This window comes from Oncorhynchus nerka, linkage group LG5 (assembly GCF_034236695.1).
Source record: "Oncorhynchus nerka isolate Pitt River linkage group LG5, Oner_Uvic_2.0, whole genome shotgun sequence".
NCBI lineage: Eukaryota > Metazoa > Chordata > Actinopteri > Salmoniformes > Salmonidae > Oncorhynchus > Oncorhynchus nerka.
The window spans coordinates 41,201,371-41,273,459 of NC_088400.1; the positions used below are offsets into that span (position 1 = coordinate 41,201,371).

The 72,089-nt window shown below is 41.9% G+C and overlaps 1 protein-coding gene across 2 annotated transcripts; it reads left to right on the top strand.

The window, feature by feature from the left end:
* The first annotated feature begins 1,877 nt into the window (after positions 1–1,877).
* Positions 1,878–42,114, top strand: LOC115129516 (ankyrin repeat domain-containing protein 50-like). 2 transcript variants are annotated; one of them, XM_065018670.1, is made up of 5 exons: positions 1,878–2,102; positions 3,016–4,116; positions 16,020–16,255; positions 36,330–39,865; positions 40,376–42,114. In XM_065018670.1, the coding sequence occupies exons 2-4, from the start codon at positions 3,614–3,616 to the stop codon at positions 39,860–39,862; spliced, it is 4,272 nt and encodes a 1,423-aa protein (XP_064874742.1). In that variant the 5' UTR covers positions 1,878–2,102; positions 3,016–3,613; the 3' UTR covers positions 39,863–39,865; positions 40,376–42,114. The 2 variants fall into 2 exon arrangements, with proteins under 2 accessions (XP_064874742.1, XP_029515795.1); XM_029659935.2 differs by having other exon boundaries at positions 3,372–4,116.
* The last annotated feature ends 29,975 nt before the right edge of the window (positions 42,115–72,089 follow it).

The window sequence follows — 72,089 nt, forward strand, 5'->3', positions numbered from 1 at the left end:
CACACACACACACACACACACAAAAAGAGTACTTGTTCTTGGACCATGCTCAAATCAAGGAGCCACATTGAGTGATTGCAAATTATTATTCACACGCTGACCTGCTGCTGGGATTCGTGATTGTCAATTGCATTTTAGACAGAGACTGTTCAGAGAGTGCAAGCGATATTGCATGTAAAAAAAAAATCCCTCAATGCCCTTACTGTTCATCATTGTTACATTGTCTTCACTGTGAAATACATACATTTGCATGCATGATTGTGCAAAAAAACATATATTTTGGAAAGCATGCTGTAGTATTTGAGTGGAATAAGCTTGAAGTGGATTCACTCAAATGTAGGATGCAAATTGGAGTCCACTGGGCTTTGTTTGTTATCTTTAGTAATTTAGATTCATTATATTACAAATGTTAGATCTGCATTCTGCATCAGCAAATGGCCAATATCTTTTTGTTTTCGTTGCCATTTTAAAGGTCCCATTATTTATGTCTTACAATGCAAGGCAAGAAGGCGCAATATGAAGAAGCAAGCAGTAACCCATTAACCTACCCTCTCAGGCCCTGAAGGGCTCAGTGTGTGTTTAAGATACCTATATACCCACAACCTTTTTACAGGGCAGTAGAGCATCCGCTAACATTTCAGTAAGAAATACAAAATGGCAAAGACATGGACGCTCTCGCTCTACATCAATTTCCCTAAACAAATAACCCGCTGCCAGCCTGTACACCCCAAGTGGGTTACACTGTTGAGGCCACATTTAATCTGAATATGTTTGACATATTTACAAAGGATAATCATTATTATGGCACACAATGGCTGCCAAAGCCTGTGTTTTGGGCAAAAATTAACCCGTTGGTATTTAACTGGCACAGAGAGGGGAAATCACTGCAATTACCCAAATTTCGCAGATTGGCTTGGCTGCATTGTTGGATACCCCCACTGAGCAGTTTGTTCATGGTATGAACAGCAACCTGCAGCTTTACCACACCTTAAGGGAATGAACTCGTAACACACAAACTCCAGCTGACATTGGAATGGAGTGCAGTGCACAATAAGAACCCTGTTCTCTCACAATAGCGCCATGCAGATGTTGATTCTATGGAGTGAATGGTGTTTTTGGATTTGATTGTGTTTGTCATTTTGGTGTGAACAGCCAGATGATACGCAGATTCCTACTTCTCTGCGGAGAAACTGCATGGTATACTGTTTTAAAGAGAGGTTGACAGCACTGGAGGAATAGACAGAGGAGAGATTAATGTGTATGTGTGTGATCATGGGAGAAAGGCTAGGTTCAATATATAGATTTGCTTATCTCTCTCTGGCGCGTCCGCTGGGGGCATCTCTATAAACATACCTTCTCCAGGTGGGGAGAGTCAGGCAACGCTTTTACACGAAGGAAAGGTATTTACTAGGAAATTTAAACACTAATTTAGACTCTGTGTGATCTGCAAGAGAAAATGTACCAGGCACAAGCAACAGTTTTAATCACAATGTGCAAGCATGTGTTGGAACTGCAAAGTAATTATTTTTTTGCCTTTATTTCAATGGTCAAACTTCATCAGTGATTATAAGGCGTGTGGGAATGTCTGAAACGGTCTCTTTTAACTCTATGCAACATTGTTCTAATAAAATTATTTTAGCATTGTAAAACATCTATGTAAATAAAGAGAAAAGCTGCTGCAGTGGTTTCACCTCAAAAACGTTACACTCGTTATTAATGTTCTATAATGCAGAAAGTCAATGTTTTTCTTATTTTAAGGCCCTTATAATGGCGGCTTCGGTACCTATAAAACTCTAATTCCCATCAGACTTTGCGTCCATCCTGCGTGTGTGCTCTGAATGCAAGAGATAGAATATTAGAATGTTTGGAGGCTGAGAGACTGGTTAAGTATAGTAGGCTGCAGCGCTGTGTTGGATAGCAGGAGGAGCCGCGGCTGCTGAAAGAAAGAGAATGCAAAGACGCTGATGGAAAAATTCGAAGATTGCGTTTAGAAACAGATTAGGCTAATCAAATATTGCTTTTAAAGCATAGCATTTGGTTAGAGAGACAAATGGTTTAATCACGGACACAGCAACCAAATGAAAAGGGGGATTCAGCAAGAGGTGAGAAGCCGTAGGCTATACGGTATTTCAAACTGTAACATTGAAAAATGAGCAAACGTTCCACATTTGCTTGAAGTTAAAAAACACTTTTTACATTGTATTTTACAAGATTAAGGGCCGCGTTCAGCTCATTGACCTATTCTTTGTTTGTAGGAATGCCATTGTATTTTAGATATTGTAGGTTTTTAGACTGACTAAAGGTGTTAAATTATATTCCATTTGAAATGGGTGAGGTTTTTTTTGTCATACAAAAGACGGCGTAGCCCGATCAGTCTTTCGCCCACTTTTCATCGATACCTATGACAGTTTACTACCCCTAATACATATTTGTAGGCTTTTGCTTGCGGTTGCATTTCTTTAATGAGTTTAAAACTGCCTCTTTGTCATGTATTTCCAAAATGAGAGCGCTGTAGCAGGCTATTGGTTACGCGATGAGGTGGGCGCCTAGAAAACAGGAGAAAGGTGAATAACATTCAACAGACATAATACACGTGTTTTAAATTGATAGACATATTACACTCACTGTATTGGCGATCTGAAAAGAAACCACACTTCCAAGTTATTTATTTGAGTCATTATTGCATCGTGGGATAGGGAACGTTAATGTCGCTGTATGCAGATAAAAGGGGGTCCTCTCATTTGGAGTTTTTTTCCCCGGATGTGAAATGTTTGCGATTTAAAGCCACCTTGGAAGGAAGGGAGATATCAGTGAGTAGGTTAGAGATACTGAACGAAACCTTGCCAAGACTCCAAGAGTGTGGACCATCTACAATGTCTTGTTAGTTACTGTGTTATAAACACGCTCCCCCATTCTGCAAAGCTATGCATTTTCCAGTGAGAGTGAACTGTGTAATTGTATAGGCTAGATAAAAGTTGAATCTGTAATCTTATTATTATTTTTATTTTTTTACAGCAAGCTTCTGTTTATTCCAGGAAAGTGACCAGGCAATCAATGTTATTGGAGAGACCAACACAACTCTGGCACTCTCAAATGTTAATGTAATGGAAACTATATACCTGCTCCAGTTTCCCTATGAAATGTATCAAGGGAAACAAATCACTGACTCTCAGGGCTAATTTGATCAAGCTGTGGTTGAGTTTGATAGTGGATGCACTCAAAGCCCTGTGCCCTGTCATGCACAACACCATGTTAAAGCAACAAACCTGGAATAACACTGAGCATTCAGTCCAGCCAATGAGAAAGCCATGGAAGAAGTTAGTGGAAAATGTACAGTACAAGCCTCAATTGTGACTCTTTTTTTGCCCCAGATATTCAGCGACGTCCCAAAAACTGCTTTTCTCGCCCACAGCCATTCTGTTTTCTCAGAAGGGAGCTTCAGTTGCACACTGTCTTTATCACAACACTAAGGACAGCTGCAATCAACTTGGAAAGGCACATGTGGAGGCAAAAAAAAAATGGATACTCAAATTTACAGCTGGCCTACTCTGGGTTGAAAATGTGAGGGCAAGGAAAGCCCTATGAGGAAAAGCCAGAACAGCAGTATCTCAAAATGGCCCAAACCAGTTTGCTGCAGGGGAAGCGCTTTTACTGCAGGGAGTGGGTCTTCCACAAGATCCAGCACTGTCTCCAGGAAAAGACTAATGGCCTGAGTGGTTTGACCAGCACTCCCAGCAAGCAGGCCGGTGCCTCCGGCACTGGCGCATCTAACCCCTGTGGCAGCTCTGCAGCAGGCTCTGCGAAGGCCACCGCCTGGGGGGTGTTGCTGGTGGGGGGGCCTGGGAGCGGGAAGACGGCCCTGTGCACGGAGCTCCTGTGGCCCTCGTCAGCCCAGGGCACTCATCGGGGGCTGCAGCAGCAGAGTCTGGCCTTCCATTTCTGTCGGGCGGACGACTCGGACACACTCTGCCTGGGCGGCTTCATCCGAGGTCTGGTGGCCCAGATTTGCCGGAGCGGCCTGTTGCCGGGTTACGAGGAGAAGGTGCGCGATCCAGCGGTGCAGAGCGTCCTGCAGCCCGGGGAGTGTGAGAGAAACCCCACTGAGGCTTTCAAGAGGTAGGTGAAGCCTGCTGCCCCACCCACTTCCCTCCACCCCCCTGTCCTTACCCCACCCCTCCCACTTTTACTGCTCACACACTTCCCTTAACCCTACCCCAGCAGTCCTCTGTCCCGCTACCCATTGACATAGTGTTTGTGTTGTTGTTTTCCTGTTCTGTGGTATGCTGTGGAACTGTCCCCGCTAGCCCTTAGTTGAGAAAAAGGTCAGTTATTTTAAGTGGCACCCAGGCTCAGTTGGCTGGAGGGAAGAATGTACTGCTTGGAAGTGTGTGACTGACTGCCCTATATGATGACGTGGGCTGCACATGTGAGACAAAGTACCGTACAGGATCAAGCTTGGTCATATAATGTGATCCACACAGACTTTTCTCTCTGTAAGACTGGGGCTTTAAAAAGGGGTTTGAACCTATATTTGTAAAGGAACTGCCTTGTGTGTATGCTACTTGCACGACTTGTCAGCACGATGGGTCAACCAGTCTATACTATACACACATGGGATGGAATGCGGTGTTGAACACACATGCCTCTTGTCTGGCCATCTGGTGATGCTTATTGCGCCGTCTTTACATCACACACTGGGAAAGTGGGTCAAACGTTCGGCGAGGTAAATCATTTTTAAATGGCCAATGGACTCATTGATTTCCCCGGTCTTTCACATCTTTCCCAAAAGAAGCTGAGGAAGTAGCCCTGTGTCAGTTATTATAGCAATAAGGCCACTATTGATGCCTGGGACTTGACTGTGACATTTGCGATAGAAGGCAGGTTAACTTGGGGGACATAAACAACCAGTGGACAGACAGAGGTCCAGTTCTGGTCAGTGTCAAGGGAATGGAAAGCTTCTCACAGACAGCATCACCAACCCAGCCTGGCCTAAACAAGTGCATTTCTTTACCGCTTGAGGTTTGGTTCAGACTCCGCGGACAACAGACAGAATTGTTATCGAAGAACGAAGATTACAGCCTTTTGTTTGTGGAGTAAATATGCACTCTGGAGAATGTCTTATCGCCATCTCTGGTGTAAAAGAATCTTGGGCACTGTTGTACACAAATACTAGATCCTATCAGGTTGCAGAAAGTTGGGAAGTGGAAGATCTGTATCACAGCCAATATCCACCGCTCTATCTTTGTGTCCGGACATGTTCAATAGGCAAAGCAAGCAATGGAGGATTATAAAAGTGTATTCTTTTTCCAAACTTAGGGTTCCCCTAATTTACTTTAGAAGTGGAATCTCATCTCAGGTGAACATGTTCCAAAAACAAGGCTACATTGTTGCTCAATAATGAAAAATAGTGTGTTCATTTGTAAAGGTTGGGCTCCTGGTAAACAAGACTGGTGGAGCCTTGACCTCAGACTCTGTTTTAAGGCCTTACCAGCATGTGAATGCCAGAGGGGTTGGCCAAATTCCTTGGCCTAAACAAGCATGTTTGTTGATCGTAATCACTGGTTGTGTCAATACATTAAACCTGGTTCAACCTGGTCTCCATCCTATGCACTGCCATCCTCTCCATTCACCGTTGTGTGTGCTATTGTAGTCACCAGAACAAGTTATATACCTTTACGCTTCATCTAGATAGAAACAACAACAAAGTGTAAAAACCCGGGAGGAAGGTGGGTGGGGCGGAATTCAAGCAGCGTGTAGGACTGTTGATAACCAACAAAACTGCACAAACTTGGCAATATACAATGGAATCTCACCAATTTACCCATGTCATCTAATTGCAACATGCTTTCCCTCTAGCAATGGCCTCTACCGTGTTTTGACCAGAGTACTAACAGTGGAATTAATTTGACCTTGTCGTTTGAAACTATCAAAAGGTCTCCCTGCAACATGTTTAGCTTTTTTTCCTCAGGGCAAAAGAGCATAAATAAATAGGTGGAATAAACTCAGTCATGTGGGCACTCTAAAAGCTCAAGGCACTGGGAAATGTGCTGAAAGGGCAGGTTCTATTTTTGTTTAGGTGAGAGCTTTTGGGGTTTGTTTGTAAGGGGGATTTTTAAATGAGCATGCAGTAGTTTGAATAACTGCCAGGCAAATCTGTGTGTTGGGAGCAAAGGAACCTTGGAAAGTGATCATGGCTTGAATCTGATAACCAGGTTTGAGTTTCTTGGCAGTATTTTGTTCACTTGGTGGGTCAAAGTGTTTTCCTTTATGATCCTTTTGCTAAGAAAGTTGAAGGAAGTTTTTCTAAACATTAGATTTCTATTTTCCTCCAAATTAACATTCGCCATTTAATTGAATTGTCTCATTAGTCAAAATATATACACTCTTCAAATGTTTGGGGTCACTTAGAAATGTCCTTGATTTTGAAAGAAAAGCTAATTTTTTGTCCATTAAAATAACATCAAATTGATCAGAAATGCAGCGTAGACATTGTTAATGTTGTACATGACTATTTTAGCTGGAAACAGCTGATATTTAATGGAATATCTACATAGGCGATTAGAGGCCCATTATCATCAACCATCACTCCTTTGTTCCAATGGCACGATATGTTAGCTAATCCAAGTTTATCATTTCAAAAAGGCTCCATGTTGGAGTCAACAGAAACCAGAAATCACATAATAAATATTCCCTTACATTTGATGATCTTCATCAGAATGCACTCCCAGGAATCCTAGTTCCACAATAAATGCTTGATTTGTTCGATAATGTCCATTATTTATGTCCAAGTAGATACTTTTGTTAGGGCTTAGGTATACAAATCCAAACGCTCTTGCAAGTCCATCCGAACGTCGGATGAAAACTTCAAAAAGTTATATTACAGGTCGAAGAAACTTGTCAAACTTAAGTATAGAATCAATCTTTAAGGTGTTGTTATCATAAATCTTCAATAAAGTTCCAAAAGGAGAATTCCTTTGTGTGTAGAAAAGCCATACAGGTTACTATCATGTGAATTGCGCGTGACCAGGACCCGGCTCTCTGCCAGTAACCTGACTCATTCAGCTCTTGCCGTGAATTCAATAGGGGCTGGGTTGAAAATCGACCAACCTCAGATTTCTCACTTCCTGTTTGGATTTCTTCTCAGGTTTTTGCCTGCCATATATGAGTTCTGTTATACTCACAGGCATCATTCAAACAGTTTTAGAAACTGCAGAGTGTTTCATATCCAATAAAAATAACAATATGCATATATTAGCAACTGGGACTGAGGAGCAGGCCGTTTACTCTGGGCACATTTCATCCAAGCTACTCAATACTGCCACTGCAGCCATAATAAGTTTTAACAATGTCTACACTGTATTTCTGATCAATTTGATGTTATTTTAATGGACAAAAAATGTGCTTTTCTTTCAAAAACAAGGACATTTCTAACTGACCCCAAACTTTTGAACGGTAGTGTATATATATATATATTTTTAAATACATAGGCCTACAGCTAGCAGAGCAAGGTAATGTTCTAAATCTTTATACATGCAATGGCTGTAGGCATTGACTAGCTTGTTGCTAACATTTACAAATTAAGTTTGACAGCAATATGGAGCTTTTCGTCTACTGTAATTCGGCACTTCAGATGTTGTTTGTAAAATAAGGAGAAACTTTCAGAAACTCTGTAAATTATGGAATGCGATCTGGATGTAGGGCTGGGCGATATATCCAATTAATTTGAATAATTCAAATGTATGTTCTAGCGCAATGTTCCAAATGCCTGTATAGCAATAATCTAGTTTTTTTTCCTTCAGTGCTATGTGTACGATGCACCAGAGAGAATTGAAAGCAAGGTCAGTGATTATGGCAAAAAAAGCAGTTTACATTTTTTGTAATAAAACAATTGAATCATTAGTGGGTTGTGGAAGGCTAACATTTAGCCTAGGTATAATTTAACAAGCCCTGAATTCATTAGATTATTGCTGACTGTTTGTAATGTAGTGTATTTACAACAACAAAGCTTATTTTGGGAAAATGTTTAAAAAGAAATTGAGATATATTTTGAATCGTCCATAAGTTTAAACAACTCTACATATGATTTTTAGGACGTATCACCCATCCCTACCTGGATCTATTGAAACTCTGCTGACACTATATGTTCATGACATATGTGACCTGATTCAAGAAACTAGGCGTATGTCGCAAGTCATGACCTCACAGGAGAGCCAATTGAAACGTAAAATAATATGTTTTTATCAAAAATGAACTTTCATGTGGGGCGGCAAGTAGCCTAGTGATTAGAGCATTGGACTAGTAACCGAAAGGTTGCAAGATCGAATCCCCGAGTTAACAAGGTAAAACAAATGTTGTTCTCCCCCTGAACAAGGCAGTTAACCCGCTGTTCCTAGGCCGTCATTGATAGTAAGATTTTTTTCTTAACTGACTTGCCTAGTTAAATAAAGGTAAAATAAAATAAAAATGTGCATTAATAACAACCTTGTATGCCATCTAAATACGAATACAATTGTTAAATTACCAGCCTTGTTGGTTAAGCCACAGAAAAAAACAGTAACTTTCCCACTAGCCATGATTGGCTGAGATAATGAGAGGGCTGGACATGCCGAGAGAGGAGTTCGGTTTGGTCTGCCATGTAGAATGCATCTGTCTATTTGAGCTGGTCAGTCTGTGTTGGTAATCATGTCGAACTCATCTTTGTTTTTTATGTATTGAGCTGCATAAGCGTTGCTCTCCACTTTCAAATCAAATGTTATGTCACATGCGCAGAATACAACATGAAAACAGCTAGCTAGCCAGGTAAACAATGAACCTAGCTAGGTAAACAAAGTGAAAGATCACACACATCACGTAACAGTGAAATCACCTTACAGTGAAATGCTTACTTACAAGCCCTTAACTAGCTAACGTGAGCTGGCTGGCTCGTTAGCGAACGTTACGTGATGTGTGTGATCTTACACTTTTTTTTACCTAGCTAGGTTCATTGTTTACCTGGCTAGCTCGCTGTTTTCATGTTATCCAGAGGTTAACAAATTATCAGCCAGAGCACCAAGTGTGCGCTCTGAATGCTCCGAGTGTGAAACGAGATGGGTGGGGCTAAAGCTTAAGAGGGTGTAAACGATGCTGAATGGTTGTAGATAAAGAAGAGCTCTTCACTAGATACCAAAACATTCAAAGGCCATTTTCTCAAAAGTGAGTTACAAGTTTATCAACTTTCAACTTTTTGATCCTCAAAATACAGTGTATGATATACCATTTTGTAGCTCTGAGTCTCTACTTATATCCAACATAAAAAACTAATTTTCAAATTTTGCTACATAAGACCGAATCCAGGTGGTGAGTCACACATGGTTGTTCTAACCTCACAAACCTGTGTCATGATCATATATCCTAAAAATGCATCTCAACTCTTGAGTTTATTGCCAAATTCTTGAATTTGTGCATTCTACAGGTGCAACAGTGGTAAGTACCATGAAACAATGTTTACCTTCACTAGGATAACACAGTACCTGCACACCATGGAAATACATTATTATAAGGGACACTTATTGTAAAGTTGTACCAGTACATTTACTCTTATTGTAGTCATTTCAATTAGTAATTGCTAGTGGCTTTGGGGATTACAGAGCGGCAGTTGGAGTGAAAAAAGAGGATGCTAATCGAAGATGAAATGCTGCGCGCCCGTCATGCGTTGCTCGGCTGCAGAAAGACTCGCTACAGATTAGGCCACTTTTTAAAGGATGCTGCGATGACTCAGCATTCTGGAGCCAGCCTCCCTGTCCACGTCGCTTTGACTTGGCATACAGGGGCTGTGGGTATGGGAGGGGGTGTTATCGCACTAAAAAGCCCAAACATGTGCATCAGATCCCCTTTGCGTGTTTGCATGACGAACGGGTTAAATGTTAACTGAGCTGTTGCCTGTGCACGTTCGGAGGTCGCTAAGTGATGTGAAATGAAAGCCCCAGCTGCGGTTGATCTTCTGTGCTCTCAGAGGATGTCAATCGTGCAATGCTGTGCAGGATATCAGCCTTCTTCTTCTGTCTCATTCTGACCAGAGTGAATGGGAGGGGAGGCAGTTACCTCATCAGGGTGAAATACAGGAGACCATCTCATTGTCCCATCAGACTTTGTCAGACATCTAGCATGCTGTGTACTGTGTTGCGTGTCCCAGAGTCAATTTTAACAGTGGTATAGAAGAAGGCGCAGGGGGTCGTGGAGTTGGAAGGGATGAAATTTCAGATCCCACTGACAGTGTTGAATAATTGTCCATCTGACCTGGGATTGCACACCTCGTCTGGGCGTTCAGGGGTTAGTGTAGGGCTTAAATCTGTTTTTGTTCATTCAGCTATCTTAAGTTGTGTACTTTTTCTGCTTTTAAGCCATTTAAATTAATTTTCGGTTTATACCAAATTGATCACGTGTTTTGTTTTCTTGGTCCAAAGCACAAAGTAAGTTGCTTTTGTGCAGGTTATTTAATTGTATACGCTAGCCACTTCTGTCTCTATCTTGCATTAGCTGAGCTGTCTATTGAGCACTGTTTATTAGACAGCTCTAGACTACATTTTCTAGGAAGCTTGAACATGTTTGTTTTATTTTGCAACATCCATTACCAGATGCCCTTTTTGTCCTTAAGCCAACTAATTTGCTGTTTGCACCTTGAATCAAGTTACTGCGAAAGACTAAAATACACTGCACCATTGCACCTCTCACATTTACATTGATACCCCCCCCCCCCTCCCTTTGTTTTGTACACTGCTGCCACTCGCTGTTTATTATCTATGCGTAGTCACTTCACCCTTACCCACATGTACAAATGACCTCAACTAACCTGTACACCCGCACACTGACTCGTTACCGGTACCCCTTGTATGTAGCCTCGTTATTGTTATTTTATTGTGTTACTTTTTTATAATTTTTTACTTTCGTTTATTTGGTAAATGTTTTCTTAACTCTTCTTGAACTGCACTGTTGGTTAAGGGCTTGTAAGTAAGCATTTCACAGTAAAGTCTACACCTGTTGTATTCGGCGCATGTGACAAATACAATTTGATTTGATTTGTATGACCAGAGAAAGGGAAATATTCTTACAAAAAACACACAGACTCTAATAATTACAACACAAGCCTATCTATACACTTTGCCTCATTTATTGAAGCTGCAGTGCAGGTCACACCGCGGGTGTAGAAGTAGATTTTCGTTGAAAGTCTCTCACTAGCCATAGTTTTAGATGTTTTGAAATCACAGTATCAACGAGGAAGCTGCAGACACAGTGATCTGAGCAATCTGATTGGCTAGCGGTAGGCATATATGTGCTAGAGGTCGACCGATTAATCGGAATGGCCGATTAATTAGGACCGATTTCAAGTTTTCATAACAATCGGAAATTTCTGGACACCGATTTAGCCCAAAAAATGTACACCTTTATTTAACTAGGCAAGTCAGTTAAGAACAATGACGGCCTAGGAACGGTGGGTTAACTGCCTCGTTCAGGGGCAGAACAGCAGATTTTTACCTTGTTCGCTCAGGGATTCAATCTTGCAACCTTACAGTTAACTAGTTCAACGCTCTAACCGCCTGATTACATTGCACTCCACGAGGAGCCTGCCTGTTACGCGAATGCAATAAGCCAAGGTAAGTTGCTAGCTAGCATTAAACTTATCTTATAATAAACAATCAATCAATCATAATCACTAGTTATCTACACATGGTGATTACTAGTTTATTTAGCGTGTCCTGCGTTGCATATAATCGATGTGGTGTGTATCGTTGCTCCAATGTGTACCTAACCATAAACATCAATGCCTTTCTTAAAACCAATACACAGAAGTATATATTTTTAAACCTGCATATTTAGCTAAAAGACATCCAGGTTAGCAGGCAATATTAACCAGGTGAAATTGTGTCACTTCTCTTGCGTTCATTGCACGCAGAGTCAGTGTATATGCAACAGTTTGGTTCACCTAATTTGCCAGAATTGTACGTAATTATGACATAACATTGAAGGTTGTGCAATCTAACAGGGATATTTAGACTTATGGATGCCACCCGTTAGATAAAATACAGAACGGTTCCGTATTTCACTGAAAGAATAAATGTCTTGTTTTCGAGATGATAGTTTCCGGATTCAACCATATTAATGACCCAAGGCTCGTAGTTCTGTGTGTTATCATGTTATAACTAAGTCTATGATTTGATAGAGCAGTCTGAGCGATGGTAGGCAGCAGCAGGCTCGTAAGCATTCATTCAAACAGCACTTTCGTGCGTTTGCCAGCAGCTGTTTATGACTTCAAGCCTATCAACTCCCGAGATTAGGCTGGTGTAACTGATGTGAAATGGCTAGGTAGTTAGCGGGGTGCGCGCTAATAGCGTTTCAAACGTCACTCGCTCTGAGACTTGGAGTGGTTGTTCCCCTTGCTCTGCATGGGTAACGCTGCTTCGAGTGTGGCTGTTGTTGTTGTGTTCCTAGTTCGAGCCCAGGTAGGAGCGGGGGGAAGCTATACTGTTACACTGGCAAGTATAAGAACATCCAATAGTCAAATGTTAATGAAATACAAATGGTGTAGAGAGAAATAGTCCTATAATTCAAAAATATAATAACTACAACCTAAAACATCATACCTGGGAATATTGAAGACTCATGTTAAAAGGAACCACCAGCTTTCATATGTTCTCATGTTCTGAGCAAGGAACTTAAACGCTTTCTTACATGGCACATATTGCACTTTTCCTTTCTTCTCCAACACTTTGTTTTTGCATTATTTAAACCAAACTGAACATGTTTCATTATTTATTTGAGGCTAAATTGATTTTATTGAGGGATTATATTAAGTTAAAATAAGTGTTCATTCAGTATTGTTGCAATTGTCATTATTACAAAAAAATATATAATAATTGTCTGATTAATCGGTAGCGGCTTTTTTTGGTCCTCCAATAATCGGTATCGGCGTTAAAAAAATCATTATCGGTCGACCTCTAATATGTGCATTTGATTTGCTCTCTGGACATGCCAAGTATGCAGAGTTTGTACCTTCAGACATATGAAACACTTTGCCTACCGGCGCACAGGGCTGCTGAAACAAGTGCACCTACTGCCAACAGCGCAAGACAGGAATGTCTTGGAGATGCGTCAGTCGATCGCGATCGACCATTTGGTGACCACTGTTCTAATAGGCTACATTTCTGTATCAAATTTCATAAATAGATTGTGTTCTGGTAATTAAAAAAAGAACACCACATCACTGTTTGTTATGCTCTGGAAAAGCAAACAGGTTTAAATTTGTCTAGTTCTTGTGTGTGTGTGTGTGTGTGTGTGTGTGTGTGTGTGCGTGCGTGCGTGCGTGTGTGTGTGTGTGTGTTGAACTTGTGAGGTCGGTGAGGAGAACCTACCTCACAAGATCCATGGGGGGAGCCCATGGAGTTATGAAATGTGGACCGAATAGCTTTATGCTATATATATATATATATGTTTTTCTGCTTGCAGATGCTTGTGGGTTGTGGAGATGCAGTTGTTTGAACTTTTAGACATGGTTGTACTTTGTTCTGCAGCACCAGTTCACATTGTGTTGTGTTGACATGTCTGAGAGCCCCATCACTTTAGAAACACTTTACTGTACGTTCTTTACTCCTCTTTGACAAAATGCTAGCATTATTCATTCCAGCGTAGTTGGCATGTTACCAATTCACCCGTGCATAAATATGGCACATGTTCGGTGTGAAAAGTGCTAATGCAATGGGGTAACAGCGCTTGCTGTGTCATGGCTGCCATTTTGCTAAATTCTCAGAATCCACATTGCTCCCAGCAGAACCCCTCACATTGTCTCTCTCAGGTTGACTCGTTAGGAGAAGATGATTGGAATTACACCATGCTTTATGTATAAATTAATAAAAATGAATTTTCCAGATTGAGAGCTGGTTGCTTTTTCTTTCTCCACCCCCTGATGGGGCCATGAGTCAGCTGTTGTCATGCAGTCTTTTTCTGCTAATCTCTCCTGACTAAGGCAAAGAACCTGAGCAGGCTTTTTTCTCCAAATGGAATCGTTAAATGAAGAAATCTTCATTTTCTTCATTAAAAGAGTCTCGTTCAGGTTTCCAGTGGACCCTGTGCTAGTCGCTATTGCTTTTCAATGGGGTCTCTGCAGTGACTAGTTGACCCACCTGCTGTTCTTTTCCATTAATAGAATGGTGTCATGGCCGGCCATGCACGGTATATTGGACCTGAGCCACAGTCTCCCTGCGCCATTGCATGATGAAGGAAATTTCAGGCTCAGCCCCCACCCCATAAAAGCGTCTCAGTAAATGTGTAAGACGTGAGCAAGGTGCCCAGGGCTGCCTGTCGGCCTAAACATCTTCACTGAAACTTCAAAGCGAAGCCCACATTGCATAATGTGGCCGGGCCGTGGAAGATGGGGACTTGCAGCACAACAGATGGCGGGTGCGTTAGGGACATTTCACATTCTCTTTCTTTCTCTAAATGATAATTGCTCTCCGCTATTTACATATGTCGAAGACGGAATAAGAACAACCAAAATAGTTAGTGTTAACGTGCGGGGCAAAGTATGAGTCACAGATACACTCATCATTGGCTGAGGCTCTTCGGACGTTAGTCTGGCACCCAGCCCATTGTTGTGCTCATTTCAAGCCCCTGTCTTCTTCCTGCAGGGAGGTCAGTTATCAACAGTTCTGAAAGCAGTTGATTTTAAAGGAAAAGAATAGCTCTTTGTCTCATAACAAGGCCCGCATTGCTGTCTCTGTGAATTTGTTTGTCTGCAGGCGGCGTTGCTGTAGTTGTTTGCAGTACACAAACTGTGCAGATTGGCATTCCTCTTGGCTGGTTTTCCTGTCTGTGCTGCAGATTCGATGTGGGGCTGCAGCCGTCAGAAAGAGCAATCGGCCATGTTTCTCGTGAGATGGAGCGATGTAATGATGGAGCTTGCAGGTTGATGACTGCGCACTACCCTCTTTTTCTTGCACTTGAGAAATTGAGCTGTTGGAAAAATAGAGGATTGGAGGGGAGGTTTGGCTGGAAAGTGTTTGCTGAGCCCTTGCATTGGAATTACAGTCTGACTAAAAGTCATGTTTAAAAGGCTCCAATTTGATCAGCGAGGGATATGCATAACTAAGCGCTGTTTTAGCGGTGGCGGTAATTTACAACAGCAAAACAACAGCCTCAAGACTGGAATCAGGCTGGGGGTAGCAGCTCTGTACTGTACACAGGCACTGAAGGTTTGCCAGCACAAGCATGCAGGTTGGGAAAATAAAACGGGAACTGATACAATGCTGGCTTCATGGCATTTATGCACGCAGTCATAATACACGTTATCATTCGAGCAAATGGGGTCTTCACTTTTCCCTTTGGCTTTTAACGCTCATGTTATTTCAAGGTTAATGCAGCATTTAAACCCTTGGGTTTGTGAGTATAGACAAGGATTGATGTGGTTTAATACTGTACATTATTCACAGTGTAGTGAGGCTGTTTTTTTGGGGTGTGTAGGCTCAAACACAGAGCGTTTTTTTAACGACTTTCAAAAGATTTTCCTGGCTATTCCAGACAGTCGTCGGCCTTGTAAACTGTCACGTCATCATTTGATTAATATGGACCTGCTCTGTCTGCTTTCAATTGAAATTCAGTTGAAATTCAGTTATTTCAGCTCCCGGCTAAGAACAAATATTTAGGACACTGTCTATATACAGTACATACAGTCCAGTGTTTTCCCCAGGATTTTTTTCAGAAGCTTTTGGGGGGGCATGTCACCTGTTATCTATAACTGCAGGTTTCAATTCCCTAAAGATTTGCATTTGCACTGTGAAGGCCTGTCAAGGGCCTGAAAGCTGAACTGTGGATAGAGAGACAGTTACTAAGATACAGTCAAACGTGTGACTCAGACCGACATTAAATCTATTTTTGTTGATGTACGTCTGCAATCATCCTCAACTCTCTTCAACAGCATCAGCTCGCAGTGGAAAGCGCTAGGTGCACAGAGAGAGTTCTAAATCTCTCTCATCTTCTCTCTTGCCCTAAAGGTGTGTTCTCCTCCCACTCTTGAGTGCCAAGCCACCTCAGCAGGCCCTCTACCTCCTGGTTGACTCCATCGACGAAGGCTGTCAGCTGGGAGAGGGAGAACAGAGGTCTTCAGGCTCAGGCACCCCCAGGACCATCGCTGAGCTCCTGGCCAGCCACCACGAGTACCTCCCGCCCTGGCTCCTTCTCATCTGCTCAGCACGCCGCCAGAACAGGGCCATCACCAAACTGTTCACAGGTATAAAAAAAAATATTTAAAAAAATAAATAAATATGTGTTCATACAGGCACCCAAATGAAGAGGGTGATGGGGCCCATATCTGGGATCCATATGGTGATGCTTTTGTTCAGTATTTGGTGTTACTGTAAAATGTGTTTGTTTTATCACCGAAAGGAGGAAAATGTATTGCCACGCAAACAATTAACTGGGATTTGGCATTTTGTATTGACACCGGTCTGTCTCCTTGAAGAAGAAAACAGAATTCTAACTGCTTTCATTTGCATACATTAATCTGATGTTTTTCAAGAGATATATGGATTTTCTTTTGTGTCTTCTGTAAGGCGATCCTTGCAAAAGCCTAGTCTTTTCACTTCTATTTAAACTCTTACTGCGCAGGTTATGCCTTGTTCTTCCGCACTAACAAACTTTTCTATTGCGTATTGTGATAAATGTCAGCCTTTTCTGCAGCTATTAAACAAAGCATACGTCATGCTGTGATTCCAGCCGAGTCGGCTCAGAAAAGGCTAATTCCGAAGACATTTTAACATCATCAAATGCTAAAAAGATTAGGGCCTGCCACAGAACGTCTAAATATCACGATGCCTTACGGAAATGACTACTGCTCGGTACGCCATGACAAGTCGAACTAGCAGCCATTATCTAGTTGTCAGAATGCCAGCCCACTATTGGGTGATGAGCAGAGATGCTGGCGTAGCATTAATCAAACCAGAAAGAGAGAGTGTGGGTGTAATACCCGCCGCAGAACCTGCACGTTTGTGTGTCCCCTTTACCTCTCCAAACACAACATGTGGGGAATTCAGATGCCCTCCTGTTGCTGCTTGAAACATTATGTAAAACCCCGTTTAAACACCTCTGCTCATTCTGTGCTCTGTTCAGAAAGTGGTTGATCATAACAATTCGTTTCCTGAATAGAATTCCTATGCAATGCTAGTTTAGGTGAGTGTTTCTGGCATTGGGCAAACACATCACAATAAATGTCTAGAGAGATTCTAATATATTTACATGCGCTATGTAAAAATACTAACTTGGATCTCAGTTAAAGACTTGGGATCGAATGGGGATCAAAAGCAACCTTTGGGTTTTGGAAACCTGCCTGAAGCTCTTCTATGGCAGTGTTATCTTTTGTACGGCGATAACATGAACAGGAATTTGCTAGAGGATTTTTTTCCCCCCTAATCGATATTTTGAACCTATTGTGGACCCGGCATGTTAATTCCGATGGACATAAAATAGATCTGAAATGAAAATGGAAGCATTGCACCGAGACAATTAAATGTAACAGTTGCCCGGAAGGTCTGCAGTGGCATTTATTTCTTATTAAACCAGTTTACACCGGTGACCTGGACCTGCTGCCTAACAGTCTTGATTTAACATAACATAGCAGTGGGTGAATCATAGCTCTGTCATGTCTCCTTTTCATACCATCATCAACCCACAGAACACACAGGTACATTGTTGAACTGGATCTGAGAGGAAGGTAGGGATGTAGTGATTCACCGATACACATCCGCCCCGATTGAAATGTTTAAGACACAAGTGCAGTCCTGGGACCCCGAACCTAACCAAATGTGGCATGAGTCTGTCAGAAAATTCAAAACGTTTCAAATAGCTGGTTCACATTTTTGTTGTTGCTCGTATTACATTCTATCTAACCTTCCGAAAATACCTCTTGTCTTTTGTGACAACTGTTGACAGTCATTGATCTCCAAGTCATTTTGCATGCCGGACAACCCCAGGCAATATCAGTAGCCTAGTCAAAATGCGCACTGTGCTCAGCTTCGCTCGCTGACCAACGCGAGGCAGGCAGTTTGTTCCTGATCTTGCACATCTGCACGGCACCTTCAGCATTCTAATGCTACATGGATTTTGTGATAATAGGCTTTATTAGTTGAGTGACAGCCTATGTAGTTTGCTAGGTTATTGTTATCTATGTTGAAAATGTGTTTTGCCAGATTAAAAGTATGCTACAGGAGACAACTCTCATCTATACCTGCTGAACGGGGCTTGCAAATAGATTTCATTTGGATTAATCGAGGTTACCATCAGCAATAGTTTTGGTAATTTTGCTTTAAACAATCAGTTTATATGGTAATTTTGTGGTAATTCTGCTTTAAACAATCAGTGTATATGGTGATTTTTCGACATACAAGGTAATTTTTTAAATTTCATAACGAGGACCGCAATCACTTTTGCGAGGCGCACTGCATGGCCGAAGCCATAGACGAGAAGATCATTATGTAAAATCTTCAAAATTTTGAGATGGGGGGGGGGGTGAAATGTCATAGTTCATTTGTAAACAGTAAATATTGATACATTACTAGCTCAAACACTTAATCTGCAAAAATGGCAAGTTAATTGGTGGGTGATGGTGATTTCAGAACCCAGAGTGGGGTGGGACCAGAAACATCTTGTAGTGAGGGTGGTAGATGCATAGTCTCCCTTATGGCTCAGCTCAGGTGCCTACATAGTATACACAACATACATCATTTACGCGCGCGCACACACACACACACACACACTAGTGATGGAAAGTTCCGCTGTTTTTACTGATTCAGATCTCTTCAACTCGTTCAGTCAAAAGAATGAATGTTTCAACTCATTTTGTTCATTTCAGACAGTAATGCCCAGAGCACGCAGGACCCCTATCGGCGAACGATGAACTGAAAACTCGAGAAAGAGTCATGATTATACAAGCATCTCGTTCACATGTCATTCACTTCAAGGGGCTTATTAGAGCTGTCATTTGTGACTGAGAGTTGTTCAAGTGTGCTTTAAACAATGTACATTTGTTGACTGCTAGGCCTACAAACTAAACTATTTATGATACATTTCAAACAAGGTCTAGTTGTGGCCGCAATTGGACTAGATTATGAAAGACTTGGTGTAAAACATTGCATGAGGGTTAATAACACAATATTGTTTGCGAACTGCAGCACCCCAAATGATTCGTTCTCGAGTTCCAGTTTGTCGAGCAGGGGCTGTGTTTTGGTTCTACAAAGCTGTGTCCATCATAACATTCAATAATCAATTAATTGCATTCAATCTTGCACCATGCAATAAAACATGTATTTTTATTCCCTATGCTGCCTCGTTCAACTGTAAGGGCTTATATTATGAGTGAAAACATCTAGGAGCAACAACGGCACAGCCGCAAAGTGGTAGGCCACACATGGTTTTCATGGTTTGGGCTAGGTCCCTTGGTTCCAGTGAAGGGAAATCTTAACGCGACAGCATAAAATGACATTCTAGACGATTCTGTGCTTCCAACTTTGTGGCAACAGTTTGGGGAAGGCCCTTTCCTGTTTCGGCATGACAATGCCCCTATGCACAAAGCGAGGTCCATACAGAGGTGGTTTGTCGAGATTGGTGTGGAAGAACTTGACTGTCCTGCACAGAGCCCTGACCTCAAGCCCATCGAACACCTTTGGGATGAATTGGAACTGCGACTGCGAGCCAGGCCTAATCTCCCAACAGTGCCCGGCCACCCTAATGGTCTTGTGGCTGAATGGAATTAAATCCCCGCAGAAAAAATGTTCCAACATCTAGTGGAAAGCCTTCCCAGAAGAGTGGAGGCTATTATAGCAGCGAAAGGGGTACCTACTCCATATTAATGCCCATGATTTTGGAATGAGATATTCGACGAGCAGATGTCCACATACTTTTGGTCATGTAGTGTACGTATAGAATCGTCTTGAAAGGGAAAGATGCACATCCCTAGTGGAAGGCTTTGTCCAATTTGCATACGATTGACACTTTTCAATTATTCCATTTATCCTGAGCGAAAATGTATCAGAATGTTGTGATTGCCTCGGATTTAATTTGAGACAACACCAAAGGTTGGTGATGGAATTACCGCTGGCACATGCCACCAATCTAAATCTCATATGATAATCCTTATCAGGAAGTTGCTTTCTGATATAATAGTGATTTGAATTATTACTGGGATTCTTTCTGAGAAGCTGCTCGCTGCTTAAACAGACAGCCCTGTGTTTTGGTTGTTTTGATATGGTTTTATTGAGAGGATTATTCTCCATGGAACAATCTGATAAAAAAACAGTTATCTCTTGTGTTTTCGCTTTGACTCCCCTCCTCGTTCCCTTTTGTTGTCTTTTTGATAAGGGACAAACCCATGTCTACTGTCACTGTAAATACCACACAGAATTAAAAAGGAGGTACATTTGACCTGTCTGTTACATGTTTTTAATGCTCCCAGCGATTGTACCATCTGTCACAGAATCCAAGTCTACACATCCGATAAAGTGGCTTGTGCTTCTGAATTGCCACTCTGTGACATTCACAAATTCTACACCGAATGCAAACTCCAATCTCTTGATGTATTCAAACTATTCATTGTTGTTCCGTCTGTATTCAGTGCCTTGTGTTTTACACGCCGTCAGCTACCATTCAGCTCTGCAGCCCCTCTACACACATACACACTTACTTTATCTTCCATTAGACACACTGGCTTACTATAACCGCTGTGAGAATACTTACAAATCGTGTAGCGCATGACGAAAATAGACCAAAAGACTTGTTGAGGCCAAGCATACACAAAAAACACTCCTCCATATGGTTTACAAGGCCAGTTTGTTGGCAGAGTCATGCGTTACATTATCTGCCAAGCAACCGAATGTGACTATTGGAAATAACCCTTTTGTCCTGAACGGAGGAGATGTTTGAAGACCAGTACACACTGTTTTGTGGTTGTGTGAACTTTGTGGTCGCATGAATACAGTAAAGATTGCCTTTGGAGAACAACTTCTGCCGGAAAGGTAATTTCGTGGCTAAAGCATTGGGTGGGCCACCATCCAGCTCAAATGATCCTTATAAACGATCCTATATTTGTCGTCTCAGTATGGGAAGCACAGTTTTGCATGGCTTTGAACTCAAAATGAATTCCGTTATTACGGATGACTTTTACTTTTCTTCCTGAGGAGCAAACTTGGAATTACTTGTATTAAGTACTTGCTCAACTGTTATGTCTCTTTCTCGCTCTCCGTCTCTCTTACTCTCTCTCTCTCTTTATCTCTATCTCTCTCTCTCTCCAGAGAGGAATGTGCTTTGGGAAGTCTCAACACTTCAGAGACCATGCAGGAAGAGTGAGCCACCGACTAGCCAGCAGCATCACGTCCGCTCTGCTAATGCTACACAAACAAACGAATGTGCCATCTGTGAAGAGGCTTAAATATATATATATATATTTTTTTAAAGAATCCTTTTAGTCTGAGTCAGATTGTAGTCCATTTCACAAACCCTCCATGATCGATGTGTACTGTATGCTCTGTGACCGTCTGCCGGAAGAAGGCACATAAGGTTGTACATGTGTTGCAAGGCTGCTCTTTTACATTGTGTGTCAGGCGGCCTATTGTAGCATGGTTGACTTTCCCCCCTATGTTTTCTGTGCTACTGTAAGGCCATCGGTGGGCAAGTGAGGTGGAAACACTTAGGCAGCGATTCTGGTTGTGAGCTGGGTGGAATCTGTGCCAATTTAACTGGGCCTTCGGCAAAAGGAGAGCAGGGAGAAGGGGGCCTGGCGGGACATGGAAAAGCCTTTTAAACAGAAACAGACCATTTATTTTCGACTGTAGATATCTTCATCGCTAATACATGTGGAATATCTCAGACTTTGCAATAAATTTGGCTTGAAGGTTAACAAGATCAGGGTTAAAGATGGTAGTTTAGCACAATACCTCTGAAAAAAAGTCTGTTCAACCACTAATGTAACAGCTATCTGAAGACATTTAACACTCTTCGATCTCTCCGAAGACGAAAGGTCCTACTTTTTTCTTCAAAAAGGGATTGACATACACTAGTCTATTGAAGACTTAAGCTAAAACAGCCTCTTCGCGGACTGTTCGATTGTCCTACTATCTGTTTGCCCTGCCCTCTTTGTTAGCAGTGTGCATTAGAGGTCGACCGACTAATCGGAATGGCCGATTAATTAGGGCCGATTTCAAGTTTTCATAACAATCGGAAATCAGTGTTTTTGGTGTTTTTGGACACCGATTTGGCCGTTTAAAAAAAAAAAATTACACCTTTATTTAATCTTTATTTAACTAGGCAAGTCAGTTAAAGAACACATTCTTATTTTCAATGAGGGTGGGTTAACTGCCTCGTTCAGGAGATTTTCATCTTGTCAGCTCGGGGATCCAATCTTGCCACCTTACAGTTAACTAGTCTAACGCTATAACCACCTGCCTCTCGTTGCACTCCACAGGGAGACTGCCTGTTACGCGAATGCAGTAAGCCAAGGTAAGTTGCCTAGCTAGCATTAAACTTATCTTATAAAAAACAATCAATCAATCATAATCACTAGTTAACTACACATGGTTGATGATATTACTAGTTTATCTAGCGTGTCCTGCATTGCATATAATCTGACTGAGCATACAAGCATACAAGTATCTGACTGAGCGGTGGTAGGCAGCAGCAGGCTCGTAAGCATTCATTCAAACAGCACTTTTGTGCGTTTTGCCAGCAGCTCTTCATTGTGCATCAAGCATTGCGCTGTTTATGACTTCAAGCCTATCAACTCCCGAGATGAGGCTGGTGTAACCGATGTGAAATGGCTAGCTAGTTAGCGGGGTGCACGCTAATGGCGTTTCAAACGTCACTCGCTCTGAGACTTGGAGTGATTGTTGGGCCGCGGCTTTTGTGGAGCGATGGGTAACCCTGCTTCGAGGGTGGCTGTTGTCGTTGTGTTCCTGGTTTGAGCCCAGGGTGGAGCGGGGGGGGGGGAAGCTTTACTGTTGCACTGGCAATACTAAAGTGCCTATAAGAACATCCAATAGTCAAAATTGAACATGTTTCATTATTTATTTGAGGCTAAATTGATTTTATTGACGTATTATATTAAGTTAAAATAAGTGTTCAATCAGTATTGTTGTAATTGTCATTATTACAAATAAATAAATAAAATCGTCCGATTTAATCGTTATCAGCTTTTTTGGTCCTCCAATAATCAGTATCGGTGTTGAAAAACCATAATTGGTTGACCTCTAATGTGCATCCCGTTGATGCTGAAACATTGAGGTCGTCATTGAAAATGACTGACTAATCACATGAAAACTCATTCAAAATGCATGATGCATTCCTGTGTGATCTCCATATCAAAGAAGTGTCACTGAACGGTAATGGGAACCATCTGTCAAAATAAAGTTTGGCTGACACACACACACACACACACACACACATTATGGTATTTTCCTTTTGGCTATGTATAGCAACTGGATTTTAAGACGGGCATATTTCAGTTACTCACCCAGGAATGGTGGTTGAAAGCCTAAACCAATCCAGGGGACATTATTCTGCCCTCCATAGGAACAAAATATTTTCCACTTCATTTATTCTATTGAGATTTATCCATTGGACTCTTGAGCACAAATCCTTCCCATAGCTAAAGTCTACAACATACATACCTTTATCTCAACTCCCCCACGCTTGTGTATCCGTATTTATGCCACATCCGTTCTCTTAAACCATCCTCCACCCTAAAAAAACATCTTATTAGATGATGCCATTTCCCTCATTCGTTTGAGATTGAGACCTGAAGACCTTTGAGATATTGACAATCTTCATCTGTTCCTGACTCTGGATAGTGGATTAAAAAGACCATCAATCGACAATGATATTATTGTACAATTCTGAACATTGCTGATATACTGAGTGGCAAGTCAAGATATCTGCTGTATTTTATACCGGCCGGTTTCGGGTAGGTGTGTGTTTTTGTTACCTTCTCTCACATATCTTCAGAGAGAGGCTCAAGCCCACCCTAGTGAGGAGCTGTGCCTCCTTCTCCGCAGCTCCAGCCATGAATGGACCTTTCTCTGCACCAAGGCCAGGTGACAGGCCTGATTTACCACCACTGACCAGAAATTAAAATAGCAGGCCTGTTTGAAGTGGGCTCGCCCCACTCTCCAGCCCCCACCACGGCTCTCAGACCAGCTCTTGTCCGCAGACCGAAGTGTGGCTACGAGGGGCTTGCAGAGCATAGGGCCCCTCAGCAAGAAGGTCACAGCACTCTTAACATCTATATCCTGGGAATTGTTTTTCATACTATTTGGGCAAGTGGAGAGGCCTCACTTGAGGGACCTCAATATACTGTATTCTGGCCTGCTGACAACACAAATACAGCTATAAAGCATCTAGGACTGTTTATGTATTCTGTGCCAGGAGTGGAATGCTCCCCGAAGAGGGGGCGAAGGCGGTGTTTGGACTGCCTATCATTGTCATTGATGCAGGAAGCTTGGATGTGGTATGGGTCAAATCATTAGAAGTGGAAGTGACTTTTCAAATAACTTCCTGCTAGATATGTGGACCACTTATTTTCTAAGAACTTATTGCTTACGGGATGCATAGCCTCAACAGACTAAAATATACTTAAAATGATAGTATTTGGTTGGACTAGTGACTATTTAGATGTGTTTGTTTTGATTGCAAAGTCTCTAACACTATTGAGGCCATCTAATTGTTAAGCATATTTAGATATAGGTTATAATTAGCTAATATCTTAAAGAGGCCAGTTGCTGTTAACACCTGAGTTGGTGTTTAGACGTGCAGATTGTGCATCCGGTCTGTATTCCTGTATGCTGGCTAACCTCTGGGTCTGCGTGTTGAGTTGATACTCTGGCTGCACCGAAGACAACCATAATACCCCTGAATGCTGTATTTACCACGAGCTGTCTGACAGCCAAGCAAATTACAGGTCTATAACATCTTTGGTGCTGCACTGCAGAAATGTGACTCGAGACATGGTTGAAGAATTGGGTCTCTTTGCCTCCTCGGTGAGGGACTTTCGTATTCAGCATGGCCTCTTCCAACGATCCCGGTTTCATATACAAGATTAGTATTCCTATTTTGTTTCTGTGTAGAGAGGCATGTCGGTTCTCGTTTCGATAGAGAAGATCTTTAACTAGGTGTTAATTTGATTTAAGGAAAATAAATGCCCTGTAATTTCTGGCACGCCAATGGTTCGCCTTGCAACGGGGGGTGAAGTTTGCTAAAGACAGGGTGGTATCCCAAACTGCCGCCGACTTGCATGCCAAGAATACATTTGCAAGTACCTGATTTTACAGCGAGCTCTGTGAAAATTCCATTGGCTGAGCTTTAAATCTGTTGTGTGGACATGCTGACCAAAATGGTTCCAGACTGCACACCAGTAGCAGATACAAGTTTATTTGACGTGGCTAATAAAACGTGATTGGCATCCAGGACTGAACACATTACTGTGCAGGAGAACAGGAAATCATGGCGAGTGGGCCAAATGAGGTCACTAAGAGGTCAGTCATGGCAAGACCGAAACCAAAACAAGACTGTTCTTTCTGATAACTAGGCATGTGGTCAGGAAAAATGTCTGGCTCTTAGTTGTAAAACATGGTAGTATTTTTATCTCCATAAGTTTAATGAAGGTGCAGCTGCATGCAGTAAGGAGGTTTCATGTCGCAGTGAAACCCAGCTGTAGATATAGTGACCCATTGTGGGTCATAGAGTGAGTTGAGCATAGGCACTCGGATGTGCTCCCTTCTTAATCTCATACCACTACTAGCTCTGGCCCTCGTTCCATTCAAAGTATATCTGGAGTACAATACAGTGTTTCATTGGCTGGAAATCTCCACCCATCTGTCGCCAGGCTCTGCAGTGTTTCGTGTAAATCATCTTTGGATGTATTCCTGCAGCTCATGATGCGTTTTCATGAAGGTGGCTTGATAGGACTGTTGGATGGTAGACTGTAACGCTAGGCCGTACTGAAGGGCCTTGAGTATATCCCTTTCGGTGTAATCTTCGTTTGCGCTCAGCTCTCATTCAGTAAACCCAACAGGTCTAACTGGAAGGTCTCCTCTCCCATGTTTCAAATTGAAGGTGAGGACAAGTTCGGGCAAAAAAAAACTGTTCATGCTTGTGTCGCCAGGATAACCACTCTGCAAGTTAATTGTTTTGAATGTGCATGTAATTGTTTTCCAGTTGCACGTTTGATGCCGCTTCTCATTTTCAGGGTGCCCGTGCATGGACAAAAAAATGGCATAGGAATTGGAGGGAGAAATTCTGTATCAATTACATAATTACGCTTCTCCCAACAAATAAACCCGACTGCGGGTAGGCTACAGTTTGCTTCACACTGCCTTAATAAATACCAACTACCATCTGCATTTCCTTTCTCAATAACAACTGTACTACAGCATCTTTCCACTGTTCACTAACATTTACCTAATGTAAATCAATATTGGAGAAGGCAGCAAACAGTTTTCAAAAGGAAAAAGGCAACTGGAGCTTTGGAGAAAAAAAACATATTTTTCTACAGATGGTTTAAGCAGTCCTCTCGTTCCACGTACTTGTGTTTGGAAGGATGCCGTTTTGGCTTTTGGAGCCAAGACCTCTGCAGCTGTTGTACAGGCGTTTGTCGAGTGGGGGTTTACAGCAGGCTAGAGGAGATGAGCTTGGCTTTCTGTTTATCTTTTGGATCTTATGAATTAAAGATGGTGGATCGCTAAGAACTCGATACATTTGAGATGCTGACGCTCAGAACCAGGTCCGTGGGCCAGAACCTGTAACCCCCCCCCACTCCAAACACACGTACACACACCCTGCCTCATTTGTCATCTGAAAACAGTTCCTCATTGTAAATAGGGCCGTGTCTCTCCTGGCTACTATCCAGTTTCGTAACGAGCAGCAGCTGGCTCCGAGGCCTGTACTCGGGGCTGCATCCCTTGCCCTGATGAATGCATCAGTTGTTAGTTGTTTAGCAGTCCCTCTCTGTTCAGACCTTCGCCGTCCATGCTCGTACTGTTGCAGCCCCCCAGTTAGAATTTACTGTGGTTCCAGTTGACCTGGAAAAGTGTCAAGGCCAGGCATCATGTCCTACCCTGCAGTTAAATGAAAACAATCTTCTTGGAAGATGTGTGCAACGTTAGTCACGTTCATTGTGTAGCTAGTGACCACGTCTGCTACTGCAAGTTCCTCTCATTGCGCCTGTGCTTATCTGTGCCACGTGAGGAGAACAATGATAATGCCATGACTGCACAGCAGAGTTTCAGGCCATATGAAGTGATGTCTGTGATGGCTCAAGTGGAAATTGTAGGTCAGCTTCCTCCATTTATAGTAATTGAATGAAAAGGCCTCTTTGGCATGTTCAGACTGGAGGCCCCTGCTTGTTCATTTCTTTCTTTCCCTTTCTATGGGCCTCTGGAAATATTTTTAAAGGGTTTTCAAGGCTAATGCTCTATTTCAAGATGGCCGCGGTTAACTCGCTGTCTCTCTTTTCCTCCTCTTGGGTTTTCCACACCACAAAGTGTTCATAATTTACATATGATCAATTTTGTGGGAACTGTGGGAGGCCACTAATCTCAAAACTGTAGGAGAGGAGGAGTTTATTCGTTAATCATTGTCTGAATAGAGATCTACGATCTCCTGGGCAGTGTAGTCTGATTCACTGATACTCTCTTGGTGGGTAATGCACATCTAAATTAAACATTGAGACAACCCTTGAAAACAACATGCTGAGGCAAAGGCTCCCGGCTGGCTAAAATGGACTTTTAGGTCATCTGTCCTAGATATCGTTCAGCCCCCCTCTTAATGGCCTCTTCCTTTCGGCCAGTGGGTTTCCTGTCTCAGCTGAAGGCATCCAGAATGCTTAGTGGAGAATCAGTCTGAGGTGGAGCAGGAGATCACAGGGCCTGGGAGAGGCAGTGGAAAATGCTCTGTTGCTAAAAACATTGACTGACACTGAGGCTTTGGGTCACTGGGTTATTATAATCCTACTGTACTCTGTTGGTGGTGACTGCATGGTGTAGGACAGATTAGATGCGTTGTTTTTCGTCGTTTCCGGGATAGCTCGGAATGGTAACGTTCCACAGGTAGCCACCGCAAATGTTTTTGTTAATTAGGGCTGACAGTTTAGAACATAATTAGTCATTAAAAAAACATTATTTCTTTATATTCCTCAGGGATAGGTTTCTCACACGTGTTTGAGTACTGCCAGGTTCATGTATCGAAAGCTACAATGGCGATGATTAGAGGGGTACCTACTAGTGGTGTGAACACTTTAAACGTTTAAACGAAGTTTGGATCCTTAACGTTAAGAAAAAACCCTAATCTCAGGAACAATGTTTCCCCCATATAATTAAAATCACGGTGCAGTTATCACAAAACATATTATATTTGGTGTTATAGCCTAACTAGACTGGGGACAGTTGTGTATATTTAAATACAACCAGAGAGAAAGAGGCTGACTTTAGGCTACTTTGGTGAATTTCCGAGGCATGCACGACAAGACATTGCGCGATGCATAGTACCAAGACATATGCACTTGGTTCTGCCTGCTCCTCCTCTCTCCCCCTCACACTGGGCTACCTGCTCTTTCCCTTTGCTAATGACACAAGTGTGTGTTCAGTCTTCGGTCTGTTGCCTGTAGGATATCTGGGACCGATGTCACCGGGATACAGAGGTATCTTCAGGACAGTCTTGCGAGTACGGGGTACTCTTCATTACTGGGTGGGTGGCAGGGCCGGCTATGGCGCAGATTGACGAGGTCGGCATTTTCTGTGCTAAACTGACCTCCAACAACATGTAAAGCCTCACTAAAGTTTTTTTTCTCAACCAGTGGCATATGGGCTTTTTAGGTGAGTGCTGATGCCATAAGCAGTGCCCACTTTCTCAAAGGCAGGGCCACAAAATATTTTGCTTGTCCATTCCCAGTGTGCCTCTCTGTTGGATACACGCATCGCTGTGGCGCTCCACCAGCGTTCCGTCCAAAAAATGATTTAACATAAATCACGTAGCAGATATAGGATATTGTAGAGTATGTGGCCTTTTCTGTAGTCTACAGGATGGAGATAAAATGTATGATAATGTAACGAGGTGTACACTTTTTACAGCACGCAGATTTCTCAGATCAAAGTACCTAAACTAAATGGCGCCCAATCAAATATAAAAATGCACTGAAATTGTAACAAACAACATATCTTGAAAACAGGACAGGTCAAAGGAAAATGGACAATATGGACAATCGGGCTACTCACAACTGTTGTCCAGGAGTTTCCTCCTGTGGGCTAAATTGTCATAATCATTGGTTTCGAGATTGTATCCGTACATTTTTGACGAGCTGATCATAGTGAAAAGGAAAATACACTGCTCAAAAAAATAAAGGGAACACTTAAACAACACAATGTAACTCCAAGTCAATCACACTTCTGTGTAATCAAACTGTCCACTTAGGAAGCAACACTGATTGACAATACATTTCACATGCTGTTGTGCAAATGGAATAGACAACAGGTGGAAATTATAAGCGATTAGCAAGACACCCCCAATAAAGGAGTGGTTCTGAAGGTGGTGACCACAGACCACTTCTCAGTTCCTATGCTTCCTGGCTAATGTTTTGGTCACTTTTGAATGCTGGCGGTGCTTTCACTCTAGTGGTAGCATGAGACGGAGTCTACAACCCACACAAGTGGCTCAGGTAGTGCAGCTCATCCAGGATGGCACATCAATGCGAGCTGTGGCAAGAAGGTTTGCTGTGTCTGTCAGCGTAGTGTCCAGAGCATGGAGGCGCTACCAGGAGACAGGCCAGTACATCAGGAGATGTGGAGGAGGCCGTAGGAGGGCAACAACCCAGCAGCAGGACCGCTACCTCCGCCTTTGTGCAAGGAGGAGCACTGCCAGAGCCCTGCAAAATGACCTCCAGCAGGCCACAAATGTGCATGTGTCTGCTCAAACGGTCAGAAACAGACTCCATGAAGGCCTGACGTCTACAAGTGGGGGTTGTGCTTACAGCCCAACACCGTGCAGGACGTTTGGCATTTGCCAGAGAACACCAAGATTGGCAAATTCGCCACTGGCGCCCTGTGCTCTTCACAGATGAAAGCAGGTTCACACTAAGCACGTGACAGACGTGACGGAGTCTGGAGACGCCGTGGAGAACGTTCTACTGCCTGCAACATCCTCCAGCATGACCGGTTTGGCAGTGGGTCAGTCATGGTGTAGGGTGGCATTTCTTTGGGGGGCCGCACAGCCCTCCATGTGCTCACCAGAGGTAGCCTGACTGCCATTAGGTACCGAGATGAGATCCTCAGACCTCTTGTGAGACCATATGCTGGTGCAGTTGGCCCTGGGTTCCTCCTAATGCAAGACAATGCTAGACCTCATGTGGCTGGAGTGTGTCAGCAGTTCCTGCAAGAGGAAGGCATTGATGCTATGGACTGGCCCGCCCGTTCCCCAGACCTGAATCCAATTGAGCACATCTGGGACATCATGTCGCGCTCCATCCACCAACGCCACGTTGCACCACAGACTGTCCAGGAGTTGGCGGATGGAGCGCGACATGATGTCCCAGATGTGCTCAATTGGATTCAGGTCAGGGGAACGGGCGGGCCAGTCCATAGCATCAATGCCTTCCTCTTGCAGGAACTGCTGACATACTCCAGCCACATGAGGTCTAGCATTGTCTTGTATTAGGATGCTTTAGTCCAGGTCTGGGAGGAGATCCCTCAGGAGACCACACCTCATCAGGAGCATGCCCAGGCATTGTAGCGAGGTCATACATTTACATTTAAGTCATTTAGCAGACGCTCTTATCCAGAGCGACTTACAAATTGGTGCTTTCACCTTATGACATCCAGTGGAACAGCCACTTTACAATAGTGCATCTAGGTCTTTTAAGGGGGGAGGGGAGAAGGATTACTTTATCCTATCCTAGGTATTCCTTAAAGAGGTGGGGTTTCAGGTGTCTCCGGAAGGTGGTGATTGACTCCGCTGTCCTGGCGTCGTGAGGGAGTTTGTTCCACCATTGGGGGGCCAGAGCAGCGAACAGTTTTGACTGGGCTGAGCGGGAACTGTACTTCCTCAGTGGTAGGGAGGCGAGCAGGCCAGAGGTGGATGAACGCAGTGCCCTTGTTTGGGTGTAGGGCCTGATCAGAGCCTGGAGGTAGTGAGGTGCCGTTCCCCTCACAGCTCCGTAGGCAAGCACCATGGTCTTGTAGCGGATGCGAGCTTCAACTGGAAGCCAGTGGAGAGAGCGGAGGAGCGGGGTGACGTGAGAGAACTTGGGAAGGTTGAACACCAGACGGGCTGCGGCGTTCTGGATGAGTTGTAGGGGTTTAATGGCACAGGCAGGGAGCCCAGCCAACAGCGAGTTGCAGTAATCCAGACGGGAGATGACAAGTGCCTGGATTAGGACCTGCGCCGCTTCCTGTGTGAGGCAGGGTCGTACTCTGCGGATGTTGTAGAGCATGAACCTACAGGAACGGGCCACCGCCTTGATGTTATTTCATACAGGCACGTGGAGGCCACACACACTACTGAGCCTCATTTTGACTTGTTTTAAGGACATTACATCAAAGTTGGATCAGCCTGTAGTGTGGTTTTCCACTTTAATTTTGAGTGTGACTCCAAATCCAGACCTCCGTGTGTTGATAAATTTGATTTCCATTGATAATATTTGTGTGATTTCATTGTCAGCACATTCAACTATGTAATGAAAAAAGTATTTAATAAGAATATTTAATTCATTCAGATCCAGGATGTGTTATTTTAGTGTTCCCTTTATTTTTTGGAGCAGTGTACTTCTGCATTTCTCACTGTGTAAACACATAGGCTCAGGATAACTCCTGGTGAAGTTGGGTAGCTGATATTCAGAGCTTAAATGGCCAAATGAATTAGTCACAGGAATCAGGATGAATAAAGCCAATGCAACAGCCTGTTTTACAAACGGTGGGCCTACCACGTGGATTAGCATTCATAAAATTCCATTGCAGGCCGACACTGTAGGCTACACCAGATTATGCATGGGCCGACGTCTTTTGGACGTCTTTTTTTGGTCCTGGCCGTCATTTTTTGTTTGTTGGTGTTCAACAAACGTTGGGCCTACCACATGGATGGGCATTAGTAAAATAATACGTACTTTCAACATCCATAAAAGACACCTTTTCAACCTCCTGGGAAATATGCATTCTAAATGTCCGGAAAATACATATTTGATTTGATTTCTTTTCAACGTCATTTTTCTTATAGGGACTATTGTAATTTTACATACATTACATTTAAGTCATTTAGCAGACGCTCTTATCCAGAGCGACTTACAAATTGGTGCATTCACCTTATGACATCCAGTGGAACAGTAGTGCATCTAAATCTTTTAAGGGGGGGGGGGGGGTGAGAGGGATTACTTTAACCTATCCTAGGTATTCCTTAAAGAGGTGGGGTTTCAGGTGTCTCCGGAAGGTGGTGATTGACTCCGCTGTCCTGGCGTCGTGAGGGAGTTTGTTCCACCATTGGGGGGCCAATTTTGCAGGGGGTGGCAATGTGTTTGTCTCGCCTAGGGCGGCAGAACGGCCAGGACCAGCCCTAGTGGGTTGGGGTTGTTTTTGTTTCATAATATGAAATTGCAGCTACATGTAGCCTGTATCGATTACCCTTTTCAGATATAATGGATTGTGGTCCGTCAAAACGCCTCAGGTACAACATGTTTGTTTGTCTGTTAGGGTAGGCAACATTACGGCTTTTTAAATGCCGGCACGAAACCTCCTCTGGAGATATGAACAGCATTTGTAAAGTAATGCTGCTTCTGAAGCGGGACTAACTTCCATCACTAGGCGACCATAACTGTCAATCAAATCATCTCAAGCTGCTGCACGCAGCCTGCCTGCTGCCTGCCGGCAGACCACACTCCTAGAAAAGTACTTAGAAATTCTTTAAATACCTCGACTTACCAATACATTTAGTAGAAAGAGAGCACATGTTGCTACACTGCCATTAAAAACAGCACACAAAACACAGCAGCACATCAATCAGCAACATTTATTGTTGTCAGGGAAACAATAGAACATTATATGCCGGAGCAGAATTCTACTGTCTGAAAAGATACAGACTCTTCTGATGCGGCACCTTTTTTAATTACCTGAAAAGTTATCGATTGTCGCTATTGACATGTTACTGTAGCTGTGTTCTATGTCTCCAAAGGGTCGCGGTATATATAACTTCATTGCCCGGTCATACATACACTACCGTTCAAAAGTTTGGGGTCAATTAGAAATGTCCTTGTTTTTTAAAGAAAAGCACATTTTTCGTCCATTAAAATAACATAAAATGTATCAGAAATACAGTGTCAACATTGTTAATGTTGTAAATTATTATTTTAGCTGGAAACGGCAGATTTTTTTTAATGGAATATCTACGTAGGCGTACAGAGGCCCATTATCAGCAACCATCACTCCTGTGTTCCAATGGCATGTTGTGTTAGCTAATCCAAGTTTATCATTTCAAAAGGCTAATTGATCATTAGAAAACCATTTTGCAATTATGTTAGCAGAGCTAAAAACATTGCTGATTAAAGAAGCAATAAAACTGGCCTTCTTTAGACTAGTTGAGTATCTGGAGCATCAGCATTTGTGGGTTCGATTACAGGCTCAAAATCCCAGAAACAAAGAACTTTCTTCTGAAACTCGTCAGTCTATTCTTGTTCTGAGAAATTATGACTACTCAATGCTAGAATTTTATTTGTTTTTTTATTTATTTGACCTTTATTTAACTAGGCAAGTCAGTTAAGAACAATGTCTTATTTTCAATGACGGCCTAGGAACAGTGAGTTAACTGCCTGTTCAGGGGCAGAACGACAGATTTGTACCTTGTCAGCTCGGGGATTTGAACTTGCAACCTTTCGGTTATTAGTCCAACACTAACCACTAGGCTACCCTGCCAATTGCCAAGAAACTGAAGTTCTCGTACAACGCTGTGTACTTCTCACTTCACAGAACAGCCAAACTGGCTCTAACCAGAATAGAAAGAGGAGTGGGAGGCCCTGGAACACAACTTAGCAAGAGGACAAGTACATTAGAGTGTCTAGTTTGAGAAACAGACGCCTCACAAGTCCTCAATTGGCAGCTTCATTAAAAAGTACCTGCAAAATACCAGTCTCAACGTCAACAGTGAAGAGGCGACTCCGGAATGCTGGCCTTTTAGGCAGAAGAAAAAGCCATTTCCAGCTACAGTAGTCATTTCCAACATTAACAATGTCTACACTGTATTTCTGATCAATTTATTTTATTTTATTTCCCCAGTCTATTTTTATTTCAAAAACAAGAACATTTCTAAGTGACCCCAAACTTTTGAATGGTAATGTACGTAATAAGACCAAATTTGTACAAGATAAGATAATTTCTTATTGCTTAAATTTGTATTTCTTTTGCAGTTTAAACTTTAAGCAAAATTGTCCATTTGTAACATCCCTAGACCCTACCACCCCATTTTGCTACTGGTGTGGCTACATTTCCCCTGTTTGGGGTAAGATTTCATAGTCTTCTTTCTGTACAAAACCATTCATGGAGGGAACTACTCCTCAGGCTTTGCGACAGTTTGAGACTTGTACACAGAGAAACTTTGATTATATAATCCAAGCAATCCAGTTTAGAATACTTACTGCACTGATTGATTATAGGCATGTTAATTTTGTCTAAATATTGTCATTAGTCTCTCAGATCCCCATTTTGTAGTGTTTGGTTTATTTATCATTGAGGGTGTTTAAGGTAGCGTAATTTAAGATGCACATTTTAATTAACCGGTTATCCTAACCCAGACAGCAGTAAATGAGCCCATTTCTTCAGGAAACATTTAGAAGCAGCTTGTTTTTCATGATATAGGTAATTAGATAAAACAAAAGAATGTTTTACTCGTTTCCCACAGCAGGAGGCGAGTTTAGAATTGAGAAAAATCACAACAGCATTGAACAATTCTCCGCCGAGTCCCCGTCCCCCATCAGGCCTGAGACCATGGAAACAGTAAATAAAACTATCCCCTGCCCTTGAGTGTGTAGTCTGATCTGACTGCTCTAACCTGGAGAAAGTTACCCCTTTATGTCTGGGAAAGGATTGCTACTGCACATTAGTGGTAATTAATTAAGACCCCCATGGTGATTTCTTCCTAAAGGTCTGTGCTGGTAGCATGTAGTCTGTTAATGTGTGCAACAATAGAGTTGTCTTATGGCCATTTGTATGCTATGAAATGGAAATAGCTCTTCCAGGGGTCTACTTTGTGTTTTTCTCTCAAATATGTGAGGAGAGGCCTTTTAAATAATTAGTTGGGCCTTGAGCTGTAAAGGGACAATCTGCAGTTGTTACATCCATTTTTTGGACGTATAAGTTAATGATATGTACCCATTGATTCTTGACGAATATAGCTATTAATGCCTCATGAGCTTAGTTCGTACCCCACCAGAACCCAAAATATAAGCTTATTTTACTGCACTGTTTGTTAACAAAGTATATGTAAACAAACACTATATAGACTCAAAACATGTTTTAAACTATATTGTTGATATCAAGGACGGTCCTTGCATCCATAGCGCTGGCCATGAATTTGAGAGTGGATACTTTTCTCCAGCACCATCCCTCAGTTTTTGACCGAAAACGGGCAGGGAGTGTGCTTAGTCATTGTTTCAACTGCTGATTGCCCCTTTAAATATATTGATATGTAGATAAATGTCTTTCTTCTATACTTTTGCAATCGTATTGATATTTCTTTAGTTAAATGTATGGCTGGGATGATAATGTACTGCGCTTTCTTAGGAGAATCAAAGGTCTTCTGCATCAAATACCCCTCTGGAGCATCAATTACACCAGCTTTGTTTTCCATAGTCCTTCACAAAAGATCTGTCATACTGATGCTGAACTGATTACTGATTACTCTGCCAGAGACCAGGGTCATGCTCTCCATTCTTTTGAATGGTTTTTATTTTTAACAACATGGCTTCACCACTAATTAGTCTGTGCCTTAGGAAATTAAAGGTTGGCGTAATAGAATTCTTCAAAGGTAAAAGATCAATGGGAAAATGGAGTGACTAAATTCTGAAGGTCAGATATCTATTTGAGAATATAAGGGCATCGTGTAAAAAAGGAATTAGTCACCTTCGTATGATCACTATGAGCGCTCAACTCAGTGGAAAGACTAATTATGCCCTCTCTGTATTACGTTGATAAACTGTAACACAGCCATATTAATCTTGGAAATGTGTTGAAAGAAGTTGATGTTTAATTCATTGCTTTTGATGTGGTAAACGAATAGTTTATTTTTTTTCTTCTCTTTTCTAGGATTCCGTAAAATTAGCCTGGACGACCTTCGCAAGGCCTACATCGTCAAGGACGTGCAGCAGTACATCCTCCACCGGCTCGACCAGGAGGAGGCCCTTCGCCAGCACCTCACCAAGGAAACGGCCGAGATGCTCAACCAGCTGCACATCAAAAGCAGCGGCTGCTTCCTGTACCTGGAGCGCGTGCTGGACGGGGTGGTGGAGAACTTCATCGTGCTGCGAGAGATCCGCGACATCCCCGGCACGCTCAATGGCCTCTACTTGTGGCTCTGCCAAAGGCTGTTTGTTCGGAAGCAGTTTGCCAAAGTCCAGCCTATTCTCAACGTGATCCTTGCAACCTGCAGGCCACTTACTTTCAAGGAGCTTTACCATGCTGTCTGGACCAAAAACATGACTCTCACCATGGAGGACTTTCAGAAGAAGATGGACATCCTCTCCAAGTTGTTGGTTGATGGCCTCAGAGGTACTAGGATCCTCTTTCACTACAGTTTTGCCGAGTGGCTCCTGGATGTTAAGCATTGTACACAAAAGTACTTGTGTAATGCAGCGGAGGGACATAGGATGGTGGCGATGAGTTACACTTGCAGGGCCAAGCAGCTCAAACCGCTGGAGGTGCAGGAGTTTGCCCTGCATCTGATCAACTCCAACTTGCAGATAGAGCCTTTCAACTTGGCTCTTTGGATGGTGTGGAATGGTACACCCGCCAAAGACTCTCTTTCCATCTCCATACCTAAAGAGCAGGAGGTGCTGCAGCTTCTAGTCAAAGCTGGAGCTCACGTCAACAACGACGACGACCATGCCTCTTGCATAGTGCAGCAGGCACTGGAGAGAGAGGATTCGATTCGGACGTTGCTAGACAATGGAGCCTCTGTGAACCAATGTGACTCTAGCGGGAGAACTTTGCTGGCCAATGCAGCATACAGTGGAAACCTGGATGTGGTGAACTTTCTCATATCCAGAAGAGCAAACATGGAGATGGAGGACAACCATGGACAAACGTCACTTACTCTTGCGGCAAGACAAGGGCACACTAAGGTCGTAAACTGCCTCATCGGCTGTGACGCAAACATCAATCACACAGACCACGATGGGTGGACCGCCCTTAGGTCTGCAGCCTGGGGTGGGCATTCGGAGGTGGTGTCTGCTCTCCTCTACGCCGGTGCCAAAGTTGACTGTGCTGATGCCGACAGCAGAACGGCCTTAAGAGCCGCAGCTTGGGGAGGTCATGAAGACATCGTGCTGAACCTCCTCCAACACGGGGCAGAAGTCAACAAAGCAGACAATGAAGGAAGGACGGCTCTCATTGCAGCGGCATACATGGGGCACAGAGAAATCGTAGAGCACCTCTTGGAGCACGGGGCAGAGGTGAACCATGGTGATGCGGACGGAAGGACAGCCCTCTCAGTTGCTGCTCTCTGTGTGCCTGCCAGTAAAGGCCATGCCTCTGTCGTAAGCCTCCTCATTGACAGGGGTGCAGAGGTGGACCACTGCGACAAAGACTGCATGACCCCCCTCCTTGTGGCTGCATATGAAGGACATGTGGACGTAGTTGATCTGCTGCTGGAAGGTGGAGCTGACGTGGATCACACTGACAACAATGGCCGAACGCCTCTTCTTGCGGCAGCGTCCATGGGCCATGCCTCTGTTGTCAATACCCTGCTTTTCTGGGGTGCAGCTGTAGACAGCATCGACAGTGAAGGAAGGACTGTTCTGAGCATAGCATCCGCTCAAGGGAACGTAGAGGTGGTCCGAACTCTGCTGGACAGAGGGCTGGATGAGAATCACAGAGATGACGCAGGCTGGACCCCACTGCACATGGCCTCATTTGAGGGTCACCGGCAAGTATGCGATGCCCTCATTGAGCAAGGTGCCCGATGCACAGAGGTGGATAACGATGGTCGAATACCCCTGATATTGTCTGCGCAAGAGGGTCACTATGACTGTGTCCATATTCTTCTGGAAAACAAGTCTTGCATCGACCAAAGAGGATATGATGGGAGGAATTCTCTCAGGGTGGCTGCACTGGAAGGCCACAGGGATATTGTTGAACTGTTGCTGAGTCATGGCGCTGATATAGACTGTAAAGACGCAGACGGACGCCCAACATTATACATATTGGCACTTGAGAATCAACTAGCAATGGCAGAGTACTTCCTGGAAAATGGGGCCAATGTGGAAGTCAGCGACACAGAGGGAAGGACGGCACTCCACGTGTCCTGCTGGCAAGGGCATGTAGAAATGGTCAGGATGCTGATCAACTATCATGCCGATGTGAACTCTTGTGACAACGAGAAGCGATCCGCCCTCCAGTCAGCGGCTTGGCAAGGCCACACAAAGGTTGTGCGGTTCTTGATTGACAATGGCACTCACGTGGATCACACATGTAATCAGGGGGCAACAGCGCTTGGCATTGCTGCCCAAGAGGGGCACAGAGATGTAGTGCAGATCCTTCTGGAGCATGGCGCTGACCCCAACCACGCAGACCAGTTCGGACGCACAGCCATGCGAGTGGCTGCAAAAGGGGGGCATTCAATGATCATCAAACTTCTTGAGAAGTATGGGGCCTCAAGTCTTAATGGCTGTAGTCCTTCGCCAGTACACACTATGGAGCAGAAAACCCCAATCTCTGTAGCTGGGAAAATGCAGTCTCTCACAATTAAATCCAACAGCTCTGGCAGCACAGGAGCTGGAGACATGCAGTCATCTGGACGTGGTCTACAGAACGGTCCTGTCCACGCCTTCAGCTCCCCTTCAGAATCTCCTGACTCTACCGTGGACAGACAGAAATCCTCTCTCTCAAATAATTCCCTCAAAAGTTCTAAAAACTCACTGAGAACCACCTCGTCCACCGCGACTGCACAGACTGTGCCCATAGATAGTTTCCACGGAATGACCTTCACCGAGCAAATCCAGCAACACTCTCTGCCTCGCAGTCGGAGCCGACAGTCCATCGTCTCACCTTCCTCCACCACCAAGTCCATTGGACATCATCAGGGGTCTCCATCAAGTGAATTTGACTGGGCTCAGGTTAAGCCAGGTCTCAAGTCGACCAAAGGGAATAAGCCTGGAAATGACACATCCAACGGCAAAGGGGGGTCAGGAGACAAGAAAAGGCTCAAGAGCATTGGCTCAACCCAGGGTCAGGAATATGAGATGACCCAGTTTGATAAGAGGACTGCGCTCAACAAGTCTGTAGCGAAGATTGCAGTGAAGGATCCTCATTGTAAGATCATGGTTGGCGGCTCCACCCAGCCAGATGGGGGACTGACCCAAGAGCAGTTATTCATCCAACAGCAGAGCATTGCAGAGAAGAAGCGAAATGGAATTATGACCAACCCCAACTACCATCTTCAGGGCAATCAGGTTTTTCTCGGGAGGGTTTCTGTCCCAAGGACTGTACAGAATAGAGGGCACCAGGATGTCCTGGAGAACTACCCTATAGGGGAGACTGAATTAAGCCTTAAACAAGCACTGAAACTGCAGATAGAAGGATCAGACCCTGGGTTTAACTACAAAAAGGAGACACCATTATAGCTGGTAAGTTTTCATTCTCAAACGAATCTGATGTAATTAGAATGTACATTTTTTTCCTAAGCATTAACCACCAGCTATAGAGTTATTCTAATGTTCAACATAATTGTTTTACTCATTATATTAGAAGTAGATCAGGTCAGACATGCTTTATTTTCATTACGATTTTAAACGGGTTCGTCGTGAAGATAGTAGAAGTATATATCCAGGGATGGTATGTAGGCTGAAAAATCAGAATCCCTGTATGCTATTATGAATGTCTTTATATTACTTCTAGGATTCATGGCCACATTGTTGATACAGTATGCTGTTATTAAATGACAATTGAATGACTCACTCACCACTACTGAAAACACTGTCTTGTCAATATTTTATTACGGTCCATTGACCTATCATTTAGTAGAACTCAAACTTACGCGAATGATGGATTTCAAAGAATGCACTTTTCTGGCCTAAAAGACGACCATTTTTTCCCCAACTCAGCACTAACACAAATCATTTCCATTACCATTTCAGATGTCTTGAATGCCATTCGTCACGGAGACATCGGGAGGGAATGTGCCAAAGCAACTTTTTTTTCCCCCCATCTGCATAAGAAATGATAAAATAAATAAAAATCCACTCTCTCAAGTGGAACACCTCAGAAAACCTAGGAAAGAATGTTGATCGCTGCACAAGGCCTAGATGAACTGATACTTCAATGTGCCTACATCTGTTACAGCCTTCTCAGTGTAATCATGCACACTATCGTTTTAATGTATTGATATTTAATATGCAGTGTATGCACTTTTTACATAGAGAAAATGACAAACATGTATTTGTTCAGCCTCCCCTTTATGCTCCTGTGTTTCAAACTAATTGTTCCAAAAAAAATTCATACATTGTTTTTGTGTTATACTGTATGTTTGTTTTTGTTGTCCTGCCTGCAATCATACACACCGACAGCAATGTACCGCTGAGTGCATCATCACATCTTACCAGAGGACATCAAGATAATCGATGACACAGGATAATGTTATGCGCATTGGTACTCTGCCTTCCTGAAGACCCCAAATAATCTGTGTTAACCTCGTTCGGTGTACTAAACATATGCTGTGTGTAATATGTTAATAGCTAAGGCAATTTACTATACAAGTATAACCAACCATATTTATTTAGGAAAAAGCCACTTTAAGTTGTATTGTATGCACTATCATGGTGCTGTGTTCAAAAGTTGCCTGCAGTTCTTTTGGACTCCATTTTGGTCGTCTTGATACTATTTTCTTTGCTATGTGTATTGTAGTGTTAAAGATACCTAAGGGAGAGAGTTAATTGAAAACGTTAAACCCATGTGACTTCATTTTGTCCCTGTGGGACTTTTCATGTTTTTTTTGGTGTGCATTTGAAAATGATTAAAATAACCATTGTGTATACTGTCAACTACGGAGGTTGGGGCTTAAATGCAAAAGTCTGAAGCGAAAGCGGCATTCGAGTGCATTGGTTGGTGGAATTATTACTATTATAACCTGCAATTCAAGAAACAAAATTCAAACTTTGTTTCCCCTATTATTGCAGTGTCGCTTATATTTTGATAATTGACGTATATTTCGGAGCAAGACGCACACACACAAAAAGACGGCTTACGGTTCACTCGTCACGGCTTCACTGAGTAGGAGACCTCAATAATATTATGGTTTTAAAGGATGGTTTGAAATGTATACCTGTCTAGCCAAAGTTGGAACAAAGCATTTTTTTCCTTCTTCTCTTGAGCGGCTGCATGTCAGTTAACCCAGCAGTAGCTCCGCCGAAGAGGGAGGGGCTTGAAGATGGTGCTCTCGGATTGCAAACATCTGTTTTTCATGGACTATGTGGGGGGCTGTGTGAGCATTTGTGTGTCATATTTTTTATTTTTTTGCAGGCTTTTCACAATGTTAACAGTGAGAAGGGGGGGGGGGGGGGGGAAGCCGTCACATACATACTGTATAAACCCAAGTCGAAGCCCTCCGCTCTCCAGTACAGCTTGAAGGTGTGCTATGAAGGTATAAAGGAAGAAGGACTCATTTTTAGGATCAATTCTGGACAGTATTCAAACTTCTTTCGCCATCTCTCAAACCTCTTGTTTTGAATTGACCCTAAACTGATTGTAAATAACTTACTTACTTATGTACATTGAACTTTTCATTTCAAAAATGTATTTCCTGTACTATATTAAGCAGAATGGTCTGATGTATATTAAAGTGCTTAATAAACATATTTGCTTTACTGCTGGAAAATGACAGGTTCTCTATTGTTACATCATTGTAATTGAATTATTACCGTTTGTATCCTTTAAATCACTGTACAACTGAGCAGACACTTAACAGAGATCCATACTATGCCATGTCTATGCCCTATTGGCTAACCTTACATCGAAGGCCATTACATGCATCCCTAAGCATTAAGCAACCATTAACCCAACATTTTGATCGATTGATCGTCAAATAATTGCCTGTTTTGGCAGTGTTGCCTGCCTTAATGCCTCGACTCTCAAGAAGCCTACGTATACACACATAGATTGACCAGATAATTGTATACACCCGAGAAGAATGTCACCTTCTGGGATAGTAATTTCCCAATTAACCTTGTGTCAATTGTGTTATCTATGACTAATACCTGGCAGTCTACCGTTTACTTCGGCAATGACACGTAGGTCAAGGTTGTATAGCAACTGTAATTATTTCTAGCAGACCGATATATCAAGTCAAATAAAGGCCTGATTGAGTAGCCTCCAGTGAGGTGGACTTGTTGCCTGGACTCCAGAAGGTAGATGTAGAAAAGGGTCAGATTTTCCTGTTATTAAAGCTGCATAACCACAGGGTACACTGGATATTTTCCCTGCCGTGCAGTTGATGGTGGAGGGCCAGACCAGGACACTGCATGCATCGCAGCATTTGGATCAAACTGAAGTGGAACAGAGGTTCTGTGCCAAGCTCCATCACAGCTCTGCTTCACTAAGTCCACCGCATAGGAAGAGATCAACAAGAGGGCTAATCACAGGGATGGTATTGTATGTTACAAGGGCAATGAACTGTTTTATCTCATTCCAAATAAATAAAAAAACTCATCTTGCTTTTTGGATTACAGAGTTTCCAACTACAAACAAGGGGGACATGGTCTTTGATATGCCTACCCTGCCATATAGGCCAGTAATAAATCAGCTCCATGTTGTAGGTCCTCGGCTATAGATTGTGTTAAGGTGTTTGGGGATTCAACCAGGGTGTTAATGAGCAAACCAGCTGGCGATGACATCATCATGCGCTGTAAAAAGGAGTGTCTGTGGTTGTGTCTGTCTCTTGGACTCCACAGCGACCACATCTGTTTCTCCTCCTCCGCCCTTGTTTTGGATCCCAACAATCTCTCACAACACAACCTCTGAGATGAGCACAATTGTTTCCCGTAGACCAATTTCAAGAGGTGTTGCATTCTAATGGACACACACATGGCATGTTTTGATGCCAGTCTGTTCAAGTGAGTGATCTTTGGACATGTGATGGGACAATATGCTGCTGTGTTCTTTTTCCAAAACAAGTTCAATTAGTGGATGAGCTGGATTGGTGTGAAGCAGTGCCCCTCCTGTCTGCCCAGACATAATTACTGTTAAAGGAAATGGGCATGCACAAACAGCTAAATACCCCAGTTTAACAGATCATTGTAGGAGCTGGTGAGGAGGTAGTAGAGTAAGGGTGTGGAGAAATATCTCAATGGGAAACACTGTGTAAATCCACTCTTCAATTTTTTTATGACAAAAAGTACCGGTCTGGGTTTCAAATGAACTCGTCAGAGGTTGCCATTGCTAGGCTTTTCTCAATAATCATAAATTGTGAAAAAAAATGATTTTGAATTTTGCTGAACGTTCCTGCAATTATATGATAATTCACTGGAGGACAAGGTACTGATTTGCCCATGCTGGAGGGAGATTTATGTCGCAGATGGAGGCGGCAAATGCACTTCAGAGCAGCATTATATACGTGCCCTGCTGCATATCTCATGAGCTTGGGAGCTGGTGCTGCGATAGCCTAATTGTACATTTGGGAAAGGGATTGTTTATTTTCTTACGAGGCAACATTTTTAATTAAGGCAGACGACGTGACTGAACCTATACTAAACAAATATATGTTCAACTGTCATCTGTTACGATGCTGCAATCATAAAAGCCATAGGGAAAGTCTGCTTGTGTTCTAAGATGAGACTCTTCAAAGAAATTAATGAATGGGACGTCATGAGTGACAAGGTACAAAATACATTATTTCAAAGAGATACGTGTCAGACTTAATAAGATACGTTTTTCACTTTTTGACCAAAGGTACCATCAAACCAAATATTGATCTACAATGCTAAAAACATGCCTTCTTTCGATAAAGGTAGCTATATGGCTATATTTTAAATGCAGGTGGCTCAAGACAGATAATACTAATATTTGACGTAAAATAATAATAGAACATGCATATACCGTCTATACACTCAGTGGCCAGTTTATTAGGTACACACATCTAGTACAGTGTTGGACACCCCTTTGCCTCCAGAACAGCCAGAATTCTTTGGGGCATGGAAATCGACAAGGTTCAAACTTTGATCAATTGGTATCAAGGGACCTAACGTGTGCCAAGAAGACATTCCTCACTCCATAACACCACCGCCACCAGCCTGTACCGTTGACACCAGGCAGGATGGGGCCATAGACTTATGCTGCTTATGCCAAATCCTGACTTTGCCGTCAGCATAACGCAACAGGAACCGGGATTCGTCAAACCAGGCAATGTTTTTCCATTCCTCAATTGTAAAGTGTTGGTGATCGAGTGCTCACTGGACCTGCTTCTTCTTGTTTTTAGCTGATAGGAGTGGAACCCGGTGTTGTTGTCTGCTGCAATAGCCCATCTGTGACAAGGACCGATGAGTTGTGTGTTGCGAGATGCCGTTCTGCACACCACTGTTGTACTGCGTCGTTATTTGCCTGTTTGTGGCCCTCCTGTTAGCTTGCACGATTTTTGCCATTTTCCTTCGAAGTCTCATCAACTATCTGTTTTCGCCCACAGGACTGCTGCTGACTGGATGTTTTTTCTTTTGTTGCACCGTTCTCGGTGAACCCTAGACACTGCCGTGTGTGAAAAGCCCAGGAGGCCGGCCGTGTCTGAGATGTTGGAAGCGGCACACCTGGCACCGGCGATCATACCACGCTCAAAGTCTCTTAGGTCACTCGTTTTGCCCATTCTAACATTCAATTGACAGTAACTGACTGCCTCGCTGCTCGTCTGCCTGCTTTATATAGCAAGCCACAGCCACGTGACAATGGGACCCATGTTGTCCATAAAGTTATACTTTTGACCTATCTGTCCGTAGAACGTCCTTCCAAGAGTCTTGATGATCATCCAGGTGGTTCCAGGATGGGTCCCATTATGTCTGGTGAAAACCAAACACATTCCACAGTAAGAACCTCATACCAACGGTCAATCATGGTGGTGGCAGTGTGATGGTTTTCAGGATGCTTTGCTGACTCAAGACCTGGACGACTTGCCTTAATAGAAGGAACCTTGAATTCTGCTCTGCATCCCATGAATTCTGCTCTACAGGAGAAAGTCAGGCCATCCGTCTGTGCGCTGAAGCTGAAGCACAGCTGGATCATGCAGCAAGACAATGATCCAAAACACACAATCAAGTCTACATGAAACATGGTTAAAAATAAATAAATGATACGTTTTGGAAAGGCCAAGTCAAAGTCCAGACCTGATCCCAATTGAGATGTTGTGACATGACTTGAAACGAGCAGTTCATGTTTGAAACCCACAAATGTTCTGCATGCAAGAGTGGGCCAAAATTCCTCCACAGTGATGTGAGAGACTGATCAACAACTACAGGAAGAATTTGTTTGCAGTCATTGCAGCTAAAGGTGGCATAACCAGCTGTTGAGTGTCAGGGGGCAATTACTTATTTTTTGTTGTTGTTGTTATTTATAAACCCAGCTTCCCTTTATCTCATTTTAGGTTTTGGTTGAAGATCTGATAACATACAGCATCAAAAATATGCAAAAATAGAGAAAATCAGGAAGGGGGCAAATACTTTTTCACAGCATCGTATATATTTTCCCCCTTTTCTGATTATACCCTCATGTCTGAACATTCATATCTGCCATTTCTTCACAATACTTGTAGATTATGTGCAGAGACAGTCGTTTTGAAAGGCTGGCCTTTAGTATGTGAATAGCCCATATTCAGTACCCTTGTACCATTGTACCACACAGACGTCATTACTCATTACAGATGAAGCCAAAGACAATAAACAGTACTGCATTACAGCCCAACTGTCCCAGTGGCCAAGACAGAGGGCTACATTTAACTGCTGTTTACAGCATTTGATACTGTAGCTTGTGATAGCTTCTCTTTCTTCACGTGTTTGGGACACAAGGGCACTGGGAATCTCACAGAGACAGCTGGGAATGATCATCAACAGATTCGCCTTCCCGCTTTCAGCTATAAACATTGTGCACGACGGAACGAGATGGAGACTCAATCGCACATATCATTCACTATCCAACCACGAAATTGAGGAATAACTCAACGCACGCATTTATGCATATTGAATAGCTACACGCACAGCTTATTGTTTGAGCTATCACAGCGAGGAGCTGGGGAATGTTAGTAACGCTGGCAGCGGAGACTCTTTCTCTCCCTGGTGTTCTGTCAGCAAACAGTCCTCGCCGACTGCTGCAGGGTTCAGCTCAGGACTCCGCTGCGCTGCTCTCCACGGCGTTTCTAGCGAATCAAAGTCCTGGGTGTAACGGGGCCCTGGGACAGATGGAGAATTCTGGAGAAGAAACTGAAAGCAGTGGCCGTGCATGAAGGGATTGAGCGTGAGCATGGAAGGGTCCGGGAAATCAACATAGCGAAGACACCGGGGGAAGTGAATTCGTGGGTCTCGACGATATTTTACATAGCCCAAACCTGTCTGAGGGTATTAGACACCAATAAGAGTTATTTTAACCAACCCACTATCCCCATGACTCCATGGCTGAAGAAATATATATTTGGATAGTCTCCCGATGACAAACTGGCGAGACAGAAAGGGCTAACTCATGGGCAGCCAAAGTGTTCAGACAGACATGTTGCCCTGCTCACTGACCGCCCCGTCAAAACCTGCCACCCCCATCCAGCCGCGCATTGACTGACCCTCAAAGTTGACCGTCATTCAGCACAATCAGTGCATGACCTTCCGACTCAGCGCTCCACAAATGCACATTCTCACTGGCCCCGTGGCCCCTTACGTTCCCCTCTCTTTATTAGCAACCCCTATTCCAGGTCAGTACCTTTGGCTTCTTGTAAAGGGGCCCCCCTCTGCTGCCCCGGGCAGCCAAGCAGCACATAGAGTCTGAACTCATTAGCCACAGAGGCACGGCTGTGGAAGAGGTAAGGGCTCTCAAGTCGCCTGGGTTTATTTGTCCTGCAGACTGTGTGTACACATACATGTGCCACAATTGCACTTTGGTAGTTTGTGGTAGTCAAATTGAATTGCGGTGGACATAAATACACGTACAACACGTAACCTTGGGTTGTACTTTAACCTAGACTACACCACTCTGGGTAGTTCTGTGTACTTTTCTTGATAGATGTATGAAACAATCAGTTTTGTCCCTTTGATCGTGTCTGAAACTGGTTTCAAATGATAGTTCAACACTGTTTATTTGGAATGAGTAATTGAGACAAATATGTTGGGTTTGACGTTTCAGGCATCTGCGTATGTGGGCTACATGGAGCTTAGAAGGGGTATCACACACACGTTGAAGGATTCATATGTCATATGAACTCAAATTCACAAAAGTGTTGAAATTCCGTAATGTACAGTAGTGTTTGAGTGGGTGAAACAGCACAGGTCCAATGCTCCTTCACTTTGACAAAAGGTACAATCCATCATGCAAATGGTAAGACTCAATAGTGCTGGGTTTTAGTTAGTAGTCCATGAAGAATATCACTTCCCCTTTCTTCTTCACCTTCAGTGTGAGTTTGAAAGAAATAGGAACGTACAGTATATCCTTCGCACTGGACAAAAGGCAAATTCATATGTTTTGTCCTCGGGATACGATTATGATTAGCCATGGTTACAAGGCTGATTTAAATTCAACAGTCATTTAGCTCTACACCAGTTATCTTCTAAATAAATGGGACAATTATAGAGGCTTGAACCCATTGCATCGCAGGACGTACACAATGATGGATTGCCTCTGTGTTAAAAGCATGTATAGGCTCTACATGACCGGTAGAATATATCCAGCTGAATTCATTACCTTGCCTTAAACGAGAATCACTCAAGGGCCCAAGAACAAGGCTGCAACAGATTAACATATAAATGGAACTACAGGCAAGATCTTTTCCTCTGTTCATTTTGACTTTCTGTGAGGCCAGTGGGGTTTAAAAGGAGAGATAGGTGTCTTGCGAAATGGATGTCCCACACAAGAGGAGACGTGCGTGGCAATGTTTTCTTTGGTTTTGCATCCCACACGTGATGCATCCTCTTTGTCAAGGTTTCTTTGATGTAAGTTCTCTGCTACGTTGTTTTTACTAAATATGTGGGCCAAAACACTCCTCTCCAAATTTACTTGGACAGCAGAGCTAAAATGTTTACATTTGTCTATATACTCCAGCATTTTGAATTTGAGATCAAATGTTTCCTATGATTTATGAATGAATCGTTAACAACGATGAGTGAGAAAGTTACAGAGGCACAAAGATCATCCCCCCCAAAATGCTAACTTCTCACCATTACCAATAACAGGGGAGGTAATCATTATTTGGGAGGTTATGATCTTTGTGCCTCTGTAACATTCTCAATCATCATCATTCGCTACTCATTCATGACTATTTCTAATCATGGGAGCATTCACATTCATGTAGAATGTAGACTTCTTATTTACAATAAAAGTGACTCCAAATTGACACAATACCGTTCACCGTTCAGTTTCTATTGAGCAAAACACGAAACACAACCAAAACAAACTGCTAATGCATCAAACACGTTTGTAGAGTCACAACCTTGATGTAGTCATTGCGTGCTACGAATATGAGACCAAATACTACACGTTCGCCTACTTTAATACACTATAAGAGAATGTCCAAATACTTCTGACATTCTCAAATGGGGGGGGGGGGGGATTGGATACATGAAGGGATTTCATTTCTAAATGGTACAACAGATACAGTATGTATGAAAATATCCTAAAATAAAAGGTGACATTCTGTACTGTTGCCAGATGTGAGATATTTGAACTCAATTCCAAAATGCTGGAGTGTAGAGACACATTTTTACATTTTAGCTTCACTGTGGAAATGAATACAGAGAGGAGTGTATGCTTGATATGTTGACTGGATATTGAAAATTGCATAAGTGGCACTAGCCGCATAACAACACTTCAGTGGAGAATAATCATTAATTGAAAGCCACACTAATTATGGAGTGTTGCCTCAACAACAGCTTCTGAGCATCACTAACAGGTTTTAGCCAACCTGAGATCATTCCTAATTGGTTCTCTTCTGAGAGTTTTCTCCTATGTTTATTCCACCCCTCAAACATGCAGTAAATTAAACCAAATCAACACATGTAGCACTGTAATCGCATGTTGAAAAGTATGAAATGTATGCGCACACTCTGGATAAGAGCGTCTGCTAAATGACTAATAATGTAATGCTATGCTAGCTTTGCTATTGTGAGTGGTGCAGCTATAGCATGTGTAGTTTGTATGTATGTGTGTGGGTTGGCTGTGTTTACAGCACTTGACAGAAAGGAAATACAGGTAACTGCCAAAATAATGGAAACACTTGAGTAAATGAGGGATGCAAAGTGTATTGAAAGCAGGTGCTTCCACACATGTGTGGTTCCTGAGTTAATTAAGCAAATTGTCAAGGCTGTGGGTAACTGGTGAAAAGGAGTCAGGCGCAGGAGAGCTGAGATGCGTGGACAAGGTATTTAATAAAGTAAACACCAGAACAAACACAATACAATGGTGCAGGAAAAATACCGGAACCATGAATAAACAGATGTAACAACAAAACCCGGCAACAATAATACCAGTCGTCAGAATCATAGCCTGACAGTAAAACGCACACAAACATGGGGGAACCCGGAGGTTAAATAATGAACATGTCATGAGGGGAATAAAAACCAGGTGTGTAGAAAACAAAGACAAAACAAATGGAAAATGAAAAGTGGATTGGTGATAGCTAGAAGGCCGGTGACATCGACGGAAGTCATGACACAAATAACATCCCATCATGCATAGGGTCATGTATAAATATGGTGGGCAGGCCATTATTTTGTCAACCAATACTATGCCCCCATAGGATGACAATGCCCACGTCCACAGGGCACGAATGGTCACCGAATGGTTTGATGAGCATGAAAACGATGTAACCCATATGCCATGGCCGTCGCAGTCACCAGATTGCAACCCAATTGAACACTTATGTGAGATTCTGGAGCGGCGCCTGAGACAGCGTTTTCCACCGTCATCAGCAAAACACCAAATATGGTATTTCTTGTGGAGTGGAGTTGGAACGGGGAGTTCCAGACACTTGTAGAATCTATGCCAAGGTGCATTGAAGCTGATCTGACTCGTGGCAGCCCAACACCCTATTAAGATACTTTATATTTAATTGCCCCATTATGGGGCTCCCGAGTGACGCAGCGGTCTGTGCTAGAGGTGTCACTATAGACCCTGGTTCGATTCCAGGCTGTCACACAAGCGGCCGTGATTGGGAGTCCCATAGGGCGGCGCACAATTGGCCCAGCGTCATCCGGGTTAGGGTTTGGCTGAGGTAGGCCAGTCTTTGTAAATAAAAATGTGTTCTTAACTCGACTTGCCTAGTTAAATAAAGGTTAATTAAATATGTTGGTGTTTCCCTTATTTTGGCAGTTACTTATATGTACAATAAATTAATATATCTATTTTGTAATCTAATAGTATTTGTGAGTTATTTTCAGTGTTATTTGTTTGTCATAACCGGGGACTGTGATAAACAGAAACCTTTCATTATGAACAACTACCTGCAATGTGTGATGTACTCTAACTGTATAACAGACCAACACATAACAAAAGTGGGCTTTTATGAAAGCATGTTTTAACAGCACACTTTATCACCTTGAAACAGTGATCAGAACAGGAAGAGAGAGAAACCTGTATGCAGGCCAGCTCTGAATGGCTGAGTCATAGGTAGGAGATACTGCCAGGCCCTCAGAGGACAGACCACCCCCTCACATATCCATTAGGGTGCTATGCACTACATGCGCATCAACGCCCCTGGAACAAATTACTGCTCAGGCACACACAAAACGACAGAACAGTGAAAGAAAGGGCATTTTTAATGAGACATGGGTCAATTCTCAGTCGTATAAAGCAGAGACAAGGGGAAAACCCTTTTCCGTGCTTGTCTGCTTCTTTGGCTCATCATTTCGATTTTGGCCTCCAACGACGTCTTTTATTTTTCAAGATGTTGCTCCATAAATGTCAGCCTGTGGACCTTTTGGTCTTTTTTTAGGGAAATATACATATTTAGACAACTTGTTCCAAACACAATCCTACAATGTGATTTTCTGGATTTTTTTCCTCATTTTGTCTGTCATAGTTGAAGTGTACCTATGATGAAAATTACAGCCTCTCTCATCTTTTTAAGTGGGAGAACTTGCACAATTGGTGGCTGACTAAATACTTTTTTGCTCCACTGTATTGAATTAAAGTTGGTAGGCCACTATGGTCTTTCTTCATGAAACTGAGAATTAAGTATCATTTAGTATCATTTTTACAACCAATTAAAAACATGTAGAGATTGATACACTCAGGGTGTTAAGTAGACAAAAGAGAGGTGTAATCTATTCTAAATTGTGTTCACTAACTTTCATTTTTTTTCCATTGTGGGAAATTATGTTATGTAACTTTGGTCCTGAACTTCACCCAACATCCTCTTCATGAATAAACCTGTACAAATGAACAAGTTGTTTACACTGTATACCTCAATCTGCTTTTCAAGCTGTCAAGGACATTTGTAGAATGAAGTCAGCTCCAGTAAAATTGATTCAATATTTCTAAACAGAAGTACTGAGAAGCTTGCTGTAATCATATCTACATTTTACATGTACTTGACATAAACAACAGGCTCTATTAAACACACGTTAACAAATCTAACTACTTCCCTATGTTTGTTATGACACACTTCACTGACACTATTTCTTTCTTTAACTAGTTAAGAACAAATTCTTATTTACAATGACAGCCTACCCCGGCCACACCCAGATGAAGCTGGGCCAATTGTGCACCACCCTTTGGGAATCCCAATCACGGACAGATGTGATGCAGCCTGGATTCAAACCAGTTACTGCAGTTACGCCTCTTGCACTGAGATGTCTTAGACCACTCGGGATTCCAGTACAAGAAGTGGAAACAGTGGGAGGAAATAAGATGACATCTAACAATGCGCCAAACATCCCACAGCCTTGGTGTCCACAATGAAATTCAACTCAGCGTGTCATGGTCGTGGTTGCCTTGGAGACTTTTCAGACTGGCACATCTTTGTACCTATAGATACACGACCGAATGTTGAATATTCTAAGAACTTTTGTCATCTGTTTGTATCGACATCCGGTTATATAAGCTTGGCAGAGTTCTTTAAAGTTGCATGATGAGGTGAAGATGATGAAGCTGTTAACATGAAGTAAATACTTAGCTTACAAGTGAACACTTTTCCAATAATGACGTGGGAAACCAAGGTGAAACTTCTTGGTCTTTAAACGCCTGAGTCATTGACAGTGGTGTAAAGTACTTAAGTGAAAATACTTTAAAGTACTGCAAAAGTCGTTTTTTTGGAGTATATGTAATATACTATGCATATGTTTGACTACTTTTCCTTAACTACATTCCTAAAGAAAACAATGTACTTTTTACTCCATACATTTTCCCTGACTACCAAAAGTATTCATTACATTTTGAATGCTTTGCAGGACAGGAAAATGGTCCAATTCATACACTTATGAAGAGAACATCCCTGGTCATCCCTACTACCTCTGATCTGGCGGACTCCCTAAACACAAATGCTTAGTTTGTAAATGATGTCTTGGAGTGGCCCCTGGCTATCTGTACATTTTAAAAATGAGAAAATCGTGCTGTGTCTGTTTGCTTAATATAAGAAATGTGAAATTATTTATACATTTACATTTACTTTTGATACTTAAGTATATTTAAAACCAAATATTTTTTTACTTTTACACAAGTAGTATTTTACTGGTTGACTTTAACCTTTTTCATTTTCTATTAAGGTATCTTTACTTTTACTCAACTATAACAATTGGATACTTTTTCCACCACTGGTCATTGATTTGTAAAACTTCTCAATAGAACGTTCTTCATTTGTATGCAAATATCAAACATTGAATAAACGTTTTTTCAGCAGGGAGATAGAAATGAGCGGAACAGATGCAGTAGGCGACAAACTTTAATCCGAGGAATACCAATAAACAGAAATGGAGTGATTCGAGGCCTGCTGTCACGCCCTGGCCATAGAGTGGCTTTTATTCTCTATTTTGGTTAGACCAGGGTGTGACTAGGGTGGGCATTCTAGTTTCTTTATTTCTATGTTTTCTGTTTCTATGTTTTGGCCGGGTATGGTTCTGAATCAGGGACAGCTGTCTATCATTGTTTCTGATTGGGAATCATACTTAGGCAGCCTGTTTTTCCACCTTAGTTGTGGGTAGTTGTCTTTGTTAGTGGCCTGTATAGCCCTAGTAAGCGTCACGTTCGGTTTTTTGTTGGTGAAATTCATAATAAAAAGAAATGTATGCTCACCACTCTGCACCTTGGTCCGGACATTTCCCTGACGACATTCGTGACACCTGCAATCAATTTGTAATCAGACAGAGTTATTGAGCCTGCAGTGCCATCCACTAGCTACAGACAGTACATAATGCACTATTCTATAAAATCAGAGGCCCAATTTGACGAATGCAGCAGATGGAAACGCATTGTCCCATACTGTCGGAAACTATAAAACAAATGTGAAAGCAATTCCACATTGTAACTGGCAAAAAGAAAAGGACTGCCCATGATTGTTGATGACGATAATACAATGATAGTATATCATCATAGCAATTATAGTATACCGGTATATATTATGATAATAGCCATAATGTCTATGAAGGCTCATAGGTTTAGACTGGGACTGATGGTGATTCTAGGGCCACAGATTATTTTTACCTCTATCCCAGAGTTCAATTACTTTGAAGGCAATCAATAGTCTCTCAGTGGCTGTCCACCTTTTCTAAAAAAAAAGGCATTCCTACCTACCACCCTCCATCCCTTCAAGGTGATTACTGCTCTGGAGTGACAAGCCTTGACAGATGGCACTGTATAGATAAGGAATCATTGGGTTTGGAGCGATGGTTCTCCAACTCTCAAAATCCAGAACCCTGTCCATGTCCACCATGTTGCTCGTCTCACCAGTCTCCTCAGATCTGTGATTAAAAACGATAGAAGAGTGTCAGGACTATGTCTTTCAGTCAGAGCAGAGGGTAAGTAGGGCTCACTCCACCTCCCAGCTGCAACCCATTGATTAACCGAAACACATGCAATCTGCAAGGGTATTCTCTTCAATTCACCTGTCCATGTGGATTATCGTCACACGACAACTGGAAATTGGGTTCACCAATGGTACACACATCTCACGCCGTCCTCCTTCACGTTTGTGCAATTACTATTGATTTGATTTGATTACTATTCTATGTTATCGAGGGGCAACTAACAATGCATGAAATGAATTAGAATGCGCAGCCTGACAGCTGCCAGAGGATTACATGTGGACCTTTTCCTGTGTGCAAACACAGACACCAGATACGGGTCATGGCTATGCTAAAGACCAGCACTGCTACCCATGACTGTTATTCAATGTATATTATGCATAGCATGATTATTAAAGTTAATTCTGCAACTAGATTGGCTCAAGCCATATTGTATAGCACGATAGACAGAATAAAGGCACTAGCATAACTGCAAGTTATAATTCTTCAAGGTATTTCTACATATTTAATCAATAAAAGTCGTCCTTTTGACTTCACAGTATTCATATCGGTATTGCATGGGAAGACTAAAGTCCACTCCCTATACAAACGATCTTAGCAAAGACACTGCATAACATTGAAGTTTAGCAGCCAAACACCGTTCCATAAAAGTAAAGAAGACCAACTAAACCGGCCCAAGGCACAGTGTGAGCGTGGCTATAACTCGTCAGGGGATGTCTCCTCTCTCTGATCATCATGGAGGAGTAATGGAGTGGAAGGGTCCACAGGTGCAGCCAAATAGGGGTGTGGCGTCGTAATGGTGCCCTCTGATCAATTTTGGCTGCCTGCTGCTCGGCAACCATACATATTTCATGACCGTCTATGGGTGTCGGCACTAGGCAGCCTCCCCACTCCTGTTCCCTCCCCCCTCCTGTCCCCTTTCCCCAGCCCAGCTCAAGCTTCTTCATCCCTGTACAGATGAAAGGGAGGCTTGACTTGTTAGTCCCCGCACGTCAATTAGCTCCCACTATGGAGGGAGTCACCACAGCAGGGTGCTAGCTGGTGCTAGCTAGATCCTCCCCAGGCTATGGGGGTTCTCTTGCTAGCTTGTCTTTGTGTGTCTACGTTGAATGTATATTAATATGCTATAGGCCTGTGCTAACATTTGGATCAATGGAAGATCTAACAAGCTGCATTAATATTGTATGGTTAAGAGGGATGAGCAAAATTATTATTGATGGGGTGTAATGGTGATTTTATAGCCATTTTTCGCAACTTAAGGAAAGCAAGCATTTATTTTTCTTACCACTTTGAATAGGATTATGATGAACCACATAATAATAGTTTTGAACGTTCACAATCCGTATATGAATACGATGATTGGCAGCTATGCTATCCCACTAGGAAAAAACTGGTTGAATCAACATCGTTTTTTCAAACCCCCCAAAATCTGTGATGACGTTCAATCAATGTGGAAAACTGATTGGATTTGCAAAACATCATCAACGTAAGGGGATTTCGTATTTTTTTCACCCAACTTTTAACCTAAATCCAATGACATAGTGACCTTTTTTGTTGATTTCATGTTGAATTCACATTAGTTGAAAACTCAACCAAATTGAAAACTACAATTTGAACTGACGTCTGTGCCCTGTGGGTTAGCCTACTTCATTCATACAGTAGTAACGTATAAGTACTACAATATTGAAAATACATTTTAAAAAACATGATTTTTTTCTCTCTATGTCAAAAGTGAGTGTTTGAGAATAGACACAATTCAATGCCTGGAATAGCACACAGACCACTTCTTTGAGGCTCAATCACCCCACATTGTACCTCAGTGGCAGGGAACAATCAACTCAATGAATGCTCCAATCGCTCTGTTGTGATTGGTCCAAGTTTCCATGGTGTAGGTCAGTCAATTTTCAGCCACATGACTTTATTTTTTATTTTTTTACAATGTCTACCTCATGTGGAATATATCTTATTCAATGCAGAAGCCATTTTGGTTCAAGGGGTGCATTGACAGTGCAATAATTGTGGGGGGAAGGGAGGGAGGAATGGAGGTGCGGTGGTGCGTATTGCGGAGGCACTTGGATGGAAGCCTATTTGAAATGCTGTGTGTCAGTCTTCTGGCTCCGCCCAGTCTCTCATTTATTTTGTTGAAGAGATGCCAGATGTCTATTTCTGGGGTTAGAGCCTCAGTGATATCAAATGGATGTTCCGTAGACACACAGAGCAAAATTATTTTCCAAAAAGGTCAACATGGGGGGGGGGGTCTGTCTTTACTCCTAATGTGTAATGACATGGGAGCCTGACTCTATTCTACATCTGTAACTTGAAAATGACACAAAACTGGTGTATTTAAAAAAAATGTAAATCCTCCCTGCCTTGGAACAAGACAATAATCTATCATTATGTTCCGTCCGTTCTTGAATCGGGAGTTCCATGAATGAATTCTGTAAATGTGAACCTCCTGAGCAGAGTGTGGTCACAATGACAAACCTCTATAGGCCTATCCTCCAACATATTTACTCTTCAGTCCTCAGAGAGCATGACTATCTAGCCTTTCTCTTACGAACCCCTATCTGTACACCGATGGTGTCACATACAGATACGACATCAAAGGATACGGTGCCTTCAGAAAGTATTCTCACACGTTGACTTTTTCCATATTGTTGTGTTACAAAGTGGGATTCAAATGGGATTTAAATGACTTTTTTTTTTGTGTCAACGATCTCTATAGAATGCCCTGTCGTGTTAATGTGGAACAAAAAAAAATAGGAAAAATAAAACAGCAATATCTCCTGATTAGATAAGTACTGAATACATGTTAGAATCACATTTGGCAGTGATTGCAGTCTTTCTGGGTCAGTCTCTCGGAGCTTTCCACACCTGGATTGTGCAACATTTGCCAATTAATATTTTCAAAATTGTTCAAGCTATGTCAATTTAGTTGTTAATAATTGCTACACAACCATTTTTAGGTCTTGCCATAGATTTTCAAGAAAATTTAAGTCAAATCTGTAACTAGGCCACTCAAGAACATTCACCGTCTTCTTGGTGAGCCAGCCTGGTCTCAATGACTAGACATAACATAGTAAATGTAAATCTGGGACACTGAAATTGGTATGATATGTTATGTTTGGTATGGTTACATAAGAAAGATGGTTACTTAAGGCAAAATACGAAAGTAGGGTGGTTGGTCGGGTTGGATGGATGGATAGGCGTATAACACAAACATCTAGCAACACAAAGGTTGCAAGTTTCAAATCTCATCATGGACAACTTTAGCATTTTAGCTAATTAGCAACTTTTCAACTACTTACAGTACTACTTTTTTAGCTACTTTGCAACTACTTAGCATGTTAGCTAACCCTTCCCCTAACCATAATCATAACCTTAACCCTTTAACCTAACCTCTCTACTTAACCTTAACCCTAACCCCTAGCCTAGCTAATGTTAGCCAACTAGCTAACGTCAGTAACCTAGCCAACATGTCATATGTTTTTGCAAATTTGTAACATAATGTACATTTACTGAATTTGTAACATATTGTATGTTTAGTAATATCATAACATATTATACACATTTGTAACACGTCATATTAAATTAATACATACATAACATAACAAATTAATACATACCACATGAAATGTAACATATCACATTAAACGAAGTGTCTCGGGTTTGCGTACAAAATAATACGAAATGCTATGAGAGCAGGTTGGGTAAGCAACTCTAGTGTAGATTTGGCCTTGTGTTTTAGGTTATTGTCCTGATGAAAGAGTAATTAATCTCCCCGTGTCTGGTGGAAAGCAAACTGAACCAATGTTTCCTCTAGGATTTTCCTTGTGCTTAGCGCCATTCCGTTTATTTTAATTTAGTTTAGTTCTGTACAGGCTTCCTTCTTTTCACTCTGTCAATTAGGTTAGTATTGTGGAGTAAGTACAATGCTGTTGATCCATCCTCAGTTTTTTCCTATCACAGAAAATATGAAGTGGTACGCAGTGATGGTAGTGTTGGATTAGCCCCAAACACAACACTTTCTTTTCAGAACATTTTCTTTTTTTGCAGTTGTACTTTAGTGGCTTATTGCAAACAGGATGCATGTTTTGGAATATTTTTTATTCTGTACAGGCTTCCTTCTTTTCACTCTGTCATTTAGGTTAGTATTGTGGAGTAACTACTTTTTTTTTTACAGTTTTCTCTTACCACAGCCATTAAACTGTAACTGTTTTAAAGTCACCATTGGCCTCATGGTGAAATCCCTGAGCGGTGTCCTTCCTCTCCGGCAACTGGGTTAGGAAAGACACCTGCATATTTATAGTGACTGGGTGTGTTGATAGACCATCCAAAGTGTAATTAATAACTTCACCATACTCAAAGGGATATTCAACGTCTGCTCTTTTAGACTGACGTTCCCATGGGCAGGATGAATATCCATTGAATACTCCCATCATGCTCCTCTGCTGGGCGTCACCATTGTGATACAGTATTTGGCCTGTTCAACGAAGCCTTTGTGCCAGTTCTGTCAGACAAACAGCTGGTTTCTATGACATTACACATTCAAAACAACCACAACATTCCATGTAGTCCATTGTGTAATTTGTGTAAGTGTTTTACTATTTAACAATATGACTAAATACTGTAGGTCTATTTTCATAGGGAACTTATCTGAATCCTATAGGTGCTCTAGTATAAATATAACGTTGTGTCTTCATTTAGAGTTCATAACGATAGGGCTTGGGCTTTGCTATTCTCATCGTAAATTCTGTATGATCTTTTCATTATTACATTCCCTTCAGCCATATTTTACAGATCCATTGTTAGGCATTGACATTTAATTTAGGAATAATCTATACTGATTGTCTTATAATAGCGAGAATATAAGATGGCAAATTCTTAACAAAAGGTTACCAGGACACCAGGGCATCTTGACATCGTATCGACCGTAGAGCCAGATTCTTTGACAAAGTGGTAATTGCTTGGGAAATGAATTCCATGGATAGATTCCAAGAACATGCACTCTACATTGAAATGTACTGTTTTCTCAGTGAATTCTCCTCTCGTTACGTAACTCATATTTCCTGACTCTCTGCATTGTTCTTTTATCAATTAGGCGAGTCCTCACTTAAAAATAAAACAACTATTTCAAGACTGACCTTGTTTAAATATTGATCAAATAAATGTTTTAAAAAATCTGTTTTATATATTTTAATGTTATGCTGATAGAGGGACGAATATAAAATGTACTGTATATCAGGTATGACCCAGATGCAGACAGTGTCGAAGAAACAAATGTTTATTTCTAATAATAAAAATAAGAATTTGTTCTTAACTGACTTGCCTAGTTAAATAAAGGTCAAATACAAATAAATAAATCATTAATACAGGGGCAGGAAACGGCAGGTCACAGTCAGGGGTCAATAATCAAGAGAGGGTGCAAAAGGTCCAAAACAGCCGGCAGATGCAGGATCAGGGCAGGCAGGGGTCAATAATCCAGTGAGGTGTGGTAATGTACAAAAACGGCAGGCTCAGGGTCAGGGTCAGGGTCAGGGTCAGGCAGAACTGTCAAAACCGGGAAGGAGCAAAAAAAAAGCAGGCGTAAGAAACAGGCAGGAGCAGGGGAACAAACGCTGGTGGGTTTCACAAACAAAACTAATTGGCAACAGACAAACTGAGAACACAGGTATAAATACACAGGGGATAATGGGGAAAATGAGCGACAACTGGAAGGGGGTGGAGACAAGCACAAAGACAGGTGAAACAGATCAGGGTGTGACACTGTATGGATGCAATAGGCTTCCAAATTATGTAATCATCAACAGGTTGATCGTTTTTCGGAGACCAAGACAACAAAAATACAAGGGGTGTCCAGGACTGGAGAAACCACTGCTTGAATAGTCAATTATCCCTGTGAATGCTGACAGAACATTCTACACCCATTCGTCAGATGTAACACTTGCGCCACTTTCACATGCGACAGTACGGCTGGCTAACAGAGTGACCTTCTATAGACACTCACTGTGGTGCTAGGTCTTGACACTTCAACACTACTAAAAAAATGTGCTTCTGGTGGCAGAAGTTCTTCTGATCTTATCAGTAGATGGCAACATAAAATACAGTATATAAGACCATTAAGTATAACCACATGTTATCAAGCTACAGTATGACTCATTAACGACCGCTAATGCTTGCTACAGGACTTTCCACTAGCATGGGAAGATAAACACGGGATATTATGGTGTATATTTCAGACACACTCTCTCCCCTCTGTCCCAATTGGTCAAAAGAAGTGCACTACAGGGAATAGGGTGGCATTTGAGACGCAGCCTTTTGTTTTAGACTGAAGGCAGCTTGGTTTGGGCAATGAGAGGAAGTCTTCATCTAGTCAAGAGAGGGAGGACTTAGGTTACCTTTCATGTCAGGGTAAATCCATTTGCATTCAATCACTTTTTGACAGCATCCCTTTGATTACAAACACTGTTGTCAAACAACTGAATTATTTCTTGATGAAAATTGTACATGATTTTAAACCTTTAACTTAAATTATCAAAAAATGTGTAAACTCCTATTTCATATAATTGGAGGTTTTTGTGTTGTTCCCGCCATCATTTGAGACAACATGCTCTTGAAAATAGGGTGGGTGTCCTTTCAATCATAGAAATACAATTCATAGAAAGGACATTTCTCTTCAGACCACTGCAATTTAGCTGGCATTTGACATTGACATTTAAATAGAATTTACATTTACATTTCTATTCTAATTGCTACCACAAAGATGATCACCAATCCACCCACCGTTGAATGTCATCTTAAATAGTCATGTCTATTCTATTAGGTATATTTCTATGATTTCATATGGAAGACTGACAGTATCATTTAAAACAACAGATATTCCCATTCAAGTCAACATTCTCTGATTTGTGGACCACCAACCATCTTTGTGGTACCATTTGAAAGTTGAAATGTCTATTTCATGCCCATGTTAGCACATTTATCAGCCAAAACATGACACCCACCCTGTATTCAAGAACATGTTGTGTCTCAACCGATGATGGGCACTACACACAAACCTTTGATGATGTAAAATAGCGAACATATGAGAGTATGAAAAAGATTTGACACCTTTTTAAATAATTGACGTTAAAGTTGAACATTTCTATTATAACATTGATTGACAACCATGTTTTAAAACTTAACATTTTTATCAATCTCAACCATTTATCTTTTCCGGTGCTGAAGACATGAACGTCTCATGGTATGGTAGGGTATGCAAAATGGGTTAACATTTGAGCAACTTTATCTCTTGAATGTTTTGGCATTTAGGTCCAAAAAGTAACTTTCAGAGCACGTTCACAATAGGCAAATATGTATAAAAGGTTTGGTTAAAATCAAAAGAGGTCAAAAAGTGATTGAATTCAAATGGATTTACCCGTAAGGTATCGAGCAAGGGTGATTTGTTCAAGGATCCTTAATTGAGTGCAATATTTAAAGGAGGTCATGTTTCAGAAGGACATATTTCATTGTCATATTACTGTACAAGCAATACAGCTGCATCTTCCACATTACCATGGGAATTCAGGTTTTTATTCACTGGGATGTTTCCCTAGGGAATAATCCACTGTGTGTGAATCAGTTTTGGAAATATCCTTGATAAGAAAGTTGTTGATGAGCCACGGCTGTGGAAGGGAATGCAGAAAATGTTTGAAAACAGTTCATGGGAAAAAGACTGTGTTTATCATGATTTAACAGAACATGTAATCTCACTAACAGCTGGCTGGCACACTGGGCATCCTCCACTGACTGGCTTACACAGATGTAGTCGTTAGTGTGAGAGTGAGAGCTTGTGTTTGTGTGTTAGAATATTTGTAGGGTTTGATGCAGTGCAAATACAGATTAGTCTGGTTATACAAAGTCTTAATTGTTTTGACTATGGGTTGATATCAAGATACGTAACAGTGCGTAGCAAAACAGTATGGTACAGTACCTGTATACCTCATTTATAGCAGCAATTTATTATTTGTAATAAATTTGCAAACATTTCTAAAAAGCTGTTTTCGCTTTGCCATTATCGGGTATTATATGTAGATTGATGAGAGATTCTTTATTTCTTTTTTGAATAAGGCTGTAACGTAACAAAATGTGGAGAAAGTGAAAGGGTCTGAATATCTTCCGAATGCACGATACCTCATTACTAGCAGCAACTGTTTTTCAATAACCATCCGTCTTCTCCTCATCCAGATACGGTTCAAGAGCTATTCCAAAACAATAACCATTCTTAATCGGATTTACAAGATGACCTGTGTTGCTGTTATACTGCTGTTATACTCCAAAGAAAAAGTCCCCCTAAGAATACTGTGCAGCAGTCTTTCCCAAACGAATCACCAGGGACCACCAGCCGTTTCACATTGTGTTAGAATCCAGCACTATCACACCAGATGCTCATTTAGATGTGATCATGTGCTAGCGTTGGAATTGAACAACAACAAAAAAGGAAACGGATGGTGATTCTTGAGGATTGGTTTGGTCAAAAGAGCATGTAATGTAATTCAGGTTGTAAAAGGTATGGAAATAACTTCTGTCCATTTCCATGAGGCAACAGAGATTCTGTTCTTGGATGACAGAATAACTATAGTAGCTGAACTTTTTTTGGTCTTTTGGTCACTTTAATATGTCATTATCGCTCAGGCAATTTGCCTCAGGGAAAAGACTAAAAGTCCTAAATTCCTGAAAATGCCCCTAAGCCGGGACTGAGAGTGGATTTGCTACGGGCGTCTCTTTAATGCGGCCTTAACATGGTGAAGTAAAGCTGCTTGTTGAAACCATCGTCTGAGGGCCAGAAAAAAGAAGAGAGAGACACATAAAGAGAGAAAGAGACAGAGAAGAGAGAGGGAAAGAGCAAAATATAGAAATAGAGAGGTTGACACAAGACAGACAGAAAGAAAGAGAAAAAGAGAGAAAAGACTGGAAGCAGTGTTCCTGAGTGGGAGAGGATTTTATTTGTATTTTCATTGAACCTTTATTTAAGCAAGGAATAATGCTGAGACCACAGTCTCTTTCACAGATGAGCCCTCATGAACACATCAATAAACAACAATTACACTACACATACACTATATATACAGAAGTATGTAGCCACCCCTTCAAATTAGTGGATTTGGCTATTTCAGTCAGGGCCATGCAATCTCCATAGACAAACATTGGCAGTAGAATGACCATATTGAAGAGCTCAGTGACTTTCAACATGGCACCGTCACAGGATGCCACCTTTCCGACAAGTCAGTTCATCAAATTTCTGTCCTGCTAGAGCTGCCCCAGGTCAACTGTAAGTGCTGTTATTGTGAAGTGGAGTTGTCTAGGAGCAACATAGGCTCAGCCGCTAAGTGGTAGGCCACACAAGCTCACAGAACGGGACCGCGGAGTGTTGAAGCGTGTAGCTCGTAAAAATAATCTGTCCTCAGTTGCAACACTCACTACCGAGTTCCAAACTGCCTCTGGAGGCAACGTCAGCACAAGAAATGTTTATCGGGAGCTTAACAACATAGCTTTCCATAGCAGTCACACACAAGCCTAAGATCACCATGTGCAATGCCAAGCATCGGCTCAAGTGGTGTAAAGCTCACCACCATTGGACTCTGGAGCAGTGGTAACGCGTTCCCTGGAGTGATGAATCAAGCGTCACAATCTGGCAGTCTGACCGATGCCAGGAGAACGCTTCCTGCCCGAATGTGTAGTGCCAACTGTAAAGTTTGGTGCAGGAGGAATAAAGGTCTGGGCTGTTTTTCATGGTTCGGGCTAGGCCCCTTAGTTCCAGTGAATGGATATCTTAACACTGCAGCTTACATGACATTCTAGACGATTCTGTGCTTCCAACTTTGTGGCAACAGTTTGGGGAAGGCACTTCTCTGTTTCAGCGTGACAATGCCTCCGTGCACAATGCGAGGTCCATACAGAAATGGTTTGTCGAGATTGGTATGGAAGAACTTGACTGGCCTGCACAGACCCCTGACATCAACCCCATCGAACACCTTTGGGATGAATTGTAACGGCGAATGCGAGCCAGGCCTAATCACCCAACATCAGTTTCCGATCTTGCTAATGCTCTTGTGGCTGAATGGAAGCAAGTCCCTGCAGCAATATTCCAACATCTAGTGGAAAGCCTTCCCGGAAGAGTGGTGGCTGCAATAGCACCAACTCCATATTAATGCCCATGATTTTGGAATGAGATTTTTGACGAGCAGGTGTCCACATACTTTTGCACATGTTGTTTCAAAGGGTTCTCCTATGGGAACCCTTTAAGGTTCGAGATAGCACCTTTTTGTCTAAGAGTGTATAGGACCAGGACCCTTTTATTTAAATGTTGTTTTATTTAGTTTTATTTATTTGCACCAAAGAAAAAAAGTGATAGACAACAATAAAGATAACATTTAAAAACTGATCAACATGCTTTTTGAAGGATAGCTTTACGTCAATCCAAAAGCCCAGATATTTGTAAGTGGGGGGACCATCATTGAGGGCACCATCCAAAGTACGTATGCATAAATCATCAGAAACATTTTTACATTATTTGGAAAATAAATTATATTTGATTTTACCTGCATAAAGTACCAATTTCAGTTCAACATAGGCTTTGTGCAGGGCAATAAATGCAGATAAAGAGCCTGGTCAGCTGTGGGGACAATAGCATAGTTTAATCTGCATACAGGTGAAAGTATTTATATATATATATATATATGCTTTATATATATATATATATATATATATATATATATATATATATATATATATATTTACAAATAAACCAACATTGTTAATGTAAATAGTGAAATGAACAGGACCAAGAATCTATCCCTGTGGGACACCCCTTTGTTATGTCCAAACCATTAGTAAATACACACTGTGTTCTGTCCTTTAACTAATTTTCAAACCAGCTACATGCAGCCTGGTCCAGGCCAATTGATGAAAGCCTCTGAATAAGTAATGAGTGTTGAACGTTTTAGACAGGTGAATTAAAAGGGCAGCACAATGTTTCTTCTTATCCAAAAAGTTAAGAACATCATTTCAAACCAAATAATTAACAGAGATGGTGCTATGACCTGGTCTGAACCCTGACTAGTGTATATTTAGAATACATTTCACAGTTAAAAAGGATCTAAGTTGTGCATTTATCAAGGATTCTAGAATTTTTGCCGGGCAAGACATTTTGGAAATGGGGCGCTAAATATTTAGGTCACACGGGTCACCGCCTTTGTGAAGGTGGAGTATATGGGATGTCTTTAGGACCCTTGTGATGGTACAATAAATAATAGTAAGGTAAAACATGTGTTAAAGATTCTGCAATTAGAGTAGCGGAAAGCTGCAGCAAGAAAGGGTCAAGCAAATCAGCCCCAGCTGTTTTATTTTTATTTTTACATAAAGTAGTCTAGCACATCCCAAGTAGAACTTTCTTGAAATAAAAAAGATACACTAGAAGTTGATGGAATTTCCGTCGAGCCGACTAAAGGCTGGGAGAGGGGCAGGCAGTCAACTGGGGGACCAGGGTCAATTAAACCACCATTTCTTTCCAATAACAAGCCTGCCAAGATAAAAGCATCACTGACAGAGCCATCAGAAAGTTTTTACACCTGTTGACTTTTTGCACATTTTGTTGTGTTACAACCTGAATTTAAAATTGATTTTGTGTCACTGGCCAACACACAATAGCCCATAATGTCAAAGTGGAATTATGTTTTCAGATTATTTGTTTAATTCATTAAAAATGAAGAGCTGAAATGTCTTGAGTCAATAAGTATTCAACCCATTTGTTATGGTAAGCCTAAATACATTCAGCAGTAAAAACAATTATTACTTTGTCAAAGAATCTGGCTCTATGGGCAGTACCTTGTCAAGATGTATGTGTCAAGATGCCCTAGTGTCCTGGTAACCTTTTGTTAAGAATTTCAGTCTTAAATTCTCACTGTTATAACACAATTAGAATACATTATTCCTAGATTAAATGTCAATGACTAACAATGGATCAGTAAAATATGGCTGACGGGACTGTAAAGCTGAAAAGAACATACAGATGCCACGATGAGAATGGCAAAGCCCAAGTTTTACCGTTATGAACTAAACATGAAGACACAAGTCATATTTAACATACTAGAGCAGCTATAGGATTCAGATAAGTTAACTATGAAAACAGACCTACAGTATTTAGTCATATTGTTAAATAGTAAAACGCTTACACAAATGACCAAATGGAATGTTGTGGTGTTTTGAATGTGTAACGTCATAGAATAGAAACCAGCTGTTTGTCTGACAGAACTGGCACAAAGGCTTCATTGAACAGGCCAAATACTGTATCACAATGGTGACGCCCATTAGAGGAGCTTGATGGGAGTTGATTTGGCCTTAGAGTGTTTCAGAGGGTCCATGACAAGGTTGAGTGTGCCTCCTATTAGGACCTCAAATATCAAGGCCAAAGTCAGCCGAATAGTGAAGTAACAGATATTCACCTTGCCTATGGGACCGTCAGTCTAATTAAGTCAAAGTTGACCACTATCACAACACTATGAAATACAGTGCCTTCAGAAAGTATTTACACCAATATAATTTTCCACATTTTGTTGTGTTACAGCCTGAATTTCAAATGGATTAAATTCAGATTTGTTTTGTCACTGGCCTACACACAGTACCCCATAATGTCGAAGAAGAATTGTGTTTTTCTAAATGTTTACAAATGAATTACAACTTAAAAGCTGAAATGTCTTGATTCAATAAGTATTCAACCCCTTTGCTTTGGAAAACCTAAATAACTTTCGGAGTGAAAATGTGCTTAACAACTCACATAATAAGCTTCATGGACTCACTCTGTGAGAAATAATACTGTTTAACAATTACAGTATCTGTAAGGTCCCTCAGTTGAGCTGTGAATTTCAAACCCAGATTCAACCGCAAAGACCAGGGAGGTTTTTCAATGCCTTGCAATGAAGGGCACCTATTTGTAGATGGGTAAAAAAAAAAAAAAAAGTAAACGTTGAATATCCCTTTGAACATGATAAAGTTATTAATTACACTTTGGATGGTCTGTCAACACACCCAGTCACTATAAATATACAGGTGTCTTTCCTAACTCAGTTGTCGGAGAGGAAGGAAACCGCTCAGGGATTTCACCATGAGGCCAATGGTTACTTTAAAACAGTTACAGAGTTTAATGGCTGCTATACGAGTAAATTGAGGATGGATCAACCACATTGTAGTTACTCCACAATACTAACCTAAATGACAGAGTGAAAAGAATGAAGCCTGTACAGAATAAAAATATTCAGAAACATGCATCCTTTTGCAGTAAGGCATTAAAGTAAAACTGCAATCAAAAAAAGAAAGGAATATCTTTGTTCTGAATAGTAAGCTGTCACGCCTGCCCCCGCTCCCCTTCTCTGGCATTCGAGGGCATCATTACGCACACCTGACACCATCATTGTGCGCATCTGCCCAATATTGGACTCAGCTGGACTCCATTACTTTGTTGATTGCCCCTCTATATCTGTCTGCTCCTCAGTTTGTTCCCCATGTCAGCATTGATGTCGTTACGTTTTCCCCTGTCCAGGCGCTTTCCTTGTTTGTTTCTTGTCTATTTTCCATTAAAAGTTCACTTCCTGTACTTACTTTTCCTCTCCCAGCATCTGTCCTCACAGAAATGATTGTGTTTGGGGCAAATCCAACACAACACATCACTGAGTACCACTTCATAATTTCAAGCATGATGATGGCTACATCATGTTATGGGTATGCTCGTCAATGGAAAGGACTAGAACGTTGTTTTTGTTTAGGATAAAAATAAATTCAAGACCTCAACACAGGCAAAATCCTGGAGGAAAACCCTATTACAGTCTGCTTTCCAGCAGCCGCTGGGAGACATATTCACCTTTCAGCAAGACAATAACCTAAAACACAAGGCCAAATATACATTGGACGACATTGAATGTTCCTAGAAACTATGGCTAGACCTGAAAATGGCTGTCTAGCAATGATCAACAACCAACTTGACAGAGCTTGAAGAATAAAAAAATAAAAAGTGCAAATATTGTACAACCAGGTGTGCAAAGCTATTAGAGACTTACCCAGAAAGACTCACAGCTGTAATCACTGCCAAATATTGATTCAAACATGTTTTGACTCTGGTGTGAATACTTGTAATACCCGTCAAAAGTTTATACACACCTACTCATTTCAGGATTTTTTTATTTGTACTATTTTCTGCACGGTATAACAATATTGAAAACCTAAAAACGATTAAATAACACATATGTAATCACGTAGTAACCAAAAAAGTGTTAAACAAATCAAAATATATTTTATTTTTGAGATTCTTCAAAGTAGCCATCCTTTGCCTTGACGACAGCTTTGCACACTCTTGGCATTCTCTCAACCAGCTTAATGAGGTAGTCACCTGGAATGCATTTCAATGAACAGGTGTGCCTTGTTAATTTGTTGAATTTCTGTCCTTCTTAATGCTTTAATCAGTTGTGCTGCGATAAGGAAGGGGTGGTGTACAGAAGATAGCCCTATTTGGTAAAAGACCAAGTCCATATTATGGCGAGAACAGCTCAAATAAGCAAAGAAAAACAACAGTCCATCATTACAGTCTCTATTGAGGACGGCCACAGGAAATGAAGACTCAGAGTTACCTCTGCTGCACAGGATAAGTTCATTATCGCAGCCCAAATAAATGCTTCACAGAGTTCAAGTAAAAGACACGTCTTAACATCAGCTGTTCAGAGGAGACTGCATGAATCAGGCCTTCATCGTCAAATTGCTGCAAATCAACCACTGCTAAAGGATACCAATAATAAGAAGAGACTTGCTTGGGCCAAGAAACATGAGCAATGGACATTAGACTTGTGGAAATCTGTCCTTTGGTCTGATGAGTCCAAATTTGAGATTTTTGGTTCCAACTGCCGTGTCTTTGTGAGACACAGAGTAGGTGAACGGATGATCTCTGCATGTATGGTTACCACTGTGAGGCATGGAGGAGGGGTGAGAGCATGGGGGTGCTTTGCTGCTGACACGGTCTGTGATTTATGAAGAAGTCAAGGCACACTTAAGCAGCATGGCTACCAAAGCATTCTGCAGTGATACACCATCCCATCTGGTTTGTGTTTAATTGGAATATCCTTTGTTTTCCAACAGGACAATGGCCCAACACACCTCCAGGCTGTGTAAGGGCTATTTGACCAAGAAGGAGAGTGATGGAGTGCTGCATCAGATGACCTGGCCTCCACAATCACCCGACCTCAACCCAAATGAGATGGTTGGGGTTGAGTTGGACCGCAGTGTTTATTTATTTGTATTATTGAACCTTTTTTTAAACTTGGCAAGTCAGAGTGAAGTAAAAGCAGCCAACAAGTGCTCAGCATATGTGGGAACTCCTTCAAACTGTTGGAAAACCATTCCAGGTGAAGCTGGCTGAGAGTATGTCCAAAAGTGTGCAAAGCTGTCATCAAGGCAAAGGGTGGCTACTTTGAAGAATCTAAAACATTGTCACATCTACGCCCGCTCCCCCTATCTGGCGCTCGACATCGCCAGTTTATGCATCATTACGGACACATGCCACCATCGTCACGCACACCTGCACCTGCGGCTCCTGAGACTCACCTGGACACCATATCTGTTACTCTTACTCATACTTTCTGAAGGCAATGTATAAAAAAAATTCTCAGTAATCATGCAAAGTTATGGCAAAATAACCAAAACATCCACATCACTTTGCAAGTAAATTCATTAAAAATCCTACAATGTGATTTTCTGGATTTCTTTCCCTCATTTTGTCTGTCATAGTTGAAGTGTACCTATGATGAAAATTACAGGCCTCTCTCATCTTTTTAAGTGGGAGAACTTGCACAATTGGTGGCTGACTAAATACTTTTTTGCCCCACTGTATATGTGGATTACTGTTTTGTACATAGGCTGGTCATCCAGGTTTGTACCTGTAGAATTTTCCATCACCATGAAGAGAAACAATGCATAATACAGTAATTGAGTACATTGAGATATCAGGTGGTTTGTGATAATGTGATGTGATGATGTGTCTCAGTTGGTAAAGCACAGTGAAATGTTTACATACAAGCCCTTATTAACCATCAATGCAGTTTTAAGAAAAATACCTACAAAAAAATGGAAATAAAATGAACAAATAATTAGAGAACTAAGAGTGGAATTCAACTTTATGGTCACATTATTACTGACAATACCCTTGGGAATATGGTTCTGTAGCAGTAAGACGATAACGCTGTGAAATAGTGGGAATGGGATGAGTTACCTGAGTGGAGGTTGAGCTGTTTTAGAGTCAATATTTTATAAGAGCCTCCTCAATGTTGGCCGAGAGAACTTTTGATGCTTTCATATTTGGATGCAAGCCACCCCTCTTGCAAAACTGGGGCCTCTCCCAAAAGGGGGTCAGGGTTCCACGGCCCTCGCAGGCGATCAGTGTCCTTGAGGAATGATTTACTGGCCCCAGTCACAGGCTCAGGCCCTGCAGTAGATTAGACAGACTCTGCGCATAGTCAAACCATCAATACTGTGTAGGACAAAGGTGTGACCTGTTACCACTTCAGTAACTGAGGACACTTTCTCAGGAATTGATGACTAGTGTGGCACATTTATTTAGAGCAACGAGAAGAGAAATAAATGTTGTGCCTGTCGGAAGAATACTAATCAGCATAATTTAGCATCGTTGAGTTAATCTTCACTATTGGTTGCTGAAATGGATATTGGTCAGAGCCTGGTTTCTCTTATTTTATCTATTTTTATGATGATTGTTACTCAAAGGACAAATGTAACAATGTTAGTAATATATTGATAACCCGTTTCCATTATACCTGCTATATCTAGCTATATCTGCTACAGACAAATGCTGCCTTCTCACACAATGGCAGATACGTTTTCTGAACAATAGGTCCACAGAAACTGGAAACACACAGTATACACCATACTGAAGTTCACACCAGAAGGATAACTAATTATGTTATTGTGCTGCATTCCCTGTGCGCCAGCTCAATGTGTCACATGCGTGTATGTTGGGAATAGTCCGCCAAAGCCAACATTACCAATAGAATACCACATCATTCTGTTATGGAGTACAAAGTTAATACCAGCCAAATCCACTAAGACACAATACTGCCTGTTGACTCAGCTTACTCACAGCTACGTAGCTTTGATTGGAAGAAGAAATGGTTAAGACAGGGGAAGGTTTAGTGTCTTCAGGATACAGGTTTTGAGTAAGGCAAGAGAGCTACAAGAATATAGCTCTTTTGTAGTAAAAAAGAAACAGGTAGACGATCATACAGTATACATATACAGTTCCTTACTGTATTCCACATTTTGTTGTGTTAAATCCTGAATTCAATATGGATTAAACAAGAATTTTTTTGTCTCCCATTTACACAATATCCTATAATGACAAAAGTAGTATCACATTTACATAAGTATTCACATCCCCGAGGCAATACTTTGTAGAAGCACCTTTGGCAGAGATTACAGATGTGAGTCTTTCTGCGTATGTCTCTAAGAGCTTTCCACACTTGGATTGTGCAGCATTTTCCCATTATGCTTTTCGAAACGCTTCGAGCTCTGTCAAGTAGGTTGTTGATCAGTGCTAGACAACCATTTTCAGATCTTGCCATATATCTTCATGTAGATTTAA

Excerpts from the sequence above, each read along its gene's own strand:
- LOC115129516 (XM_065018670.1), top strand. The coding sequence starts at position 3,614 with ATGGCCCAAACCAGTTTGCTGCAGGGGAAGCGCTTTTACTGCAGGGAG. Across the intron at positions 4,117-16,019 it reads CCCACTGAGGCTTTCAAGAG|GTGTGTTCTCCTCCCACTCT; the intron begins GTAGGTGAAGCC and ends CTTGCCCTAAAG. Across the intron at positions 16,256-36,329 it reads CATCACCAAACTGTTCACAG|GATTCCGTAAAATTAGCCTG; the intron begins GTATAAAAAAAA and ends TCTCTTTTCTAG.